A 72,089-nucleotide genomic window follows, 5' to 3' on the forward strand; every position below is an offset into this window, starting at 1 on the left:
TAGATGGTGTTTGCATGTGTGTAACTTGAGCAAGTAGCTTGCCCCCATCATGGGTCAGTAGCGCAACCAAGCACAGGGCTCAGATTGTTCATATGCAAGTTCACATTGGACATTGCCTCTACAGATGCTTCTAGAATGACCAGCTGTTTATTTTAATGAAATGGAGTAAAATATTTCCTCAAAAAATACTGATGTTTCACATTTGTAGTTCTAGTGCTTCGTTTACCAGTGTCACACACGCATGGGTTACACAAACACAGACAGGGCCAGAAAAGCTTACTTCCTTTTGTACTGTCAAGACAGTTCAATTTATTTCTTCTCCAAGGAACATGGGAGAATCTGTAAAGAAGGAAAAGTGCTGGAAAATGAGAATATAACCTTACATACATTGTTAGTCCTGAGTTTGCACTGGATGAATGCTGCAATACAATTTTAACTGTCACATTACTGCAGGATTTTCTCTTTTGGAATAGTTGTAATACATCCGTCATGACTACTGTGCCCACTGAAAGAAAACACCACAGAACCACATTCCAAAGACTCCAGTAAAAATCTAGAAAATCCATGGACCTTGCTGGACTCCACAGAACCTCCCTAGAGCCCAGCACAGGGAAGGTGTTCAGGTAGTGATGGCTGAAGAAAGATATTCAGGCTCCAGATAAACAGGTATGTTCAGGTTGACATGGCTGGATCTCTGGATAGCCACTTCTTCACTGTTTTATTATTATTATTACTATTTTTAATTCAGGTTGTCACTACTATAACAAGAGGGTTCTGTTTTGTTTATTTAACTGGACAAAGGAATTGACACTTTCCTTTCTAAATTGTCATCTACTCACCATTGGACAGTTGGACGGTTTCCTAATTCATTCCAGAAGTCAGTGTATTGATATTACTGCATAAAACTATGTAAATCACCCTGAGACTCTGAAAAAGGAAAGAGTAATTTAAACAAAGTTGTGTGAGAGTGTATCCTTGTAACTGTTTCCCCAACGAACCAGTGGCCAATTGCTAAAAATAATAATAATAATAATAATAATAATAATAATAATAAATTAACTTAGTCTGTGTTTACCTATTGTTGCACAGGGGCAATCCCGAAGGGATCAGAATCTACTGACAGAGTCCTTAGCTTCACCACAAGAAAAGAAACACCTCAATTATTCAGGAAGACAGTACGAGTAATTTTAACTGTAGGAAGCACATGCACTCTACTACTGGATCAAGGCTCCCTGAACTCACCGTCTGCAAACACACACAAAGACTAACTTCCCCAGGGAATGTACACTATACATACAGAAGCAGAGACCAAACAAGAGATGCCATAACAGAAGAACTAAAGGAGGTAGCAGGCATAGCTGCCAGGACACGGAGGCTTCAGACAGCCGGTGGCACTATCCATAGGGCTTAAAGGCCTTCAGGGGTTCATATGGTTAACTTGTAGCTCCTCCAAGGAGACAAAACTACGGAAGTGAACGTCTGCTTGTGGATATTTTAAACAAAAAATAAAACATATGGCCCTCTGGAACTACGGTTGCTGTTTCTCTAACTGATATGTCACAGAGAACAGATAGCCTAGGCCTAGAATGACGTGGAAAAGTTTTATTCCAAGGACCAATTAGAGAACAATCCAGGGAACTTTAAAAACTATTTTTTTTTTTTTTAAAAAGCTTCACCTGTAAAAGCTCTCAGATTTGCACAGCAGAAAACACAGAAGATGAGAATGCTCGCATACAGTACCCAGAAACTATAAAAAAGCACAAAACACCTTAACTGTATAAAACAGCAGTTTCTTACCTCTGTGAGGAACATCTCTGCAAACGATGAAAGATACCTTAGTACAAATAATTAAAACCAGCCTTTTGATTCACAGATGATATTTTGTGATTCTACACATAGACCAGTAATGAGTAAAAAGTTAAAACAGCAGAATGCGCTTAGTTCAGGAAGCTGCCTAGAAAGATCAGTGATCCATTTTATAGATCAGAACTTTCATTAAAAAACATAAGGATATGGAATAAAACCACAGGTGCAATAAATAATTCGTTGAGGGCAGTTATAACGCGAATCTTCAAATTCATGTCTTGAAACTTGATGGCAAATGTTTCGCAGTACAAGTTCATTAGGTAGTCTGGGGCCAAATTCAGAGCCACTGTGTGCAGCTGCAATCCCCCTGAGTGCAGAACTGGTGTAGGAGCACCCATGGCTCACAGGGGGCAAGGCCAGGAGAGATCATAAACAGTCATCCAGATTACGCCCTGACAGAGGATAAGTTGTGCCTTAAACATCGCCAACGTTTAAAGACTTCTTCAACTTTTTCTTAAAAACTTGTGTAAATGATTTTATAATGTTCTCAGGAAATGTACTGCAGGGCTTTGCAAAAGTTGCCAATTACTTCTTGTCTTGTGAACAGGGAATTTGGAGAACAAGTTTTTTTTTTTCCCTTTCCTGTCTTTTCTTCAATAGCTTTTTTTTTTTTTTTTTTTAAACAAATGTGAGTATTCCTTTGCTCGTTGCTTCTACAGACTAAACAAACCAAATACTTTCATTTTTTAACACACAAAATGATGTTGTCTAGCCCTCTCATCTTACTTGTCTCTCTCCACTGGATTCTTTCCATTTAGCCCCCAGCCTGCTTGAAGTGTGATGCCTGAAACTGGATATAGTATTCCAGCTTAGAGCTTATTAGGCCTAATTAGAGGAAAAGGTTATTTCATGTGCATTTAATGGGGAACTCTTATTTATTCACTCTAGTATGAGATCTGCTTTCTCACCAAAACATGACATTATTGACCCATGACTAGCCTACCACTCACTGGAATCTACACTTCTTCCTCAGAGTTACCTCCACTTCCAGATCTCCCCCACCCTGTTACCTAAGATGGATAATCCAAACTATTTTATTTATCAAATAACATCAAATTGTTTAAGTAAAAGCCCTACTTACTGCATCCTCCTAGATGACAGTGAATTGCTAACAACAACCCTAAGCACCAATCACACTCATATATCCATTTAGGATATGCTGCCTGCATTGGGTATGAAAACGTAAAAAACAACCTTTCCCAAAAGCCCCTTACCAAAATCAAGACATGTCACCTTTGCAGCTTTTCTGTTCACAAACCAGTTGTTCTGTCACAGAAGGAGCTATCTGATAGGATTTCTCTCACATGATATTTCCCTTTTTCTCTGAAATTGTGTGAAAAAAGGAGGACTCTGGGACTGAAAAACAGGTATAGGAACTATTTTCCCTCAGAATGAGCAGTAAAAATAACTGATTATTTTGATTTGTGAAAATCTTCAGTATAATAAAAAGCTATGAAGATGACAGCAACAACTTCAAACCAGTTCTAACTTTCAGAGTTTGTTCAGTTATGTCACAGTAACGCTTGCATTTCTGAAAATACATTTTTAACAAAAATGTTTTAAGAAGGACAGACTTATTTTATGAAAAGCTTGAGAAATCTCTGTACTTTATAAGGCATCATAGATTCAGGTTAAACTTAATACAACTCCACGTCTTCCTCCAGTCTACTGCAGCTATTGCCTTCTGTTGTTAATAGTTAAAAGCTCACTCTTACTAAGAGATGCTTCAGTCATACATCCATATGACTCCTTCACATACTCCTTCACACCAGCTCAATTTTTAGATCTTTGCTGAGACCACAGTAGCTCCTAGGTGCCTATAAGCTAATATAACTATCCTAAATTAAAGGCCCAATTATTAGTTCAATATATTGGTGCCATATGAGTCCTCCTCATCTTAGCCATAAACTGGTCCATGTTACCTTACACATCAAACAAGCCAAGGGACTGTGCAGTTGTCCTTATCCAATTATACTTCCTTTGTCTCCTTTAACAGAAATACTTTCTTCTTCCAGATAAACACACCACATCTAGATTAAGACCCTGAATTAAAAAACAATGAAAATAGACCTTTGTTTTTCATTACACTTGGGTGAATTCTGGATCAGTCCAATGGTGAACAAAATTATCTCCCTGCCCACCACATTTTATTGAAAACACTCCTGTCCCACATGGTCTGACAGAGCATATATTTTTATGCACAGGTTACGTTATACAAATGATACATAAGATTAGGGATAGTCACCTGCTGAACTAAGTTCTCATAAAACATATTAACGCCATCCCACTAGACAACTGCTTAAACAGAAAGATCCAGGATTCACAAACTTGATGGAGATCTCGTAACAAAACCACTAAACATCACAGCTGTAATATACTCATCCAAATCACTGAATTTCATCAGTCAGATTTTTAATATTGTACTTGTTGATGTTACAAATAAAATACAACTTAAATATTTTATTTATAAATTTTTCACATTTCCATGTAAAACCAGCAGTAGGTTTAAAGTAAAAAGAGCTTTGTGGAAGCAACAGCTTTTTCTTTAATAAGATTCTGATTTTATAAGAATAATGTGTAAACATACACATACATGATTTCCTTTTGTACACAACTGTGTAGATTAGTTGATACAAATATAATTTATTATAGAAACATTTTTGTTTTTGATTTTGCTACATGCAGTTCTATGCTGGCATCATATATTTGTTGATTAATCTTTCAAAGAGTAAGATGTACGCATTTTGCATTCTATCCCCAGTATGTCCATTGTCAGCAGTGGACCTCATGTTCAGAGAATCGAATTCACAGTGTCAGCAATCTAAAATTAAACTTCAATACAAGATTATAAATAATCAAAAATGAATGTGTCGTTTTCATGTCATAATTGCCAGATGCTCAAAGGCCAAGATCCAAGCCAACAAAAACCAGTGACAGTTTTCCCATTGACTTAGCTGGAATTCACCTGTAGTGAATCACTACAGACTCTCGTTTTAGTTCTTCAGTTTTATCACAATGTGAAGAGTTAAAAAGTGCATCATATCACAGCTTCAGTGTGAGAAGTAAAGCCTCTAAGTCTTTCTGGGCCTCTTTGTCCTGAAACAAACAGATAATCATGCATCAACTTAAATAGGATAAATCCCTTGATTTGCTAATACGTGCCTATCCACATTTCTTTACTAACAACAGACATAACACACAACTGTAATAGCCACAGAATGTACAAGACGGCATAGTAAGTTAATTTGTCAGTGATTGCAAAAATAAAGCATGAAGTAAAAACAAGAGCCAGATGGCAGCCCTCCTTTTACAGCTCTGTTAAAGCACTTAAAATGTTAGCCCCAAATATCCTTCTCAGCAGACAAGTAAGCCTTTCAGCCTAGGCCATAACTTTTATTGGTGTACCTTGCATAAAGTACCACCTTGCCATACATTTTATGCAAGCTTGCAACCTGACTGTGCAGTTTTTCTAAGGGTACTTCTGTGATGTTTGCTAATGATTTAATATCCAATTAACAAGGAAACACTGGGAAATGCAATTAACAACAAAGGTTAGATAGTGGCTTCAGTGTATAAAGCCACACCTACCTGTACTCACCACCATGGATTGACTACAGCCTCAGTACCGTCCAGACTGGTGTTGGTGGGCTCTACCTATGCTACTGGTCTCACAGAAGAGTGGAGCCAGTCAGTGAGCAAGAGGCAAATGATCTGCTGTGGTCAGAGCCAATACTATATTATATCTCCTATGACAGAAGGGAAAGGCTCCTTTTAGCCTGACGAGTAAATGCAGTTTGCACGGGGCTGTAAACCAAGCCCAGCCCACAGAACTCTTTCAAAGGTAACCAGTAACATACATTTTGGCTATTCCATATATAACCAGTTAGGAAAGGAGCACATGCAGTACATAAAACTCCATTATTCTACTCATTTTTGAAGCGTCCCCTGGGTATAATCCACTTGCTCTGTTTGCTGCTGCAAAACTTGCAAAATACACCTTGGCTTTAAGTCCACGTTTCTAAAAATTCAGCACCTCATACCTCCAGACTGGTAAGGGTGCAACCACCCAATATATGCACCCATGTGCATTCAGAAGTGCAAAGCCAAAAGCACACGCACATCACAAATTTTGTGCAAGTATTTCTAATGATGGAGACCAGTATTCCTTTCCCAGATAACGCCACAGGCAATTCTGAAAGAAAATACTTCTGACAGACAGCGAAGTAATCACTGAATTTCAGGATCACTTCATTATCCAATCAACCAAAGAGCTGAAACAAAATACTGGACATTTTAAAATACATTTTACGGGTGAAGAAATCCCTGCTTCTCTTTATTTTGGTTAGTTGTCCATAATGTCATGGAGGAACAGAGAAGAATATTGAGATGATAAAAACCATATGCCAGACACGTCAAAATACATTATATTATTGGTCTGGATTAAGGCATTAATACATTAGCTGGATGCTTCTCTTGGAGTCATTGCCTTGCTCCCACTGGCAACAATAGGCTAAACTATCTGCCTAATCATTTATCAGAGGCCTTAGAAGGCACACACTGCAAAGCCAGTAAGCTCTTGCCAAAATACTCTAACAGAAGGAAACATCATGCTGAATTCAGCACCCCTTAAATTCCACATCACTACAGGCTGCCTGGAGCACCAGCCCACGGCTTTCAATAAAAACTGGGAAACTCAAGATCTGTACCAATACGTTCATTAATTTAAGGAAAATACACTCTTCTGTACTCACCATAGTCAACTTGTGAAAATTATGCCAAACTCCATTAAACAAAAAAGTAAAATGCCACATACTGTCCCATGTTATTCAGAAAATGGTTTCATTGTATCTGGTCCTACCCTTTTTTTACACTTTTCTAAGCCAAAAATAATGATGATGCAGTTTCTCTCGTATCTGAACAGTGTCCAGCATTTCATGGGTTGACAGATTTCTTTACTCATTTTTCATGATACAGATTTTTAAAATACAGCTCCAAGCAATCACGTATAGTTGCCCAATATAGTCCTTCGCTTCTAAGTAGAGAAACAAGGAGCTCTATTGAGTTGCAAGGTCCCAAAACCATTGAGCAATCCTTCCTGAATCTTCCTCTGAGCTTAGGACAAAGAATGAAGCAAAACTGTGACTGTTCTAAAAACTAATTGGAGAAGAAACTGCAAACGTGCAAAACTCTCTACTCTGGGTTGCCAGTTCTAAACAAGACTGTATCAGGAACAAGAAGTATAATCGTTACAAACTATTTAATGGACTGTGTTAATCGAGCCACTGGCTTTCAGTCAATAATAATAATCCAGATGGCAAAAGCATTTTAAAAATCAGTAATGGCATTAAAAGCAAAGCTGAGAATGGTCAGTGAAGGGAACAATTCCTTGGTCCTTGCAGACCAAGAGTTATGTCACACCAGAAGGAGAGAGAAGCCCAGAACGCTGTTCATTGAGCCTGTCTCCAGTCTTAAGGATGAAAACTTCATTAATGTCCAAGCCCTTACAGTTAATTGGAACAAAGCCTTAAGTCCTATATTCGGACAGTTTTTTCTCTTTGATTTCCGGGTCTGTGGCTTTCTAAAAATGAACAATTTTTGTTTGTTTTTATTTTTATTTTTTTCCAAAGACAGGCAGGCTTTGATCTCCCTCTAGAGTGCAGCAGGAAAAGAAAGAGGTGCAAGGCATGAGGAATGCAATGTATTTTGCGTCAGTCCCATTTGTTCCCCCTGAGGCTTAGTTCAGCGTTCACTGAATACCCAGCCGTTTTCAACCTTGACTTTTTACTGTCAAGGCTTACATTTATTAAACACTTCTCATATCATTTCCAGAGTTGAACATGAGTTCAAATGTTTTGCTAACTGCTACACGAAGGGTATTTGGAGTTACAGGGTCAGTGACTGCATTTTCCCCTTTTCCTCTTCAGTTGCCATTCTTTTCAGTTTCATCATTCACAGGGGATATGCACAGGAAAAAAAGACCTGGGAGGCCTGGGGCTGAACAAGGGAAGAGAGGGAGTTGAAAACAAGAGCAAGACAGAGATAGCTGGCGGGAAGAAGGGAATGTTGGCTTAACTGGATATAGCCCACATTTTTACAGTTAATTTCTGCTAAAAATTAAAAGATATATCAATAAGCATATACACAGACATAAATGTGCATATAAAACTTAAAAAGCAATTAGAACTGAGACAGATAGATAACGATTTTACCTTCCATCTCAGCTAATTATTTCCTTATGCACTAAGCACACTCAACCCAGGCACTACACGTGTGCACTTGTCGACAAAGTCCCAACTGTCAACGGAGAGCAGACAGACCCCCATGACCACCGACAAAATGGTAATTCCAGCCAACTACAACATAACTGCGCAACCAGAGCCAAATCCCGAGCTGACGTGCATCCTTGTAGGGTTTCACTGAAGTCAGTGTGGCTGCATGCTATGTTAAATGTGAGGGCTGCGAGGGTGGTCCAAAGCTGTGCTCTGATATGTGGTAAAAGAAAGGAGGTGCTGAGAGCCACCCCTGCTTTCGGGTACAGCTGTATCATTCTTTCACAGCTCCAGGAAAAACCCTGGGCTGTAACAAAAAAGGCTCCCAAACATGCATAAGGATTGTTAATTAGAGAGCAATAGCTCTTGTGGACTATATAACTCGTATAAAGCTATATGCTAACCATTCCCAATGTCATGATAGATTCTCACATATGGTGTGACTGTAGTAGGTGTTTGTTTGCACACCAAGGCATAATGCTGTTTTTTTTTTCCCTTAGATATTTCAGTAAACCAATGCAATCATTCACTTGCAACTTTCTGTATGACTGCTGTACATCACAAGTCAGGGTGCTTTATGTTCTTTCATATTTTTAGTATCTTCCTCTGGGAATGAACTGTAACTTCTCAAGGCTCCTAGGATCAAGGTAAGCACAGCTTTAAAATATGTAGTTGACAATAATTCAACATGTTCTGATCATACTTCGAGCAGACAGGAAAAGACCCTTTCACACCCAGATGACTGGGCCTGAATAGTTCAGCTAGTTCTAGGACTGCTGTTGAAAAATTACAAAATGGCAAATTTCAATTCAGAATAATTGTTAACTGTGTAAAAATTTTATCCACCAGCAGATTCTTTTTTAATTTACAAGACCAGGTTGCACCCATACTCTGGTTTCCTTTAATTATTGTACGGAGCTTTTGGTGTTCAAGACATTCCCCCTCTCTCCAGCTGCTGCCCCACCACCGTGGGACCTACCGCCCTTCCTCCTAAGCAGTCATGGCTGAAATGGCTGGGACACACTCAGGCCCAGTTACAGCCCTTTCAGACGGATGCCTGTTGAGGCTCTCCCTCCACCCTGTCTATTGGCTCCGAGACAACATACTTTAAACTCCTGGAAGCTTGACGTCCCTCAGCCACTCTTCAAAACCAGGAAAGTAACTGCACATCTCTTCATCCCGCAATGCCTCCGAGAATCCTCCTCTGCAAGTACTCCTCCTGCACCGCCAGCACGAGACACGCTCCGTGCTCTGAGGAGCTGACCTCCGAGCACTCTTGCTGTACTAACAGCTGTGCTAAAACTGTGCTGCCTTTGGCAGGATTTTGCCTCCAATACTGTGTGATAAACTAGTCAATTTAACCACAAATTATAATACGCTCGGTATTTATCAATGCAGGCTTTCTTCCTATGTATGAAAATACTACAGCACAAAAAAATATCTTCAGCATTTTGGGAGATTGTTTTTGGAGGGGGGATAAAGTATAAGCAGACAACACAAACAAACCTTTTAGCAAGAACTTCAAAAAGATGCAGATTGCAAATCAGTCTGATCACTAAGAGAAAAATAGACTGATAAAATAATTTACAGTAAAGGAGGTCTCAACTTCTTTAAGCTGATCTTTTACAAATGTCTCATTTTTAGCAGCATTTTACAGTCTGAAATGTGATCTCTTTGCAATGAGTTTTTAAAAGGACTATTCCCTGAGCTCGAAGCACTCATATTCTGTGTAAACTGAACCACAATTTAAGGAATAGTTTTTAATAGTTTTTTTTTTTTTTTTTTTTTAGCAGTTAGCATAATTTTTGACGAACAGTATATTCACAAGAACCTTTAATTTGGGGTTGATGGTAGCTGTTAGGAAGTTCTTGTTCAACTTCACAAACAGTATTAGCAGGAAAACAATAATCCAAAATTCAACATGAACACGAATATGAATACTTCCATTATTGTGTAAATGAAGCATTATGGACTTCTGCTTTTGGATAACAACGCACGTAAAATCTAAAGGAATTAATATCCTCTGAAGACAATAACATTTTGCACTGAGCAACATGTGTAGTTTGATATATCTTCTAACAGGGGAAAATCAGGAAGATGAAGAGAAAGTTCACAATTTTTACCCTTCTTTTAAAAGCAAATTAAATTTTTCCTCCTTAAAATCTCACTCAAAAGAACTGCAGCAGCTTCAAATGAGATCTATTGGAAATATCACAGCAAGGTCTGCTACACAGAACCAGTCAGTGGTGGCTAGAAGAGACACTTCTTGGTGAATTTGTTCTGGAAAATTCAAGATATTCAAAAGGTCTGTTGTGATGGGAACAACTGATAGAAGCTGAAGTTTATAATCCACCCTCACTTCAATCCCTTTTAAACTCCCATTCTTTTCCTTGCAAACAAAATTCAAAATGTAAATTAATAACCTGGGAAGTTAATTATGATAATGTAAGAAGAAAAAAAAAGTAAGAAAATCTTACAGGCATTATTTCTTCTCAGCAGCTGCATTCTTATTTAAACATTCAGCCACCATTCCTTACCATTATTACATTTACTTCCTTCTCCTCCGCACTGTTTTCCCCAGCTTTTCAAATGTCACTGCGGCTGGAGGCAGATTCCTTACCAACCCTTACACTTCCTGCCATGCTCCAGCTGTAAGAAGTGAATGTCAGAATGATAAAGTTCTGTAATATCTAAATCTCTCTTTCTTGTTACTTTTAACTCTGAATTGCCTTTATTTTTATTCGGAAGGAGCGAGTGATTTTTAAATTAATATTTTTTAGCTCTCAGTGCAAACATTTATTTTGTAGTCTTAGAAGAGCTGAAAACAGAAAATCAGGAAGAAGAAATTTATTGTAATGGAACTACTGCTTTTTAGATTTGTTTTCAAAAAACGTCAGAGAGACCTGAACTTTGAGCTTTTAATGAATTAATCCACTATATCTTTTTCTCTGTTAGGCTGCTAATACCTCTGTGGTGAGCTCACTGGCCCTAAAAGCAGAGTTCTTTCCCAACCCTCAAGCTCACCTCCAGACACAAGAAAAAACAGTAATTTCTTCACATTTATACTTCATAATTCTAAATTTATATGTACATTTTCTACAAGTTCCTCCCCTGAAAATGCCAAGCAATCTTTTATAAACAAGAAATTGGTGTCATCTACCTAGCTCTGTCAAATCACCTTATTCCACTTACGTGAAAAGTACTGTGTGTTTAATCAAGCACAGACACCCATACACTGATTTTCTTTCTGAATATAAGAACATTCATGTTTTCCAATTTAAATTTTATTTTTTCTCCAAATTCAAAAAAAGATATTTTCCCATCACAGTAGTCCACCACATCTGGTTTTGACAGCCCTTTATGTAGCCACACTCAACGAGGCTCTGAGCACATAACAAAATAATGAGTCTCAGTAAGGGTAGTGCGAGTTCGATGAGATAAACAGAGCAGCTGTTACACACTTTGCAATAACTCACAGCAGTGCTAAGCATTAGGATGTCTGTTTTTGAAGGGGTAAATGTTTCCCAGGACCCAGGGGTTATCCACCTGGACAGCAACCAGAGAAAAGCAGGACAATTTCATGTCCCATGCACCTCCAGCTATGTAATACCACTCTACAGTGTGACGGTATTTATGGCCAAGGAAGGACCGTATGATTCATCAGAGGTTTCTGTTTAGAGTAGAGAGGATGGAGAAAGGTCTCTAATGTAGTACTGGAACAGGAGTTTTGTTTCACAGATCTAATTTCTACCAAATCTCTCGTATTCCCTTTCAAAAGAAAAAAAAATCATAGAATGGTTGGCTGAAAATGTGCCAAACTAAGAAAAAAAAAAATCACACTAATATTAGGATGTACAGAAGTCAGCCATTCAATCAGAAGTTGTCTCTACCTTGATTACTTCTTTGGTATCCTTTTTCAAGTTTTTTGTTTGATTGGTTGTTGTTTTTGTTTTGCCTTTTTTTCTTTTTTGTAAGAATTAATTCTGTTTGGAAGCCACTTGAATGAAAAAGATATTCTGTAAGTGGTAGAAAATACACACAGAAAGGCTATTTGGATGTGATACAACATCCAAGACCAAAACCATCTCACTTAGCTTGAAATGTTACATGAAATGAATCCTAGACAAAGTGTCAAAGAAGTACCCTGAGTTAGACCAGCTGAGAATTTGACCTGAGGTTTAAAATGAGCTATGGGCTATTTTACTGATGCCGAGTACCTCTAGTTCCCACTGAAGTCAGCGGAAACTGTGGATGCTCAGAAGCAAAAAATAAAAAAAAAAAAAAAAATTAAACCATTATCTACTATTATTTTTCATAGCTATGCTGCAGGGTGATTTGTATCATGAAATACTACATATTTCCTCAATGTGGCACCATTCCAGCAAGTATGTCTCTCAGTCTACAACTGATTTTATGCCTTTATACATATATGTTTCTCAGAAAAAGTCAACATTTAGAAACAATAAAGGAATTCCCCTGCCTGAAGAAAGAGATGTTTTAAAACTCACATGAGAAACTATGATTATACTTAGGAATGATGGGTTTCACATGACTGTGACAACATCCTATGCTGCTGACAACCTTGAGATCCTGTGCTGTGGCAAACTGAAAGAAATTGTCAAACTGCTGCTGAACTCTGTTTTCTATTTCAGACCACAAACCCTGTCTTTTACAGGGCTGTAGGCAATTCAGTCTCCAGTCATTACAGTCTCTTCCCTCCCTTAAACTAGCCTGACTAAATGTTATTCCTACATACAGCTCCAAGCTCTGAATCATTTCAGTTCCAACGTTTCCCCCAGAATTAACAGTTTTTCTCTAAACAAATGAGATAATATTCTAATTCAAGTGGGATTCACGGTAACAGTTAGCATTCGCAGAGTTTGTGTTCCAGATCTCCATTTTATAGTAATTCCCATGTGTGAGCTTGGTGTTACCTTGTGCTGCTTTAAAAAAAAAAAAAAAGAAAAATTACACATGGTTGCTCCAATACTGTGTTTTCTTGGACCCTTTTTTCTAAACTTAACTCAAAACAGAACAAGCAAACGAGCCAAAGCAGACAAATCTGTGATATCTATAGAATTAGTCAAAACAGAAGAGGACGTTGTCTTCCTGTCTTCTTCAGGTGGACAAAAGATTTTGGGTGCTGCTTGCTGCTGCTTCTTCAGTTCACAAACGAATATAATTCTTTCAACACCACTCTGCTCGCCAGAATACACATGCACCTCAAATTGCTCCCAAATTCCTGCTCTCACCTCTGGCCTGCTGCCACTTCAGAAACGTGATAGGGTGATCCTTTTTGCAGGGACTAACCCCTGTCCCCAGGGTGGCCCACGACACACTGAACTCTGAGGACGGAACCGAGCTCATGTTTAGACTGATGCCATTGGCTTTTAGAGGTAGGATTCACCTCCCATTAACTATGAAGTCTGGAAATCAGGTGTCTCAGGTACGCATCTTACATGTGTCTTCACACCTCGTCTCTCTCAGCCATCAGGGGACAGAGGGAGTCGGGATGAGGCACCTGGAAGCCTCTCTTTCCTCCACTGAGTGTATGGGGAGCCTTAGCAGCTACCTGTTACTTGACACCAAAATTTTGTCCAGCTGCTGTTACCAGAGATGAATACAACTCTATGCTATCTATGTACTTTTCCAAGGAGTCTGATGAACATGCTGAATGACTAAACACACACAGCCTTCTGCCTACCAGAAGTTTCTGCGATACATATGTTTGTTTGAAATAGCTACAGAGTTCATTGCAATAAGACCTGAAGTGTAGTAGGTTAAATACAGAAAAAAAAATTAAATTAAAATGCACGAACACAGTCAAAGCACATATATACAAAACAGGCTGAGTTCAAGCAACTGCAGTTGCATGCGCTCTCTCAAACCATTTCTCCTATGCTTTATGCAGCAAAGGTAGAAAATAACTGATAATTCTGTTAAAACATTCTGTAAAAATAGGCAAGCCGAACGTACATTTCAACGATAGGTAAAGAATAAAGAGTTAAGATATTATTATATTATATCTGCATCAGTATATATTTAAAGAAACAATGAACTTAAGCAATGATTGCTTAATTTATGATTGGTACATACTCTCATTTGGACCAAAAATAAATGCCACCCAGGAGCAGCTGCTGGTGAGGCATGCAGTGGTCTTTCTTCTGAGTGGGAACATTTGACAAACATGTTAGTGCTCCACACACAGAGCTTATTGTCAATCAAAACACAGAGCTATTTAATGGTCTTTTTCCTTAACTTCAAAGAACTAAATGGGATAGGGCCAATTCATCTCTGGAATCACCTCTCTCTCTCTCCCTACCACATCTGCTGTGCTCAAAGGAGGTCCCTTAGGCTGACAAAGCTCAGGTTTGAACTTGTCACGCTCCAGGATGGTAACACTTTTTCAGTCATAGGTCGATAATTATGGAACTTGCTTCTACATGAGATGAGACGGCAAGAGTGAACCTTCTTGCCATGACTTGGTTTACATTCGAGAAATTCAATCACTTAAAATCTCACAAATATCTCTAGAAATTTTGCTCCCATATACTAAAATACTCTAAAGGGTCTAAAAGGGAATCTAACAATCTCTTAAAATTAATTATGTTGCAGCAGATATAACTGAAATAACTGTGCCACTTTAATCACATTGTGGTTGAAGACATAACCAAGTTTGAACAATTCATCCACTTCTGCTGCAGCTAACAACACACAGTGCCCCACAGGCCTCGACACAATCACAAAACAGAGGCTTTCGGGAACAGAAGTAGACATTGTGGGACAAAAATCCCAAGTAATTTCAACTGAGAAAAAGTAGGTCTGAGGCAAAATTTCAGAACAGTAACATGCTCAACGGCTATGGGTTGAATTACAAAGACTGCAATTCAATTTCTGACAGCCTCTGACACGGACTAGTCCCTGACACAGTCCCTCCCTCAAACAAAGATTATTTTTTTCTTTACAGCTGTAGATACGAACAACTGCAATAATCCAACCTAGAGGGGAGGAAAAAGAAAGGTTCTGTGTTCAGAGGAAAAAGTGAAACATTATTACTGACAGTATAATAATGGGTACCAAAGCAGGACAGTGGTCACAAGGGAACAACTTATCACTCTCAATACCCACCTCATTAGTAACAGAGAGAACTGACAGTGCAGAATCACAGTACTTCAGTGCATTGTTTTTCTGGCCAAGATCTTTATAGCACTGAGAAGAAAAAACATTTTGTTTCCAATCAGACCACTGTAAGAATACCAGAGTCTACAAGCTATTAGTTTTAACAGAACTTCGTTACCTTTGCCAAATACACATAATTGTATTTGGAATATCCTGGATGCATTTCTTCTGCCTAAAGAATAAAAAACAGGAAACAAAACAGACATAAAAATTGCATGACGAGATTTACATGGTCCATGTAACATTTTCTGTAATGTACTAAACTTCCTCAAACATCAGAGTGAATCACCCCTACTGTGCACCACAATGTTTAGCACTTCCAAAAAAAATCCCAAGAAAATTAAAAAAACACACTAAACCAGGCACACAAGTTGTTGATATTGTACACAAAAACATTCTGTACTCCTTGGTATCCTTTCTCTAAATGCTTAGTAAAGATACTGGAACATTCTATAGAACATTATTGGATTCATTCATTTACACAATGGGCTAAAAGACACTGCTGTCACTAGATTATTAATAATTATTCCCTCATCAAAGAAATTAACTTGCAACCAACCATTCACATATTGAATAACTGATACTGAACTGTATTCATCAATGTTTTAATTATTTTTCTGCACAGACCTGTATCTTCTAGCTCTGGGTTCACCCTTCTTTTTACATTAACATCTTCTGAAAAATTCAGGTAGTTTGAAAAGTTCAGGATCATCTTCCTTTTAAAACACATCAAGGATGTAAAACCTTGATTGATGAGTACCAATATTACCAATTATCTACTAACCAAGAAGCAGCTTTAAATCAGCAAATAGTTTTGGGGAGAGAAAAATTACATCAGTGAAAACTTACTGTAGCCGCAATTCTTGAACCAAAAAAAATGCTGCTTTCACTCAAACTGTGTAATACTACACAATTGTCTTTTGGAAGGTAATTCAATTTCTGTTGCAGAAGTTGACTTAAAACCACAGCCACTCCGCAGCCCCCCCATGAAACACCCTGAAGCTAAAGTATATATTTCAAATTATTTCTACCATCTTTGAATTTTGACCTTACAGATAAAATCTCTACACTGGGAAGATGGCATTGTATTGTATTCTCCAAAATTCAGAAAATCGTGCCATCTTTAAATAGACACAGAAAGAACATAGAAAATAAACAGTTTTCATAGTGGGGAAAAACATGTTTGTCCTTGGAGAAACTGTCTGAAGTTAATTTTAATGATGGAAGTTTATGCTTTCAGTTCAGTCAAGTGAAAAACTTGTATGTAGCAGGCCCAGAATTTGAAATGACTGATACGAAAGACACTGAAAGACAGCTTCGTTTTAGGCACGTAGTGTTTTCTCATAACTGTGCACTCAAATAGAACAAGGACTTATGTGACATTCTTTTCTACTTCACTGTAAAGGTCTTTCCTCTGTATCATTTCAACCCCACAAACAACGGCTTCTACTGAAATTCAAAGAAGAGACCCAGATAAGAAAAGCCTAAGTGTCACAATGCCAAAGTTTTCCTTGCCTATGTTAACACTGTTGCAAAAGTGGGCAAATAAGTAGTTATCACTAACTTGTTTCAATGGCGTATATAACTAATCTGCATCTATTTTGCATTAAATTCAGTAACTATTAACATAGCAAGCCATTGAAGATTTCTGTAAAACTAAAGGAAGAGAAGTGGTAGCCACTCATCTCTAAACGCTTTTTAAAATAGAGAAGAAAAAAATATTTTATTGTAGAGCTCTGTGGTGTTTAGGAGAACCCTTGATTTATAGCTACAGAACATAATCTGTTGAGCAGACATCTTGACAACAGTCACACACAGCAGCTGGTAAACAGTCACACAGGAAAACTCTTGGCTAGGACCTACCTTAAGAAAATTCTGCAATGCTTCTTCTACTGTTGAAGTTGGTGGAGTCCCAAAGAGAGCAGCAGCTACTTTCTTTTCAAGCCAAGACAACTGAGCTACCTATAATAAAAATATAAAAACATAAATCAAAAGCCCTTATGATTGCTTCCCAATTTCGGAGTGAATACTGTCCTGTGCTGCTGTACTACTTACACAACTTATTTTGCAAACAAGCTTGTAAAGGAATGCTTTATGCTGTTGATTTGCCAACTCAAAGCATAGCCTTTTGGATATTAGATTCCATTAACTCAGAAATGTACACTTCAAGAAATACAAAACATCAACATCACTGATATGAGAGTATTCCAATGTATGAATTTTAAAGTACAGTTTAGGTATCATAAGACCATGCTATTTTTCTAAGGCTAGAAATAGTGCTTTAAACCTGTTAAGGTTTTCACGGCAGACAGCTTAGCATGGTAGTCCATGTACTGCCTGCTTTTCAACATTATGAAAAGTTGCTGCTACAGTCAAAATGCCAGTGCTTTTGGCCCTCGTAAAACAAATTCACTTACTATGCAGAAGCTGGTCACAATCATTGTAAAGAAAAAGGTTTCATTTTTTCCTAACAAATAACATTTGCCAAAGGCTTCGTCTCTTTTCAGGAAGACAGGCTGCTATGAAAAGGACTTTAAGGTACTGTCACATTGCCACATAATGTACATGACTTCTTCCCTTACATATATTGACAGCTAACAGAAATTGCTCTGGTTATTGCCACAGAATACTTGGCTCCATCACCTAACACAGCAGAACACACCTCACGTCTCTAATGAAGGACAGAGCTGGGAGGGAATGCGGTGCGAGACTGGAGCCTGTTGAAATGGAGAAGCCACACTCATTTGGCCACATCTACTACATCTGTAAAGAAAACTCAGAACTTGATTTCTTCATGTCAGTATTTATTTGAACCACGGCCCTGATGGCTCCTGTCACCAAGTATGTCTGAGTTAAAAAATAGTAAAAACATGAAGGTTCTGTGTTTTACCAGCAACTTCCAGCATGATCTGTGCAACACAGAGAAGGGAGACGTAGCCAAGAAAGAGAGCCTCTCACTGGAGAGCCAAGAGGTGAAATAAGAGTCATCACATCTACAGACATCTCTGTTTCAGAGGCAGAGGTGATTCAAATAACACAGTTGAGCATTGAGCTCATGTCTGTTCTACTGCTGTTAAAACCAAAATGGTTTTGGACAGCTTCAGACTATTCCTGCCTCATTCTCTGGCTTCCCAGTCTCTCCTTAGGGCTGTTGCTGCTTCCCCCTACCCTCTTGTGCTGAACTCAGCAATAATGTATTAGGTTACAGTTAATTATGGTAAACTATCAGAATCCATTGGCACCATAACACAAAGCTATCCACAGCCATCAGCCAGAATGCTTCTCTTTTAAACAGGCATCAATCTCTATGCATTTCTTGTTGCAAAGTGCCCTAAAAATACCACTGCAAAGAGTACAAATACAGGCCAGCAAGAAAAATGCACAGGACCAGGTTTTCTTGCTGGCCTCAATGACTCAAGGTACATAAGAGCAACTCTGCTTGGAGACAGAAAGCATCCCGGCCAAGTTTTTCTGGTTGTTTGCTAGGGTTCAACACCTTATTCGTTAAATGCCATCAGTAAGTCTTTCACGCAAAACCATCAAAAACGATCTTCCAGAGAGAGTAATAAAAAGCGTTCTTCATTCTCTCTCTCATCTCCCACTCTTGAAGCACCTTCTAAGAGAATGAAGTGCAGAATTTTATTTATTTATTTTTGAAAAGCTCTCTGGTAATCTTCAAGTTCTTGTTCATAGAAACAACAAGATGTTTTCCCCCGTCCTGCACTGCTTTAACACTCTGTTATAAACTGCAGCATCCTGGTTAAAACTTCAAATTGGATGTACGCATACAGCTCCCTCACACTCTTCACTTTCCTAGCTGCTCTCTAGTTTCTAAGACATATGCTGTGAAAGACGTCAAAAGGATTCGTGCAAACATATCGTTTTCTTTTGCTGCAGCATTCTTCATTCTCTTCGAAGAGGAAGGGGGTTTCTTTATTTGTAGGTCCATCTCATCATAGAGTAAGCTTACAGGAGAATGATAAGAAGGAAATAATAAAGGGAATCCATAGGCTTACACTGTTCTCTGCAAGACCACCCAGCACCCCAAGGGTATACATACAGTGCGCAGATACAATTACCACACACGTGTCTGCTGTTCTGCAATAATGAGGGAACAAAATTGCAGTTTTTCCATGTAGAGTTATAATTACCTATTGAAAACACAAGTCCTTCCTGGCAGTTGTTTTATTTTCTTGCAAGATTTAATCAGAACTGATTTACTGAGGTTTTAGTCCTTATTTTGTCTGGCTTGGGTGCTGCTTTGCACTATTCAAACTTTTTAAAAGAAAATACACTCGGCCATTTTTATATTACAAACCCAACCAATCTAAAGCAATGTTTAAAAACAGAACACACGTATGGACAATAGCGATTTATCTTCAATGCACAGTGGATTCAATCCTATACTTTATGACTATTACACAGATAGACTGATGGTTCTGTAATGCTTCCAACTTGTCTTCCATACTTAAAGTATTCCAACTTGTAATCCACTGGCTTGATGAACTCATTGCAGCTAACTATCGCCATCTGTAAACGGTCCAGGTTCCTTGCACAGACCATAGGGACAGTGGCATTTCTAGTGGGCCATTGCTCTTATTTCACCTATGACGGTCCTGGATGAACACTCCTCTCTTTCCCTTCTTTCTTCCCCTTAACTACAAAAGGAGCATAGACAATTGTACCTTGTGGATGGCTAAAGACAAGTGAGATGAATCCCATCACAACAGCCTAACCACACCCCTCTTGTGTTAGCCTGCACCCCCATACGACTGAGGTGGGAATAGAGCTGTTTTATGCAAGACACAAAATTGTGTCCTGGAGCAATAATGATGAACAGGAAACGATACCCTGCCCCTAAACACACAAAAGCACTGTTTTTAATTTGAAATAACTTTATTACAGTAAATCTTTTATGCCATGTTTAGCAAAATGGAAACGTTATTCCTAGCACACCAACTAACTATATTAAGTGTTCTCTGCGTGTGAACAAGCCCAGGCAGCAGAAACCCTGGTGTCGCATGCTCTAGTGTAGTGAAAATTTAACTTTTACAGTCAAGCTTACCTCAAACAGTGCAAAGCATATCTGAAGGTCCATAGAAAATAAAGTACGAAGAGATTGTTTGGGGTGAGATTGTAACTGTCATCAGCTTGAGCTTCACTTAATGCGTGTCCAGGAGCGGTACAGGACAGCAGAAAGTAATAAGGAAACAGCTAATGCATCAAGTAATGACTAGTATAACTCAAGAAAAAAATCATAGAAGGAAGATTGTCCTTGCCCTACAGATGATTTCCAAACCTTAAGTGAGCTCTGTTTTTTTTTCAGGTTCCCCAAGCATTTTTTTCAGGTTTCCTGACGCGAGTCCCTCCCAAGCAGCCTGAAAATCCACAAAAGCACTGCAAGAACAATTTCCAAAGATCTCCTTTGAATGTACTGGGTCACTCTGAAGAGGAACACTGCTCCCCAGCTGCCATACTGAGGACAGCTAGTCTCACTTGCTCTAGAAGAGGTAAAAAACAAGGGCCTGAGGGACCATCAACCACATCAACCAACTCCCGAACTTCCCTAGAGTTGCAGCAGTGTGGGTCACCACAACAGCCTGGCTGCTGGCAAGGAGGGGAGGCCACTCTTCAGTGTCTCAAAGCTAATGAGATGGCTGGCTTGAAAGACCTCTCCTCATGATCTGTCAAAAGAGCAAGTTCTCATCAGCTTATTCTACCCAAATCTCTAAGACCAGAGAGAAGAAAGGCACCCACAGAGTTAAACTGCAGCTGACTGCAGTACTCTCCAATCAGACCACTCTTTCCACCAAAGTTTAAGGCAGAAAATGTGATTCTCTCCTAAACACTGGGAAAAGAGATAACTAATATGCATTTCTCCTCCATAGGCGTCAACAAAATTCACGTCGACTAGATCATTTAGTGACTGCAGACCGTTTTTCAGTTTTGTCTCCCACTTGGTTTTGATGAGATGCAAACCCTGTCCATTCACAGCTTATCAAATTCCAGGATGTTGGCACCAAGGAAACTAAGCCATTTGGACTGAAAATTCAGCCAGGAGGGACCTGCACCCCTAAAAGATATCCTCCTCCAATGTTTCCTTGCTAATAGCTCTCCGGTGACACTTAACACAATTGTCTTCCATAAAGGAGAATGATTCCATTAATCCAGCTTCAGTAAAATATTAATGGTACTTACTTCATTATCTCCAGAGTTCTTTTTTTTTTTTTTTAATTACAATACATTAGTGTGAAATTATTTAATACAATTTTACAATGTTTTGACTTCTGGAAGAGATTAAATAACTAGAGAGCAGTTTTAAAACACTGGCTTCCAACATAAATATTCTCTTTCTTGCCAGCTGACGAACCTACAGTCTGCACGGGCATTTAGCCATTTATCCAACTTGAATTCCCTCGGCTTTTCACTTTCCAGTAAGAGAAGCAAACTTACAGAGCACACAGACAAAGGAACTGGGTCAATTTGTTCCCCGATGTAACCCAAATAGATTAAATTGGGATACACCAGAGATTAATTCAACACATGGCATGTAACCTACAAAACGAAAATTCCAAGAAATCTAATTTTTAACACCCCACTAACATTTACCAGAGGCTCTGATCCAGTGTCACAAGTATACGCTTACCATCTCGTGTCAGTCCTATAACGGCAAGTAGCCATAAGTCTTAACTAGATATGGACTCAGTTTTTTAAAAGCTACTCTAAACACTAAAGCAATAAATAAAAACAAACACTAAATTCTTAAGGATTATTAGACAATTGCTCACAAAATTCTAAAGAAAGAAATAATTACTATACACTATGCACCATAGATCATTTCACTTCTAATAAATATTTCTTGCCGATCTGGACAGCAAAGGTATCTTTCACTGTCTCTTAACAACAAAAAGCTGCAACTTAAAAGGCTCTAAACACTACTTATTTTAAGTCACATGCGCATCTTGACACATCTTGGTTATGTCATGGAAGGCTGAGGAGAAAAAGTTTACTTCACCATCATTAAAGACATTTTAAATGAAAACTATTTTGAGGCAGTTCTTTTTCCTTGCAATACTAGTATCTCTTACACATACTAAATACTGGTTCGGTTTGCTTGACAGATATTTCAAAGTATTTTAATAACAATTATATGGTATTTAACTTTTCCTACACATTATAGATAACTAAAGATAAGCTGGGAAAAAAAAAAACTACCATTTAGCAGTGTGCATCAGCTCTAGAAAAAGGAATACTTAAGTAACACTTAATAGGGTTCCACAGTTGCCTACTACTGTGGTGTTCTATTATGTTTGCTCAATGCATAAATAGTTGTTGTTTTTTCCCTTCGTCATAACAAAATAAAGAACATGCTTTGTATGGGAGCTACACATGCCTTATTGTATACACAGCAGCTCTTACAGACAGTACTTTGCCCATTATGACATCTATAAAGTGATCTATGAAAATCTTGCCTACCTGATCTTGATATGAGAATTAATTCTCTAACAAAGCAGTGATGATACTCCTTTCAAACCAGCATCTACCTCTTTTGTACAGCTCTGCTGGTTTTATAATGGTAAAAGAAACCAGAAGAACTAACTATATTACATGCATGACAAAACCTCTATTAATGGATCAGCACAGAAATTTACTCACTCAGTCTGCTAAAAATAACGGGAATATCATGAACCTCACTGGGCTAGGACTAAGATCTAACTTCCGTACTTGAGCAAGGTGTCTAAACCCAAACAATGGTCCCGAATAATTACCTCATCCTGCTACTGAAAGCATACAAGTGACAAAAGAGCTGACCACCCTAGAAGTTAAAACAAAATGTTAGTCAGTCCTATACTTGCATTTATCCGTACTACACAAGTCTGCGCTTAGTTCTTCAGGCTACTATTTTGTCAAGGCCAGCAAGAAAGTCACAGAAAGCAAGAACTGAAAATAAGAAAAAAATAAAAATAAAAAAAAATCAGTCTGAAGTATTTCAGTGGCTACATCTGTTTTTCAGTGGCTACATCAGACGTAGTTTCACTTAATACAACGCAGGTCAGGTCACCCCCTAAGGCAAATGCTTATCTGTTGCTTTATTGTTCACCAAGGAAGTTCTGCATAGATGCTGCAAGTGCGGAACATGAATTCATAATGATACAGTGCAACAAACCACATGTAGTCAGTCAGTAAGTGGTGACTGTCACTAACGTGAAATACGATTAAAAGATAGCACAATATTAACAAAATGAGGTATGCTGAGACTACATGTAAAGCTTCCAAATGCAATAGCTCCAGTGTTAAATAAGCCATGAGAAACATCTGGGAGTGTTTGACATAAATGGAAGCTGCAGTCAGTCGTTGGACATCATATGAAAGTGCTTAAGGAATCACTGGTGAGAGATGCTCTTCAAAGGCAGGACAGCATGCATAATATAGGACAATCTTTGGCAACTCACTTTTGCAATGCTAATGCTGACATTGAAGAATACACTGTGATGAAAAGCAAAATAAGCTCTTTGAAAAAGTTGGTGTCATTCTTCGTTCGGATCAACTGAGAAAAAACGTAGTTGCTGAAAGCTTTTTGAAAGTTATATATATGATCTGAAAGAACTGCTGAAAGATTACCTGGCATTAAGGCTTGTTGCAGATAAAGACAAACAAAGTCAGAGGCTGCAACGTTCTAAATAACACGGCAACTCCTCCTTTCCAGTTTGCAGGCACTTCGTAATGACTAGCACTTGAAGTAGCTGGAGGAAAAAGGCAGGGCTGGAATTCACTGTACATCAGCCCTTACTACTCTGAGAGGCCTCCCAACAATCTTTTACAGCCTAGACTACGCAAGAACATTTTCTTCTGACAAGAGATGGTTTATAGCATAAAAGATGAAGTGATAAGGATAGTCATATGAGCCATCAAAGATGTGGGCTTCAGAATAGAGCAACTCTCATATTACAAGCACAAAGCATCATTTTTGCAAAAAAAAAAAAAACAACTGCTAAACTGGCAAACCAGTCTTTTTTTTTTTTTTCATGTGAGTACTTATCACTATGTCATTAATAAAATATTTAAAAGCTCTTGTTGAGTTGGCATAATGAAATTTGTATTTCTTGCAAAACTTTGGTAAACGACAGATTTTATACCTGTATCTTCGTTGTGATGTTCTCTTGAAATTTTACCAAGCCAGTATGGTAGTCCAATAACATCACACACGTGAAAATTAATTCAGGAAATGCATATGCACTGCTTCATTTAGCTCAAAACATCTACTCCAATAAACTCCTACTTTGTGTTAAGTCCCATTACTTCATTTGAAATGCATTATAATTTTTCTGTATATTCAATATGTAAGATATAAAAAAAACTTACTGAATAGCACCATCTTCCATTTAGGTAATATAAAAAAGGATCTTGAGGTTTAAGTTCAATTGCTTTGTCTAGGTGCTCCTATTAAAAAGAAAATCAGTGTCACTTTAGATATTTGCTTGGCAAGTGTGTTTACTTTCTAAGAGATTTGCTGCAGATCATATACAAATTCTGAAGTTTTCTTCTGCTGCAATTATTTTCTAACTTCCTAAATATATTTTAACTAGCAAACCCCTTCCTTATGGAGGAAAACCACAAACAAAATTATTTAACAACTTTGCACACAATGCAACAAGACCACAAATAAACTGCTCAAAACTTCAATCAAAGAGCTCGAAAACTTTTGCCTGAAAAAAGGCAACAACTTAAACTACGTTCTTTTTATTTACAGTTAGTATTAGGGAACTGTCACACACCCGATCAGTGAGAAAGCAACCACTGTCTTTGATAGTTCTTACATGCCAGCACCCATCATTGAAGTCTTTTCCACCCTGTAACGTTACTGCTCCAATGAAATGGTACAGGACACAACAAATTGTTATTATAATGTAAAATTCAGGAAATAAAAGGGTTCTGCTGCAGTGAAACAGTAACAGAAAGCATCTAATATGGTGATTCTTCCAAAACCACTGTCATTACAGGTCATAAATATCTTTATTTCTCTCTTTAATTTACTGAAGAAAGCTCTTACTGCTCAACCTGAGTTTAAAGAAAAAAGAAATATATTATTTCACCCCTAAGTACTATTTGTCTCAAAATAGATCTCTCTTCTAAGGCTTCATTTTTTTCAGATCTCTCCTTTTCTGACTAAGTCAGTCACTAAAATATCTGAGTTATACAGATATGAAAGCCTATTATTCTATCATTTTGTCCACAAACTAATCACATAGGAGCTATGTTTTCATGCTATTATTTTTCCCAAAGCCTTAGCATTGCCAAATGATCCACTTGGATTTCAGAAATTACTTCTGAAGAGCAAAACCTCACTGAAAAGGCAACTAACAACATGATTTCTTTTTAAATCCCATCCTTAAACAACTGCAGCACTTCTCTTTTTTTTTTGTTTGTTTCTTCTTTTTTTGTTTTGTTGTTGTTCATTTGGTTGGTTGGTTTTATTTTTGTCATTTTCCCTTTCTTACCTAGCTAGTTGCAGCAGTTGGAGCTTAGCTAACTTGGCACAGCCTGGATGTAGTTAATGCGACACTCCAAGCCCTACCACGGGCTGGATGTGACGGGGACCTGTCACACATCTGCTGCCTCTCACTGATACCCAGAACGGGGGGACACTGGCTTGGAGGGCAGTGGGGAGAAAGAGCCAGAGCAATACTGAGGACAAGAGGTAGGGAGCACGTGCAACAAAAACTGCTAACTAGAATACACATTTACCTCTGAAAGGACAGTGTTAAAACAAACACAACTTATTAAAGGAGGCATGAAGCATGATTGCAGGACTATGTTAGTTCATCACTTAACAATTTGTATGTTTTGATTTTCTGAACAGAATTGTTACTCCCTTTTCCTCTTCCCTTTCACTACAAACTATAACAGAAATCTTGATGTTCCTCCCAGAATCCTACATCAATTTTTTTTTTGAAAGCATATAATCTGTTTGCATACATAAAAATAACTTCACTTTAACATCGACACCAAAATAAACCTGTGAGTCTGAATTACTGTGTTGGAAAAAATTCTTTGACACTGTATAAGGAAATAATTTAAAGGAATAGCTTAAACAAAACACCAAAAGCCTACAAAAACATACCTTAAAGAGATAACCATTCCTGATTTTGTTTTGAACACTTTCAAACTGAGACATATAGCCACACATAATTGCAAACCTGAGAGGGGAAAAGAAAAACACACACACATACTTTTTGTGATTTAAATAAACCTTTGAATCAAATTACAAAATATTTCAATACCTAGTTCACAGATTAACAACTGTTTTTCTTCCATCTTGACAGCTGGATAGAAGTTTGGCATGAACTGTACATATTCAGGAGCAGACAACAAAATAATACAAAACAAATAATGGAAACAAGAAGCTTAAATGACACTGTCAATGAACTGAAAAAACAGGGATTTTTCCGCCAAAATTTCCAGACAGCACCAGCATTGACAAAAGCTTAACTGGACACATTGTCCTCCAGACTGTGACACTCTGGGAATGTGAACACCATCAGCCACGGTACCTGACCCGGGAAGGCAAATTCTTGAGGCGGGCTCAGCAGCAAGCCACACGAGCCTCAAAAATCATACAGTCATCTTCTACCCTTCTCAAGAATCTCTGTGCATTTCTGAGCCTCTAGCATTCTTTTAATGGTGTCAAAATTATTTAAAAAGCATACAACACATTTTGCTCTTAGAAAACCCCTTCTGTCATTACTAGCTGTATATTGGTAAGGTTGTTTGTTTGTTCTAAATCTCAGAAATTGTGTACTGTGAGCAGAGATAAAAGAAATGCAAGGTCGTTTCTGTTAAAAAATTGTCTAATTGTTAAGCAGGTAAAACTGAAAATATTTTCAGAGATGCCTCTCCATAGAAAGTTATTTTCTAAGCAACACTGTTGATTTATTGATGCTTCATTTCAACTTTTATTGCGTTGTCCTTATTACTTCAATAGCTACAGAAGCTACCGTTCATAAGGCAGCTCTCCCACATATGTCAGTCCCACATTTCTTAGGCCTATATTCATTGCTATTATGATAATTTTACATTTCTGTACAAAACTAAAAGAACCACCTAAGATATATTTAAGCAGTATAAACCAATACAGATGTTTTCTTTTTTTCAGAATTTTACTTTTGTATTAAAAATTTCACAATGTAATATTGAATTAAAACAAAGAATAATCTTAAAAAAGGGGGAAAAAGTTGAAGTACAGAGAAAAACAGGAGAGTTGTGCAAGAAGCTTGTTAAGTTAATGATGCTAACAGAGCCACAATCCATATGGTGCACACAGTTTATAAGCATTACTAAACCTCAGCTTTCTTGAATTTCTTTATATAATGTAATTATTCAAGCTCCAATGAATTCTCATTAAAATGTCACTGTTATCATAACTAATTAAATAATTGTATTACTTACAGTCATACCTAATGTTTTTAATTAAGGTATACCCACACTATAGGTTATCACATTTTCAGTCTGCAAGTGTTTCCAGGTAAGGCATGGAAGTCAGAATAATGAGTAGCTGAATTTGTAAGAGCTCCATACAGCCTGCCAAACACTGCTGAGCAGGATGTAAGTTGTGACCAACAAGCACAGAACAAAACCTAGCTTATGGCAGCACTACTTCTGACGGTTAAATCTGCAAGGGAAGCGTATTTCATATGGGAAAGGGCTGGGAGGGAGAGAAAAAGCAAGGGGGGGGTCAGGAAAGTTCAGGTATTTAGAAAGAGGTGGAAGGCACGGAAACCTTTATTAGGCTTCAGTAACTCAGGCAACGTTTCCCATATTCCCTTTACTCATTAAGTGCTAATCTGATAAACTCAGCATACCATAGCTAAACGGATTGCTGCTACAAAAGAAAACAATGAAAAGCGAACAAGCTAATCCAGCACCTTGCAGTATTTCCCTGTCCGTGCGTGACAAGAAAGAGGGCCTTAGTCTAAACCAGTTCAAAGAAAAACTTCTACTTACAGCTAAAATAGCCAGGAAGGGAAATCCCGATAAAATTTTCAATGAATGAAAAAATAAACTGACCTACTAACTTGAAAGCTTTTTTTTTTTTCCCTCCAAGTTAAAAATGAGAACGTCTTTCTATATTAACTTCCTTTTTGTCTCTATTTTACACTTCTGAACTGGGCTATACAAAAAAGAAATTGGCATAAATCTGTTAATTTGATTTAAAATTTGATGGCATTTCAGATGCTCATTTCTGGGAGAGAAAAAAAAGTGTTTTTTTTTCGGTTGTTGTTGTTTTTTTATTATTATATTTGGTTTTGCCTATAAAGAATTCTTAGATGTTTGAAATGATTTTAAATTTTTAAAAAAGAAGCATAAGAAAGCAAATTTTATTCTCACTGATCCAGACAGTGGTATTAAGAAAATGATCAGCGCAAACTCGGGAGGACCTAGCTAAATACGCTTCCATCTATTTTTTTAAATTCAATCCAGAAATCGTTTTGCCAGGTCCATGGCACAGCTCTTCGCAAGGCAAAGCAGAAGTGCTGCTGCTGCCCAGATCCTCACCCCGCAGCTGAGCTCCTCGGTCTTCTTCAGCGGCCTGCCCCATCTAGTGGCCACACGTGGAAACATCCAACAACTGAAGGCCCTGGCGGTTTTAACTTTTTTTTTGTTTTAAAAGCATCAGCATCAGCATTTTGTCCGCTATTATAAAAACTCCAGGGAAAAAAATAATAAAAAAATAATCACATAATAATGATTAAATACCTTAAGAAATGGAGAAATATGTCTTTTGCAAGCAAGTTTTCCTCTTTTTCCTCACAACCGCTGCTTAGTTATGCTCTGTGAAAATCCGAATTAAAATACTCCTATGCTATCTTCTCAGAGAAAAATAAAAAGCTATGCAATACTAGCACTGAAAAGAAGTGATCTAACAGCTAATGTTACCCCTGGTTAATGTCAACAAATGGCCACAGAAATTCATCAAAATAAGTGTAACGTAGATGGTCATGTAACTTCATTGATACGGATAAAATACTTCTATGCAGATTAATCATTCACAATTAAAACTCAATTATTATTATTTTTTCCCCAGATCAAGGAGAATTCATGTTATCCCTCCTGGTGTTCCAGAATTTCTATACATATTCTGACAAAATAAGACTGGGAGGGGCATACCTGCTGCAAAAGGAAGAGCAGCAGGTGGATCCAGCAAGTTTTTACATCAAGAATGCTCGCAAGCAACATGAATTTTAAAACCACAAATTCAGAGAGATGATACCAACAGCTAGGCTCTGGCAACCACAGCTTATCCATCCCATATGAGATGGATATACAGAAAAGATTTAAAGCCTCCAGTCAAAATTAAGCCACATTAGGACACTCCAAATCCCATTTTACTACTTGGCCTTCAATCCCCTCGTACACATATTTCACAGACTCATATATTCTGACAGTCTCTGCAATGCAGCCAGACCCCAAAGCTTTCTTTTTAATCTGATGTCAACGAGATATCAATTCCTATTGAATTGCAGGGAGATTTTTGCAACTTATATTGCTGCTTATGACTCCTGTTGCATTACTCTTTTAGAGATCAGACTTTTTGAATTCTTCAAGTTGTATCACTTTGATACAATGATGCACTCTTATAAAAGTATAGCTATTAAGATTCAAAGGAAAAATAAAGCATGAGTTTGCTATCACCCCCCTTATGGGGGTGAGGGTACACCTCACTTAGCGGCTAAGAATGTGAAAGACTGCCAAAGGACAAAGTAAAATGTGCCAAGGCGCAAAGTGAAGTGTTTAGGATTTGGGCTGTTGGGTGTTGTTTTTTTTATTTCATTTAGTTTGTTTTGTTTTTACAACTTGGAATGCATCTAAGTCTACGCTGTAGAAATTGGCAGAAAAATAGTTTTCATATTAAAAAATCACCAGAGCACTGAAGCTGAGCTCCAGGAAAACATCACATGTAGCATACACTTGCATAGATGGCACTTCCATGAAAAACACAGCCATATTTTGGTTAATAAAAAAATAAAAAAAATATGAAAGTAAGGACGTTGAAGAATTGTGGCTTAATAAATTCTAACACAATAAATCAAAACAAGAAAACATGCTGCTGCTAAGGGACATTCACAGAAGTTCATCAGTAGAAAATGTATGCCATAGTTGCATTTCTGAGGCTGTGGAACCCACAACTGAATTGTGTTCCAAAAACTTAAATTTTATGTTTGTAACAGACATTAGTAGTCCTTACAGCTGCAAATATGACCTTGAAAAAATTAGCCAGGTATAGTCCTGACAAATCTGGAAACAGAGTGAAACGATAGCTTTCACAGAGAGCAACACAACAACTGCCCTTGACATGAAGGTAATAACGGACCACTTGGTTGCCAGTATTATTTTTCCCTGTGACTATTCTGGCAAAAAGCTTCTAGTAAATAGATGTTTTCACAATTCAAACCTACCTCCTTTGAACTTGCTGCATTGCTGTTTCAAGAACCTTATCCCAGGGGACGCATCACAACAGGACTATCTGAAGCCCTCTGTGAAGTGCTCCTGTCATGCAAGTGTCAACATCTGCTACCTCCCCTCCAGAATGAGGAAAATCCACACCACAAAAAATAAAAACATGAGCAGACAGAGAACTTGGGAGGAAGGACCACAAACATCCTGAGGCACTGCAACATTTCTGAACAGAAACATTGCAGTGACCTGTTCTATGGAAATGAAAAAATAAAAATAAATTCCTCACTAGGTTGTTTTTTTTTTTTTTAGTCAAAAAATGACTTACCTAATCACTAACCCCAGCAACCACATAGTCCTTGTAGGTGACCTTCCACCATTATCTCATTTAAGCGCTCTTTAACCAGGAATACACACCTCCCTGATCCACTTACTATAGAACAAGTTACACGTTTGCAGAAATGGCTTCTAAATTTGTCCTTCTGTATTTGATTTTTTTTCCTTAATAATACGTAATTTAAGGATAATTGATTAAGATTAAGCATAATTAAGAACAAAGATTACTGTAAAACTCATTTTTGATCTCCTCATAAAGCTAATACAAGACAATACTACTAACCTGAAACTTTGTTACAGAAAGTTTGACTGAGAGCAGTATTTCTGGTCCAGGTATCAACTCCTGAAAAGTAAGACTGTACAATAGAAACAGACACTTGTAGCTTGTAATTTATCTGTCTCTGCTACAGTTCAAAAGTCACATCAAATACGGGATAACTCAGGAGAGAAGGTTACAAGTGTTTAGTTAGATACCTGGTATAGATTTCATTTTAAGTCAGTAGTATGAAAATAACCTACAAAATGTTCTTTTACGAGTTTTATTTCACTAGAAAAATACTTTTCTGTCATTGAGCCCTACAAATTACCTGTTATAATTCTATTACTAATAGTACATGGCATGAAAAATCTTGGGGGCAACCGTGGTTCAGGAGGAGTCTTCACTTAAAATTACTAGGTTTTCACTTGATAATTTCACTCTGGTCTAAATGAAACACATGTGCTATACAACTCCTATCAGCAGGTAAGATCTACAGAGTAGCCTGAACTTAACTGCAGCACTAAGTTTATTTGTGGCAAACAAACCAAAACGTAGCGCACCAAATGGTTTTTCTAAGTAAATGGCATGAAAACTGTCTGCATCTAGGAACCTCTCTGTTCTTTGCAAAAACTGTAACAGCACCTCTTCAGCAAAAAAAGGAGGTGCAGGGCCCTGGGTAACAGCAGAGGAGCTTTCTGGACCAAAATCTTAAACAAAACAAGACAAAAACAAACAAACAAAAAAACTCACAAACATAAAACCCACTTGTTTTGCAAAAGAACTTAAAAGTTTGTGTACTATTAACATGTGTCTAGATTTTGCGTTTTCTGTAATTTAAAATCATAAAGCACTGCCATCTGAAGTAACTACAGTACTGAATCATCCTTGTTGTACTTCCAATTAAAAACTTGATTATAAAGATGGTTCATGGTCCAAGATGAACTGCGAGGGTTCACAGTTATCATTTGGGAATCACTGACCCACTTTTTTTGAGACATGGGGAAAACACCATGACCTGCGACTGGCCTATGCCAACTTCTGCATGCAGGTTCTTTCACAGCTTGAATAATCAACACAGGCTGCACAAATCAGCAAGCCATGCACAGTAGTCATTCCTCATCTCTTTGGGGGTGATCAAACAAATAATAAAAGGTTACAGCTATGTTTTTATTTTCCAGTGTTTCTACTTACTAAAGTTTTTTAGAATTGACCATTCAAAAAAGGTTTAGTGATCTGACTGGCAACCACAGAATGAAGTGTGATCACATTGTATGTAAGACACAACAGCTGAACTCTAGGCCTACATGAGCAAGAGTCTGCCGACAAAATCATTCCACAAAGTTCTCCTGCTGCAGATAAAAAATTACATTTTACTTCCCAGACAGCTTATAGCAGTTGCACAGCACAAGAAAAACCCTGCTCTGGAAAAGGGATGCTTTTGCCAGCGTAACTCTCATCTGCACTAGCGCTTTACTGAACAGTTACGTCAGTCAGGGTGTGACCAAAACATATTTTATTTATGCTGTAAACAGAGCTTTCAAGCAACAGGGATAAGCTTCCAAAAGAAACTTTGAGAGGCCTATTGCCCTGCTCTTTGCTAAACTGTAGAAAGAGTGCCAGATTATATAAAGTTCTATGGAAGTGTTATTGTGAGACAATATTCAACAGTGCAGCTGCAAGTGACCCTTTCTGATGCAGAGGAAAGGCAAGAAGTAGTTGTAAAGACTAATTCAGTTCCAGTGAAGTGTTCTCCTTTGAAAATCAAAAAGGAATTGGCCCTAAAATTGGAAATATACACAAACATCTAAGCTAGCATTACCCTCATTGGATGGGTATTAAATAACAGCAAACAATTAACTAAAGATCTACATTAGAAATCTTCAATACAAACTGAATTGCAACTTGCAAGAGAAATATGAAGTAATAAGAAGAGGTTCTATAAATATAGCAGAAGGAAAAGAACCACAAAGAAAAGTATTTAACAATTCATAACCAGAAAACAAAACAAAACAAAACAAAGAGATGAAACCAACATGGTTGAAATCAATTTCCTCCTCTTTGCTTATATCCCTGCCCCCCGGGGGTTAACTGTAAGTGGAGAGCAGGAAATACGACCAAGAACAGAACAGGCCTATTATTTAATCCTTACTCATTTATTAAGCAGTTTAGGACAACATTAGAAATAATGCATGAGTGAACAATGTAGATAGCAGCTATACCAAACATGCATTAAAACCTTAGCCATGCTGATAGGAAATAACAAAACCCCTACGGAAAGATAAAGTGCAGATTAGGAAGAAATCAACCAAATCTTTCCGTAGGCAAGGTCAGAAAGCCAGCTTCGTCATCAGCAGCTAATACCGAAACAGGTAATCTTACATGAAAAGTGAAAAAATTCTGTCTGACAAATCAATGGACTTACCTTACACAGGCTAAGATTATTTAATAGGTTCTTCAGTTACCTTATATAACTTAATCTTTTACATCGGCAGTGAGATGAAAAGGAAGGATTTTGGTCTGAGACAGTGTTGTTTTCCCTCATGCTGAGCTACTCATCTGCAGCCAGCCCAAGTTCTTGCTCTGTATCTGATCTCCAGTTATAGTTGATAGACCCCCTATTCAATTCGCAGAATCCCTGCCTGGACTGCTCTGCCTACTGCTGCTGGAGATGCCCTAGGGTGTCCCATCACTCCCAGCTGCCGGCCCAGAAGGGTACAGGCCCCAAAAGATCACATGTGATGTATGTCATGTCACACAAATATCCTGGCATTGTCAAATGGCAAGTGGTCTATTAGATGATAATTCTCCATCCCCCAAAAGGGTAGGAGGAGTCCCTTACTCAAATGCAGACATGCATAAGGAATACATTTACATGCCAACCTGGAATTGGGTAGTGCACTTCAACTGTGAACTTGGGTAAAACTGGTACACACTTCTTCCCTAACTGACCACCTGTTAGCAATCCTAATATTTTTGTATAAAGATTTTTCATTATGCTTTTCTCTTATCATTTTTAATTATAGATTTCATATTACTCTCACATGTTATTTCTTCATGCCTTAATTGTATTTTGCTTTTCTGTTCACACATAGTCTTGGCTATTTATGATTTTAAGCAAAATTCTATTTGCATACAACTTTGAGAGTCGAGTTTATACAGGAAAGATTCCCTGAACTCTTCTTTCCTGTTCATGGCAATTAACATGTAAAATACCGTTAAAATAAACTGCATAAATTTGCATCTGCCAGACCCAACCAAAGCAGATCTGACATACAGCTGACAACCAAGTTCTTCCGGGTAATGGGGAAAGTCCCAGAAGAAAGGAAAAGGGAAGAATAGTTGCTATTTTGAAAGTGAAAGAGAAAGACAGGACAGAGGTTACAGACAAGCCAGCCTAATCTGAAAACATTCTTGCATGTTTTTTTCCTGAAGTGTAGAGGTACACAAAGCAGTTAACACAAGTTTGTCCTGAAACACACATTATCAAAGAAAACTACCTTTTTTTTTTTCCTGAAAAGATAAACCAGCTCAGTATATTAAAGGAGTGCAACACAGGGAATATAGACCTCACTATACTCACTGAGTTTGTCCCGTATTACATCTCTCAATCTAATTATGAAAATATTGTTTAGATTAAATCACCTGCAGACAATTGCAGAACAAGGTTCACGTGAACCTGAGCATTATTGAAGGTGTTCCATAGAGTTTTGTCCTGGGTGAATTATCTTCCAGTTATTTCATTAATGAAATCAACGCTTTATAAAAAATAAGAAAAAACAACAGAAAGAAATCCTTCAAAATAAGACTGCAAAGCGGACACAAGTATTTGCATCCCAAATGGCAAATCATCCTCAATAAACCAGAGAAATGATCTAAAATCAACATGAAATCTATGCAACTTGTGGAAAGTACTACACCAAGGAAGAAAAAAAGAAATTCACTGTTACAAACAAGCCCACTGCTGGTTAAGTAGCAGCACAACAGAAGAAGATGTACAGGGACCCCAGCCTAAGAGCTGCCAGGCTAGAAAGCAACATTCAACTGTCTTTCTGGATCATATCAAGAGGGAAGTTCACTACATTCAGTGCTTCAGCTGGAGCAGTATGGTGCAGTACACTTTAAGAAGTTATGCATCAAATCAGAAAGACTTCAGAAAAGGAAAATAGATAAAATAATGTGGAAAAATATAATTATATCAAGCTATTCAAATCTGTTATGTCCATCTATATCTCTAGAAAGCCACCAGTACAGTAAGTGATAAAACCCTCACATTTATTTACAACCCACATACAAGAAGTATGGCAACTGCAAACCATACAAAAATCCATTGCCTGTAACAAGAAGCAGGAGCTTACAAAACATGAGATTCTGTACTTAAAACTCTCAAACAGGCTTTCTCAACTAACCCCTCGAACACATCTCCTTACGCTCATGACTCTTCCCTTGCTAGATGTGCCTGCCAGTACAGGATCTCACATCTGAAGTCCAGCAGACCACCTACACCTGCCCAAATAGCATGCAAGTTTTTGTCAGCATAGTTTCCGCCACTAGAATTTATACTACAAGATTCTATCAGTTTCACAGGATAGCGGGGGGAATGGGCAGTCATGCATGTGTGTGATTTGTGATTGCTTATAGGCCCAGCTTTAGCCGAGAGGGGTATACCAGCATTATCCAAAGAAGTGACTATGACTGTGATCAGGCAAACAGCAGAAATGGCTGCAAATTGCTTTCAGCAGGTGTTCTAGCTGCAGGGGCTTCAAATCACCTTGAACTGAGGAGTGATGCTCAGATGATCCTCTTTTCTGTTTATTTTGCCAGAGTAGCAACCTCCAGCTGATTGGCATTAAGAGGCAGTTGGGTAAGGCCAAAAGCAAGGGTTTTTACCTTAAACTGCCACATTACAAACACCTGGGGCCTAGGCTTCACCTCCAGACAGGTGTCATCATCACTTCCAAGAGACTGGAAAGAGTAAATGCAAATTTCTGTGACCGTGAAGCTTTGCCAGGATTCCCACAGCACACCACTTCCAGCACCCCATTATTACGAAGAGGGTGTTTTGATCGCTAATTGCTATAAACTAAAAGGGAAACAAAAATCATAGAAATATGGCAATGCTCACAGGAATGCAGAAGGGAAGAATAACATAGCCATCCTTGAAGATCAGGAGGAGTGAGAGACCAAACTGGAGAGTCACCTAATCAAATGAAATTATCTGTATCTAATCACATATCTAAACCTGAGCTAGCCGACATGTGCTCCCTTTATTGGCAATGGAGAAGTAGTCAACTGAACCTGAGAAAAATTAATCTCACCCTAACTCAGATGGGTAAAATGAACTCAGATGGACTGCACTTCAGAAGTGGCTACTACTTTTTAGACAGCAAAGGAAGCCTGGGATAGGGTTTAGATATCTAAAAGATAAGCAAATTCCCAACCAATATGTGCAATGATAAAATTAATTAAGAACATAGAAATCAAACTGGAAAGGAAAAGCTAAAAGCATTAGAAAAGAAATCAGAAATTCAATAAAATTGACTAGCAAAAGAGCAATGTGAAGAATTACCAGTTAGAACTCAGCAGAATTACTTTCTACCTGATAATGTTGATTGGATAAAAAATGTTCAATTTGCAAAAAGTTTGTTAATTTCTGGCAAGGTCTATGAAATTAATCCAAGTGCAAGGCTTAGAGGAAGATAGCATGATAGAACAAAAACTGACAAATTATTTGAAACTTCCACAATGCTGTCACTTTTTTAATTACCACAGTTTAGACTATCAAAATTTGGGGAGGGTGCTTACTTTTCATAAATGTAAAGACAAAATATGAGACAATGTTATTTTGAGAACTGTTGAGAGAGGAAAATTAATAGAAAACTGGTTTCTTTGAGTAGTCGTACGTTGATTTAAGCAAAATATTTACATCTCGATTTCATGGTACTTACTAAAGTATGGTTAGTAAGCTGTTTCACATGCTATAACAACTGCTTCACAGAATGCTTCAATGTAATTTTTTAGCTACAACTGATAGTAATTGACTTCCATAAAACTATTAATGAATATTTTATCAAATTGGTGCCCAACTCCAGCATGATAAATATAACTTGCTGTGGGCACTATTTATAGCCAAAAGACAGCTATCTTTTTGCTGGATTTGAAGATATATATAACTACAACAAAAATTCACTTTCTCAAACTTACCACTGGTGACTCTCAGCACTGCTGGCATCCAGCTGGACAGCCTTTTCAGCTTTATCCTTTCCTGTAAAAGGAATACAATATATTAAAGGATTCATTGTACTCTTCCACATTTTAGGCAACTCTCAAGAACCAAGAAATCAGATATACTCTAGCTGCAAATAAATTGTTTCTTCCTCTTACAAGCACATAGTTTGACAATCATGGCTTTACATCATTTGCATATGTATATGTGTGTGCTCCCCCCATCTTACTTTTATATACATATATATATATATAAAATTGTTGCTATTTTGTATTTTCTCTTAGTTCATTTCATTAATTCAGATGCAACTAAATCAGGGAAGGATTAGACCAGACTGTTGAAGGTGGCTGTGTTTGTAAGATAGAATTCCCTTAAAAGCAGGTTAGAGAAGCACCTGTCAGAAAAAAAAAAAAAAAAAAAGAAAAAAAAAGGCAGAGCTGTTTTCTGCCTTGGGTACAGAATGAACTAGTTAAATTTCCTTTCCAGTACAAAGACCTTCATTAGGTTCCACTTTTAACTGAATAAAGATGACAGTAGGTGGCTTGATCAAACCCACACACGCAGTAAGAAGTTCAGAGGAGATGCTTGCTGTTTGCAAAATCTCAGCTGCAACCAATTAAACCACACTGACATTTCTGTATTACAAGTTAACTTCATAAAAACAAAGAGCAGCATACACAGTGCTCCAACCTAGTGGAATGAAAAAAACACTAAATTACTGCCAGCTCCCCTGCAGCCTTAATCCCTCTGCACTACTTCCAAAAACAGAGAAAAAAGGCTGCCGCCACCCAGCACTTCGTGAGAATAAGACAGACAAGGCTGATTACTCAACACCTAAGTCCAAACATCATTCCTTCTCTCCCTGTCTTTTGCTATGCCATTATCTTCCTGCATCAGAGGTGACATCTGGTTACTGGTAAAGGCAAAGGATACAACAGAGTTTACTGTTGTAACATAGTTTGTGTCAATCTTCACAGCAATATGCAACTTACATACAAAGAAGCTAAGCTGCTACTAGAGCAAAGAGAGTATCAATGAAGTAGTTAAGATAGCACAAGTCTTCATGAGCATTTAGATGATAAAAGGATAGGGATGGAGAACTTGGACAAGCTAAGGTTAGTTATAGAATATGTACTGATAGCCCACAAGCATTACTGCCTTCAAGGATGACAAAGGGCAGTCAAAATTGCTTTCTTAGTGACGGTGTCACTGTTGACAGAAAAATAAATAAATAAATAAGTGAAAAGAGTCACAAAAGATAAAACAACCTGAATGTTGTGAATATACTTACATAACCTTAATTTGGTGCAGCAAAAAAGGGAGAGGAAATGCATAAACAAAGGAGAGGGAGACATATTCCCAGATACAGGCAAAAAAGGATTACCATAAGAACAATGTGTCGAACAGACTTGAGTAGGGTGACATAGGTAGAAAAGAAGTAGGCTTTATTGCAATCAAGAGAAGGTCGAAAATAAAAAGGGAAATGTAAACTGTAAACTTTTTACTGTAAATGTAAAATACAACTAGACAGAAAAAAAAAAGTGGGGGGGAGATGCTTTTAAAAGCAACAACAGCAACAACAAAAAAAAGAGCTATGAAGAAGAAAATCAGAACCCTGTTAAGGCTAAGTTGTCAAACAGGATAGATGGAGAGAGAAGCCTGGAAGCACCATCTTCAATCGTCACACCTGACTTATGTTTCTTGTGGACAGTGTTTCCAGATTCACAGTTTTACCCCTACCACCACCATAAAAGAGGCTGCTGATTTGCAGGAGTGCTCCTTTGCCTCAGAAAAGCAGAAAAACAAACCTTCCTTTTAAGAAGACAGATGTCAGCACGTTCTCTTTCGATCTGATTCTCATCAAAATAAAGGATTTTAAGGCACCATCCAGAGCCAGCAGCCTTCAGTCGTGACCAGCAATACTTCTCCTACATCGATTTCAGATCTCTCCGATGAGGAAAGAATGGACTGAAGCTGCGCAAGGTTGCAGTTTTTTGTGCAAAACATTTTTATTACAGTAAAAATGCTCACATTTACTGGATTGGAAAAATTTACTGAAGCTCAAAGCATGTTTCACCACATTTACATGACATTCTACACATTTTTTTTATGTATTTACCATCAGAAACATATTTCTTCTTCTCCTCAGTATCAGAAGTCATCTCAAACATATCTCCATACGCACGTGCAACTCTCCAAAGAAAGTCCACACAGTTTTCATACTGAAAGTAGAGGACAGCCGAGTAATTAAACTGATCAGAATGGGATTTACACAGTTTCCTTTAATAATAATACTTAGAGTAGGTCAGAGGAACATGGCATAAATCTTCAGACAGTTCGTATCCTTCTATAGAACTTCTAATTTATGTGAGAAACAAATACCATTTTTCAGTTGCCAAAGGAGAAGGCAGCTTTTGGAAATACCCTAGACGGTCTAAATATATTTTATTTCAAAAAACAGTTTTGAAGTTGTTTTTTAATTAAAAATATAAAGGTAACCCAGTAAACCACAGCAGATCCCTGAATGATGTGACGGGTACTGTATTCAGGTATGAAACGTGCACAACATTCACTTTCAAGTAGTATCTCATCTATTTGCTTAGATATTTCAATACGTAATTAAAAATATAATCAGAACTACTTATGTTTGTCAAATCAGAAGAAAATGATACATTGAATAATGCACTAACCATAAACACTTTGAAATTTTATCAAGAGTTACACAAGTGTGTAGTACAGTCACCGAAGGAAAAATTCACACGAAGATTACCATAAAGGTATAAGCAGACTATAGGCTCATAATGTCATTTCTTCAGGACACTTGGTCTGGTTACTATCTTATTCCACAGGACTTTCTCATATGGGCAATTCTAAAACCAGCAAAGAAAGTTTCATTTATCTAGAAGAAAAGCCCATGATATATTTCTTTGTTGCATGTAAGAATACACATATCAAACAAAGCCTCCAAATTACTGAGCCTGGATGGTACATAAAATAATACAACTTCCATGCCCACCCAACCTGAATATTGGCACCACCTTGAAATATTTATTTTTCACCATATTTTTTGAGTGAGCATGAAATTGCATCTTCCATTCCTATGTGCATTTTTATGCTTACATTAGGGAAGTTCTCAGAGGTAGAGCTAACCATAAGTTAATAGCAACATAATACTAAGTTTACCCTTTAATACCTTGTCATCTTTCTCAAGTAGCAGCCTGAAGCTCTCCTTTTTATCATCTTCTGAACCCTTGTGCAAACTGTCCACCTGCTGTAGAAGAGTAAGTAACTCTTCTTCTTCTGATTGCACAGTGACATCAGGTGATTTCTTACACCACTTTTCTTCCTCAGAATCTCCTTCAGTATCAGTATGAGCTGTGAGGTAACTAAAAATCACAGAAAATAATAACCATCTTTTCTACAAATATTGGCAAATCACTATGAAATTAAAATGCAAAAAAAAAAATCGGTGTAATTTATTCAATTTGTCCAACCTGAAAAGAATTTTTTAATACATGGAATCAAGCTTATTGTTATTACAGAACCTTTATCTTCAAAAGGATAACCGTAATTCCAAATACAACAAGCAAGTAATTATATTGTCCTGCCTAATACTACATTGAAAAAAATTAGATACATATTAGAAACATATGTGTCCTTGTGTTTCAAATGCAGAACACTGCATCTGAACACTGCACTCCGCCACAAAACTGGCGGAGGAGCTGGCCAAACCGCTTTCCATCATTTATCAGCAGTCCTGGCTATCAGGAGAGGCCCCAGTCGACTGGCGGCTAGCAAATGTGACGCCCATCTACAAGAAGGGCCGGAGGGCAGACCCGGGGAACTATAGGCCTGTTAGTTTGACCTCAGTGCCAGGGAAGCTCACGGAGCAGATTATCTTGAATGTCGTCACGCAGCACTTGAAGGGCAAGCAGGCGATCAGGCCCAGTCAGCATGGGTTTATGAAAGGCAGGTCCTGCTTGACAAACCTGATCTCCTTCTATGACCAAGTGACGCGCCTGGTGGATGAGGGGAAGGCTGTGGATGTGATCTACCTTGACTTCAGTAAGGCTTTTGACACCGTTTCCCACAACATTCTCCTCAAGAAACTGGCTGCTCATGGCTTGGACTGGCGTACGCTTCGTTGGGTTAAAAACTGGCTGGATGGCCGGGCCCAAAGAGTTGTGGTGAATGGAGCCACATCCAGTTGGAGGCCGGTTACTAGTGGAGTCCCCCAGGGCTCAGTGCTGGGGCCGGTCCTCTTTAATATCTTTATCGATGACCTGGACGAGGGGATCGAGTGCACCCTCAGTAAGTTTGCAGATGACACCAAGCTAGGTGCGTGTGTCGATCTGCTCGAGGGAAGGAAGGCTCTGCAGGAGGATCTGGATAGGCTGGACCGATGGGCTGAGGTCAACTGTATGAAGTTCAACAAGGCCAAGTGCCAGATCCTGCACCTGGGGCGCAACAACCCCAAGCAGTGCTACAGGCTGGGAGATGAGTGGCTGGAAAGCTGCCTGGCAGAGAAGGACCTGGGAGTATTGGTTGATAGTCGGCTGAATATGAGCCAGCAGTGTGCTCAGGTGGCCAAGAAGGCCAACAGCATCCTGGCCTGTATAAGAAGCAGCGTGGCCAGCAGGTCTAGGGAGGTGATTGTCTCCCTGTACTCGGCTCTGGTGAGGCCGCACCTCCAGTACTGTGTTCAGTTTTGGGCCCCTCGCTACAAGAAGGACATGGAGGTGCTCGAGAGAGTCCAGAGAAGGGCGACCAAGCTGGTGAGGGGTCTGGAGAACAAGTCTTACGAGGAGTGGCTTAGGGAGCTGGGGTTGTTTAGCCTGGAGAAGAGGAGGCTCAGGGGAGACCTCATCGCTCTCTATAGGTACCTTAAAGGAGGCTGTAGAGAGGTGGGGGTTGGTCTATTCTCCCACGTGCCCGGTGACAGGACGAGGGGGAATGGGCTCAAGTTGCGCCAGGGGAGGTTTAGGTTGGATATTAGGAAGAACTTCTTTACTGAAAGGGTTGTTAGGCATTGGAATGGGCTGCCCAGGGAAGTGGTTGAGTCGCCATCCCTGGAGGTCTTTAGAAGACGTTTAGATGTAGCCCTTAGTGATATGGTTTAGTGTAGGTCTTGTTAGTGTTAGGACAGAGGTTGGACTAGATGATCTTGGAGGTCTCTTCCAACCTAGATGATTCTGTGATTCTGTAACACTTTAAATCATTAGTGTGTATTATGACATGCTTTGCAACCCTGAATAGGCCTCTTGAACTCTTGGCCCCAGTTTCTGTATTTTTTCAAATGAGAATGAGCTTACTAACCAAACCAGAAGTGCTATAAGAATCACTTACACAAGGTTCTGTTAAACACTTGAAAGATCTAAATATAAGTGATAATATCATTGTTATCAATTTGTTTACCTAGTTTTTGTACATTCTGGAGGTCAGAATATCTGAAATTGGGAAAGAGCTTATATTAATTCATTATGCTCAGCGCAGAAGTACTCAGCACAAGGCAGGCAAGGACAAAGAAATGTTTACAAAAGCCATAAATACCACACAGAGATAAGTAGGTGGCCTTACTGTCCGAAGTGCCGAGCACATATTAGAGCCCTCCAATTTCGCATAAGAACAGCTGAACAGCATTTACTTTTAAAAAGTAACCATTTGCTTATGTCCTAATATGGGCAGAAAAGCCTAATCTTTTGCATCTAACTTTTGATAATCTTGTTCTAATGAAAAATAATAATTTAGAAGTATTAGCTGCTAAGTTCAGAGATTTTTAAATGGTAACTACTAGCAGAAAATGCTTGCAACACGCTATATACATTAAGCAACTGAATAATCTAACTAGAGCGGGACAGCCAAAATATATAAAAACCGTTTTTTGCATATATATAACCAGTACAGAATGTTAGCAATATGAATGAAGGTTAATAATTATGGCTTTTTAAATCTTCTATTTAACAAGTTGCTTTAGGAACTGACCAGACCTAAAACATCAGCAGATCCACTTGCAGCTTGTAAATGACCATTTACAACTACTTACGAAGTCACAGAACTGCAAGATGTGGCATGATGATTTCTCTGCCAAATTAACAAAGTACTATGGGAAAGAGGAGTCTACTAAAAAATATATTTAAAATGTACATACATGTTCAAACAAATAAACCAAAAAAAAAACCCACAACATAGATTTTGCTTTATAGATTTTTGCTTTATATAACACCAAATCTTGATAATGCTGAAGTTGATAATAAAACCTATATTACATCCTCAGAGTCTGTATTCATAAGTCAGTGAACATTTATTTTGCTTTTCTGAAACATCTTTAAAACCAGAGCATATTGTTCTTCCATAGTTATATTGAAGCGAATGCAGAATCCCATCATATTCAAGGTGAGTTTGTAGGAGCACGAACTAAGGAGCTAACCATGGAAGAATGAGGTCCTCAGATCAGACCATACTGCAACAACCCTTCTCATTCCACCTCTCCTAGAGAAACATGACCTCTGGGCCATGGCTGTGCTGAGAAACAGCAGAGGGAACAATTTCAATTTGCTTGCTCATTTGCATGTTTCAATGGTGGCAAACCAATACCTATCAAACAACCCGTGGGGAATGAAAACCACAACAGTAAATATATATTTTTTTTCAGTGTAAGACAGTGCCAGTAATTTCTAGGAACTACAACAGACTGTACTACCCTGTGCCTGCTCACATCAGTCAGACACTGAGCTACGCTAAGGCGCTGGAGCTTCTATGTTGCAGTTCTAAGCAACATTCATTTCCATTTGCAAATGAAAGAATCAAAATGTTTAAAATCCTCTCTAAGCTTGGTTTGAAGTAAACAGAGTTTTTTCAAGAGAAGGACAGAAATTAATTGTCCTGATACCAAAATGTTCAAGGGAGTGTAAACAACACCAAGTGGTTAAGCTTGGGCATGCTAGTTACCACCTGAGATGCATCAGCATTCCTCTAAGTTTCTCCCTTAATTCCTAAGAAAAATAAAAACAGTGCTTTCAGAGAGCCCTTCCTTCCTTGTCTCTACTCCTACAGTTCCAGAGCTAACATTGCTGCCTCCTGGCATTTCTTCTAGGGAGACCAAAAAGGTGACAGGCCTGGCCTCCGTGACTTACTCGTGATGAGTTCCCACCTCACTAGTCAGGCAACCCAGGCAAACTTCCACATTGCTCAGGAGTCACGGGGGTAAAATAACAGCAAGGTAATTTAATCAAGTATCAAACATTAAATACCACTTCAACTATTTTGGCAAATGAGGCATAAAGGACTTTTTTTTGTTTTCTCTCTGATGACATTAATTTTCTTACTAGCTGTCTGTTCATTCCATATCGTGGTTGAAACTTTTTAAGCATGAAAACATGTTAAGAAGGCAACACAGACTTTTAAAAAATAAATAGCTAGGATTTTTCCTAACAATGGGGTAAGCTGTACTTTACCAATTTGAACTGAAGCAAGTTTTATTTCAAGACAGGAAGACTTTCCAGCTACTTATAGACAAAATAAGAGCATAACAGACACTATCGATATAAAACTACAATCCAAAGAGCTTGATAACTGATTTCAACAAACCTGCTAGCAGGCTTACACATCTGCTCATTACAGAATTGCAAGCTACATGTTACAAAGAGCTGTAACATATATATATATAATATATATGTAATTTATATATATATATATATATATATATATATATATATCAGTACTAAACCGAAGCAAAGTGAAGCGTTTCAACACAGTCCAAAAACTGCTAGTCTAACGGATGATGGAAGTAATCCAAAATGGAAATCAACAAAAAAAAGGATGAAGAGTCATTACGTAAAACATTTGTAAAGCAAGACATAATAACACTGATATCTGCTGTTTCACCTGGTGTTTTCCTGCAAGAAGTTTAATCAGATGATAAATAGAAAATGTTTGAATGTGATTGGATCAAGAGCAGCCCTGAAGAGAAGGACCTGGGCGCGATGGTTGGTGAGAAACTCAACATGATCTGGCAAGGTGCGCTTGCAGCCCAGAAAGCCAACCTTACCCTGGGCTGCATCACCAGCAGAGTAGCCAGCAGGGCAAGGGAGGGGATTTGTGAGACCCCACCTGGGGTACTGCATTCAGCTCTGGGGCCCCCACACAAGAAGGGCATGGACCTATTAGAACAAGTCCAGAGGAAACACCTCTCCTGCGAGGACAGGCTGAGGGAGTTGGGGTTGTTCAGCCCTGAGAAGAGAAAGCTCCGGGGAGACCTTACAGCAGCCTTCCAGTACCTAAAGGGGGCCTACAGGGAGTGTTGTGATAGGACAAGGGGGAACGGCTTTAAACTAAAAGAAGGTAGGTTTAAACTGGATATAAGCAAGAAATCCTTCACTATGAGGGTGGTGAGGCCCTGGCACAGGTTGCCCAGAGAAGCTGTGGATGCCCCATCCCTGGAGGTGCTCAAGGCCAGGCTGGATGGGGCTTTGGGCAGCCTGGTCTGGTGGGAGGTGTCCCTGCCCGTGGCAGGGAGTTGGAACCAGGTGGTCTTTAAGGGCCCTTCCAACCCACACCATTCTACGATTCCACAGTTGTATGATCTTGAAGGTCTTTTCCAACCTAGATGATTCTATGAAAAGTGAATATTTATATGTGACAAACCAATACCTGAGAAATTCAAAGAACTTGAAAACTGTCTATACTCAGTGTGAACTGTTTTCACCTTTATTACAATAGATTTTATTTAAAAGAGAAAACAGTGAGAAGAACATGAGGAGCAATGATCAACCAACAGGACTCGGATCACAAAGAACTGTTCAAAGTCCAAAGAACAAATGGAAACCATGCTAGTGACTCACCACACTGTGGTTAAGCTGTTCCAAAATCCAGACAGGTAGTACTGCATTAAAAACAAAAGCAAACAAAAAACCACAACAAACAAACAAAAAACAACTGAGCTACCTGGTATAAAACACTGCTGGGGTGTAAACTTGCTCTGCTGGCTCAAAAACTGTTGGACTGCCTTTTAACTGGCAGGCACGGGGCCTAACCAGGTATTGGCCGTTCACAACACTCCAACTTTGAGACAGATCAAACATCATCTGTTGTTCTCCCGGCGACTTAAAAGATCGTAAGCTGACACAAACACTGTCTCATCCGCTCCAGCTAATTCAGTAGAAACGTGATTATATGTCACAGACTGATCTGGATCAGATTGGCATGGATGACCCAGTAGAGCAGACACATCCAACAGTAATGATAAACAGCCTTTGAGGAAAAGTTTGCCGAACCAGAGTCAGGTCAGCCAAAGATTGCACTGAAAACAAATGGGCAGCAAAAATAAATGAAGAAATGGTAAGCAAATAAGTTCTTAGAAGCAGAGAAGGGAAATGTTCAGAAAAAATTATAAATAAAACATCAGAAGGAAAACTATTTACTGCTGTGAACCTTTCTGGTGACTGATGCCAAAAGCATTTTGAAAAGCCTGGGTGAAGCAAAGCCTTGCTGAAGACTGAGGCCAAACATGACACTGATGTCAATGGTTCATCACTGCTGCACCAGGGAGGAAGCGGCTTTAAAATGACAAGTAGGGCAGAATTAGGTGAAACTCTGCAAGCCAGGTGATCATCCAGACACCATTTATTCTATCTGTAAATGAATGTGTGATTGTTACACATCCTCAAATCTTAAAGACTGAGTAAACAATGGAAGTGAATGATGGAAACCAGAACTCTTCAGCATTCAGTCAGTGTCTCATGCATCCAGCATACCTTCCTACAAGATAGCTTTTATTACGTAAAGCTATATCTAAATTTATTTTTAAAAGGGGAAGGAGGGATATTTTTCCACTTAGAATTCTCACATAACTTTTGAAAGGCAAAATACAAAGCTTCTCTCTCCAAGGTGTTAAATATCAACAGTGGCATTGGGAATATGACCAAAACAGATCAAAGCAGTGAGGGCCATAACAAGGACTGCCAGAATCAAATTGTTCATAAAAAAAAAAAAAAAAGGTAGTATTAAAAGCTGGGAGAATTCTGCAAATCTGGAACTGATGTAGTCATTCAGCACAAGCGCATAAGACTCTTACGATTACTTCATCTGCCAATTCCCAGCATCTATCCGTGTGTCATTTAAAACCAGAATTGCTTAACACAAATACAATCCTGTCTTCTGGATCATGAAGATATTGCTGGGGCAGTGAAACACCTTGCAGGTACTTTACCTCAGATAGAGTACAAAAACTGAAAAAACAAAGTTTAAAAGTTTAATCTGTAACAAAGAACAAAATTACTTCTCTCATTCACAAGCCAGTAAACTGATTGCATTACCATGTTTGGATTCACCACTGAACAGTAAAAGCAGGGCACATGGTGTTTATACTTAGAACACATGAATTTGTGATGCGTGTTAACCAGAAAAAAAAATGCGTTGCTATAGCCTCTCACAGAATAAGCACAACTGCCACTGACGTTACATATGACCTCAAAAAATACTATATAAAACTTAACTGTACGCACACTAGGCACTAGGCTTAATAACCTACGTCCATTTAGAAGATGAAGAAAAAATACAAAAAGAAAATTACATAAATGAAATAAAACTATCTTAAAAAGAGAAGATATGCAAAACAAACAAATCAAGTACAAGGCATTATGGAAAAAACACACGTAAAAAAAACTCTTTTTCAAAGGAGATTAAAAAATAGCATTGATAAAGCACATGGCATTAGTCACTTGGGTATCTATAACCTTGAATTATCGTCCTTCCTTCCAACTCTACGCAAATATTTGTCAGAGAAGGCCTCTCCTAAGGACACATTCAAAGCTCTTGCACACTATAATCACTTGTGTCGGATCATCTCATCAGTTTCTTCATCACAGAGAAGAACCTGAACAGACAAGTTTCCTTGGTTAGTTCTCAAACAGCAGTGCATCTCTCCTGATGAGAAAAGGTGGCGATCCCAATTGCTAAGCGTGGGATAACAACTATTCTGTGTTTGGGAACCTGATTATTTGTAAACCCATGCTTTAGCCTTACCTACATCTCCAAATATTTTATGTTCAGTACAAAGGCCTCTGCAAACCTATCCCCAAAAAAATGAAATACTTTGAGGAACTATAGAACTGAAACATTTATATACCACATGAAGGGGAAATGTTTCTGACGACCGTTGCCAGTACTGAATATTTAAAGCAAAGAAAAAATGAAGAACTAATTTGTAATATAATTGCGGAATCTCAAAATATGGTCTCAAAAGACTCACAAAGCATGGGAGCTGGGATATAACACAAGAAATTCGGCCCACAGGAACTTAAAATGAATATGGAGAAACTCTTCAAAAGTAGAATTTCATTAATTATTATGTGCAGTATTCTGTTCCCTTCAGAATATTATAGTTAATTAAAGCCTCCTTAAAGAAAAGAAAAAAGTGACTTAAAATGGACAATTTACATTCTAGTGTAGGCAGCATTATGTCTGTATACCACATTGAGGAGGTGGTACCAAAAAAAACACATTTGCTATAAACACGCCCTGATTAAATTGCATGCAAGTATCTAATCTGATTATATCAAAAGAAAGATGTAATTACAAGAAAGTAATGTCATCACCATTTTCACATTACTACTGAAGGGTGTATTAGGCAACATATGAAAATAGAAAAATATAGTCCCTCTCCTGAACTCCTGGTACATCTCATCCTTCAGCATGTTCCTCTACTGAAGCCCCAATAACCACAACGGGACTAAACGCCATGATCAAAACCAGGAACTTTATACCTTAGTCAGTACCTGAAATCCCTCATGCTTAATTTTAAGCCAGCAGGAAACATACACAATAGCAAATGTATATAAACAAACTGCCATTTGTACATGCTTTGCATTCAGACATAACTTCCATAGCGTGTAATACCTTTTCGCAGAACACTGTAATAACTCATCTTTAAGGCCCAAAGGAAACAATTATCATGAAAAGCACAAGAGCACTCCTACAGTTTGAACAAGTTCTGTCAGAGACTTCACGGAAGACTACTGTCTTACTGAAAGCACTCTTAAAAATCACAGCATTATCATGAACTTTGCCTCTCATTACATAGCTATGAAGCAATACTGCATCAGATGGTTGCCAAACACGCTAGTAGAAATCTGCAATGTGCTTCGTATTAAACCAACTTCACATGTAGTGCAGACTTACAGATGGTCATCCAGAGTTCTCTCTGATTTAAAAACAACTAATCTGATTTTTTTTCCTGATTAGAGAGAAATTTAAAATATACTTAAAACTTTTAAAGGGCTACTGTTTATAATACAAAGTTTCGCATACATATTGATGCGATTTGCAATGCGTATGTAGCATAAACAAAATATTATCGACTCACCCTCCTTCACTTTCTGCCTCTTCAGAGCTGGTAGTTTCTTTTGCAGGAGTTGTCTCAGCTTTTCTCCGCCTTGCTGCTCTGTGTGATGGGCTAACTCTCTGAGCATCTCCCTTCCCTTGGAGCTCGTCTCGAACAAGCTCTTCAAGCTTTGGAATAGCTTCTTTCAGAAATTTCACCTCTCTCTTCAGTTCATCCACACTTATTAGCAAGTCATTCAATTTTTCTAGTATCTGCAGTTGCCTCCTGTGTAAAGCCATTACCGCCCCTTGCTCGTTATGAGTTTCATGTTGCACGCCTACAGAATTAAGCTTGTTACCTACATCTGCAAAGTCAGGTATACGCACAGCTGCACCAGGTTTTCGGACCTTGCGGTACCAAATCACGACCAGGCTTATTCCAGCAGTCCCTGCCATTATGCCCAGTATTAGTCCTTTATTTTCAAAGCGAGACATTTCTGCGCCCTCCTAAAATTGGGAGACAACAGTAACAGAGTTAAAGACGCACTCCCCCTCTACCCAAACGATTGACTTTGCTTTTAAATCGCAAAAGCTTAAGGCTAGGATAACCGGTGCGTGCTGCAGATAGGAAGCCACAGTGCAACTCCAGCAGATTCTGCAATAACAGCAAAACCGAGACAGCAGTGGCTTGTTTGGCTGGAGGGGGGGCAGCAGGGGAGCACGCTGCCCTATCCGCACAGCACCGCAGCCTTCACTTCTGACCTTCCAGCTGCTTTAGCTGATATTTTTCTTTTTTTAAACGCCCAAACCTGCTGTCCTCGGCTTGCCGCAGCGCCCGGCTGCCAGGCCGCAGCCCAGCAGGGGGGGTCCCACCGCTGCCCCGGAGCCCCGCGGACGCCTCCCCACAGGGCGCCCACCCCGGGCCCGCCGCCGCCGCCGCCCCGCTACCTACCGGGCCCGGCCCGGGGCCCGCCGCCACTCCCGGCCCCGCCGCGGCGCAGGGGGCGGTGAAACCCGGATCCAGGGGGCCGGGCCTGCGAGGCAGCGGCCGGCCGGGCCTCCGGGGCACGGCTGCCGGGGCCCGCCCTGCGGCAGCCCCGGGGCTGGAGGCGGCCCTCCGGCCTGTCCGGGTCCGGCTGTGGGTGCGGGTCCGGCCCGGGGGTCCCGCTGTGAGGGGGCCTCGGCTCCCCGAGAGCCGCACCTGCCGCAGACGGTGCGCGGCTTGGCCGTTCAGGGGCGAGTTTTCCTGTTTATGGCTCTGCCTTCGGGCTGCTGGCTGCTCGTTTCTACTAGCTTCACCTTTGCTGCTACTTGTAGGAGTCAGAGGGTGTGTGTATGTTGCATCGGAGGAGGCCTGGTGCTGCAAAATCACCGAGAAGCCCTGACCGGCTGCCAGGCACGGCATGAAAGCTTAATAGTACCTCAGCCATCTGACAGCCCAAAGCTGACCCTGTTTCTCCAAAGTCTCTTGCAGTCTGCCCAAAGTCAAAGAGGAACTTGAGTCTGACAGGTTGTGGGGTGCATTGCTCCTACAGCCCCAAACTTGTATCAGTGGCACAAGACCATTCTTTCTCCCTGATGGCAGTATTTCCTCCTGTTTCTGGCTTAGGAAAAAGGACCATCAGAGACAACCTGCTGTGCCCAGTCATCATCCTGAAGGCTCCTGGCGGGTGCCCGTGCACAACATGCCCTGCCAGAATTGCGAAACAAACTCATGTTCTTCTGCGTGAGGGCCCACACAAAAGACATTTAAGGAAATTATTACGACTGCAGGACAAAAGAGATTGCTCTTCAACAGTTAGAGCTTTCCCCAGCCATATCACTCAGAAACAAAGAAATGCAAGTAGTTCTTAAAAATAATAATAATAAAAAATTAATACCATAATACCTTCATAAAAGTGAAGGTAATACCATAATACCTTCAAAAAAGTTCATAAAACAAACTACTGTTAAAAAAAAAAAAAAAGATATCTTAAACAGGTACCAAGAACATAAATTGTGTTCCCAAACAGAATTTCAGTCTTAATACAAATTAGCAAATGTAAATCTATCTTTTAGTCTAATAGTCTAATATCTCTTTATCTTTAAACAAAGATTTCCTTTATAATAACAGTAACTGCTAACTAATTCTCCATTAAGAACCTGAAGATGAAAGGAGCCTAAATTACAACCTGAGAGGAAGGTTAGTCTATTAAGATAGAAAAATTAATCCTGTTTCAATATTCTACATTTCTCCGAGATACAAAAAAAAAAAAAAAAAAAAAAAAAAAAAAAAAAGTATGGCCTGTTCTTATGTTCACAATCTGAAATTTGTAAGCCCTTCAATTTTATAGAAACTTTACTAAAATAGACACAGACACAGACACAGATTTCTAGGTTGGAAGAGACCTCAAGATCATCGAGTCCAACCTCCGACCTAACACTAAGCACTCCACTAAACCATATCGCTAAGCTCTACATCTAAACGTATTTTAAAGACCTCCAGGGATGGTGACTCCACCACCTCCCTGGGCAGCCCGTTCCTATGCTTAATAACCCTTTCGGTAAAGAAGTACTTCCTAACATCCAACCTAAAACTCCCCTGTCGCAACTTGAGCCCATTCCCCCTCGTCCTGTCACCAGGCACGTGGGAGAACAGACCAATCCCCACCTCACTACAGCCTCCTTTAAGGTAACTGTAGAGAGCGATAAGGTCTCCCCTGAGCCTCCTCTTCTCCAGGCTGAACAACCCCAGCTCCCTCAGCCGCTCCTCGTAAGACTTGTTCTCCAGACCCCTCACCAGCTTGGTCGCCCTTCTCTGGACTCGCTCGAGCACGTCCATGTCCTTCCTGTAGCGAGGGGCCCAAAACTGAACACAGTACTCGAGGTGCGGCCTCACCAGAGCCGAGTACAGGGGCACAATCACTTCCCTAGACCTGCTGGCCACACTGCTTCTTATACAGGCCAGGATGCTGTTGGCCTTCTTGGCCACCTGAGCACACTGCTGGCTCATATTCAGCCGACTATCAACCAACACTCCCAGGTCCTTCTCGGCCAGGCAGCTTTCCAGCCACTCATCTCCCAGCCTGTAGCTCTGCTTGGGGTTGTTGCGCCCCAGGTGCAGGACCCGGCACTTGGCCTTGTTGAACTTCATACAGTTGATCTCAGCCCATCGCTCCAGCCTATCCAGATCCTCCTGCAGAGCCAGGAGCCAAAATAATTTCCAAAGAATAATTTTTACTATAGTAGAAATAGTTATTTTAAGTTACATAATCCATTAGTGTTTAAAAACGAAACTGGATTACATGAACCCTCATGCTGATCACATTTCAAATGTTTAGGAGTGGCAATAAATTTTTGTTGGATAACCTTTATTTGTATTTTCTCTTTTCAACACCATTTGCCAAAAATCTTTCTATAAGCCAAATAAAACAGGAAAGGTTATTAAAAAGATAATTAATCTGAGGACAAACACCCTGAAACAGGCCTGCAGCCTTAGACTAGGCGACTTGCTTTCAGATATAATGGTCTGTGAGAACTGCTTTCTAAATCTGCCATTAGTTTCTCTGGATACATTGCAACTCTGAAAATCAGGTCACAGGTCTGGATCCAAACTCCTAACTTGCTTTGCACCTGCAGCCACCTTACCCAGGCATTGCAATGCAGAAGTGTAGAAGTCACTGCGTGCATGTCACCTGCCAGAGGACAACAGCTCCCTGTGCTGGGACCTAAACACTGATTTACCTAGATTTGGCACATTAAAATGGCCTAAATCTGATAACTATTCTAAGCAAACTGAAAGGAACTGTTTTTAGAAAAGTGCTGTTCTGCATGTGGATTTTTTTTCTAGTTCAAACCAGACTTTGTACCTGAAGTCCTAATAAACGTCCAAGTCCAGACCACCATCTCTTAGAAAACGTCAGGCCCATTGCTAGACAGTGTACTTTTAGCTTTACTTCCTAAGGAGACAGAGCTTATGCTCCCGGCTTGTCTGTGCACTGTCCTTCTGTCCCCTAATACCATGAAACTTACTTCACCCAGTAGCTCCTGAATCTGTAAATTAACTTAAGCCAATTTTGACAGAACAAGAAAGAAGTCAATATACTGAATTTCCAGCAAGTTTCCTGATGGTCAGCAGCTCTGATGTGATGAGACCCTGTTAACTTCCTGCCTTCCTCCCCACCTGCCCCAGGCAGATGTTGCCAGATGAGCTCAGCACACCTGAGCTGCACCGCAGACACACCTGCCTGCTCACAGCACTGTTCGTGTAAAACCAGGCCATGTCGCTTAACTGGTCTATTGAGATATTTTGAGCTTGGACAGTAGCTTTGTGTCAGACTAGAAAAGTTAGCTTATTATTGAGCAATTGTGTTCAAAGGGTGAAAGCACCTTTACATTACAAGTAACCAATGTATGCTATTTCCAGCCAAGATGTATATTAACTTACTGGTGTTCTAATTTCTGTATGAAAGCCATTCGCATTTTACAATCGACATAAAATTCTTTAGCTGTAATTTTTTGGTGTGTTTTTTTTTTTTTCCTTCCTTTTTTTCTTTCTGGAAATGGCCCCCACCTAGATATTAATCTGCTGCTTGTAACAAATACAGAAACTTTTTCATCTGTTAGTAACACTTCATACTTATTATTTCAGCAGTTGTAAGCATATAATCAAACCCTGTTAATAAATCACCAAATATTGCGAAAGTTTAAATACCTTTGACCAGACTTGCTACCAGCCTGTCAGAAACCTTACCGTTTTGTCAAGTTTTATTGAATTCTCCCAAGTCATATGCTATAAAAAAAAATAAAATTATAACTTACCTCAAAAGGAAGGAAAGCATTCACTGTCAGACTTGCATAAATATATCTTGATAAGTCTTATCAATATTCTCTGTTGCTCTTGCCCTGGACAATTGTCCAGTGCCCTTAATGAAAAAATAATAAATTGGAGTCACAGGGGATCAGTAATAGTGCACTGATATTTTCTGTTTTTTTTTTTTTCGTTTTTTTCGTTTTTTTTTTTTTTTTTTTTCAAATAAAGATATACTGCTTAGCATAGTTCTCAGAGGAGATGAATTACTATAACTGCACTGATTTTATGCCTCTGTGTGTGCAGATGTAACTGTACCTCTGCATCCTCTCCAGTACTTTTGAATCTCTCACTGATCACAGTCAGAATTAACAGAGAAATTAAGTAATGAAAAGTTTCTTTGAATTACTTGGTGTTTTAAAGGGGAAAAGTCTGAACTTGTTCCCCAACTATGAGGAATATTGCTCACTCCTTGTTACACAACTGAGAATTCACACAAGAGAAATGCATTTTGCAGGGGGAATTGAATTGCAAAATATAACCTGATAGGAAACCTGGCTTCATTAGTTCAATTAATTAGTTCAACAGAACCATCTGTTCATTTATTTATTGTGTTGATGTGATCCAGTGCTGTAATTTCAGCTAAGCAAAAATGGTTACTAATGCCACGGCATTAAAAAAAAAAAAAAAAAAAAAAAAAAAAGTGCTGCTCCTGCTGCTTTGTGTTTGTCTTCATCTCACTAGAAAGCTCAAGGACATTATCAAGATGTATTTATGTAAGCTATGTTAATTTTTTAGGCTGAGGTACATTATTCAACCTCCTTGGTACAAGAAATGAGAATTGACAGCCAAAATAATTTGTGTATCTTGGGGAGACAACAATAGGAATACATATGCAAGGTTACATTAGCTGTAACTCCACGGGGTTGCCTGATGCCTTCACAAAGAGAAGTTGTCATGGGAATGCCAGAATATACATCAAAGAGAAAAAAGATATGAATAGTCATGAAAACATAAGAAAAGCGTGTGTACAAATGTATATTTTACATCTACAAGTATATTATCCTCAGAAGTCCATCAAAACTTTACAAATACACATGCATATGTATAGGTGTATGCCACATCACCCAATCTATTTTCTTCTATTTAATAAGAAATGTCCTTTTTTTCTGCTTCCCTATACTATTTCAGAGCATTTAAAAGTATTTTAAAGAGTTTTACAGTTTCTACCTGCAAATGGCAGTGCCCCTTCCTGAACTCCACAGACCTGTCCCTCCAGTATGGCTAATATATGTCCCTACGATGTCTGCAGTTTCACATAAAGACACTAACTTTGTTCAGGGGATATGGTGTGTTCTTCCATCGTTTCTGCCTCATTTTTGTACCAGCCTTTCTGAGTTTGTCAAAAATTTCCCTTCTGATTTCAAGTTTTTGTCTAGGCCAGCACAGCTATGTGTACATCACCAAGTGGTTGGGACCTACAGGCATGCATCTGGAGGCAAAGAAGCTGTGCTAAGGCCATGACATCCCTGCCATGCCCCAGGTTAACTTTTGATAAACTGTGGCCCGCTCTCAGGGACTCCGTGCATGCCCAATGCTTCTGCAATGGATCTTCCCAAAGTGTGGTTCCAGTGTCCCAGGCCTGTTCCACGGGATGAAGCAAAGCTTGCCAAGCTGGGACAACTGGGAGATTTGCCTCAGCAGCGCACACCTAACCCAACCCAAATCATTACTCTGTAAACACACATTTACACTGCCAAGCATAACTGCATCTCCCATAAGCCCCAGAATTAGCTGTGGCTTGTAGCATGAAAGGAAGACATCATAAAACTCAGACAAGACAAGACAAACCCATGAAGTCAAATCCCTTCCTAACTAAAAGCTGCTCAGTGGACATTTTTCTTTATCACTAAAGAGTAAGTCATTTACATAAGTCATTTACATAAGTTTTCAGCTGATACCATTGCAAAGACTAGAATAGAATCATAGAATCATTAAGGTTGGAAAAGACCTTCAGGATCATCTGGTCCAACCATCACCCTGCTACCAATGTCACCCACTAAACCATGTCCCTAAGCATCAGGTCCAACCTTTGACTACTTTCGAGTATTTTAATAAACGACAGACTTCTTTTCCCTTCATTGAAATGAAGTTGAAAATAGTGAATATTTTACTACTAATAATTTCAGTAAACATGAAACTTGTCAACATTCACCACTCTTTGACAGCCTTTTATGTTGTTGATGAGAGACTGGTAGCACAGAGCTTACTACCCGTTCCTGACTCTATTGCAGACATGTATGTGTCCTTTGGAAAATCATTTCACCATTTAGCATTTGCATTTCCCTTTCAGCAGTACCAGAAAATGTTAAAGTTATAGCTATATAAGTACTTGTATATATAAAAATTATGCTATACACTACATGAAGACAGGATTTCTGCTACAGTCAATGCATGCACGTATTTACACTCACATGAGTACATACACACACACACAGAGCATTCGAGTTTGCAGATTGTTTCAAGCCCCTTGTTTTGCTTTTTCAGCAGGTCTGTTAAAATAAAACCTAAGTGCAGAATGTATTTTAATTGCTGTTTGCACCTGGTCGTGGCTTTTAAGGAGCTTTTTCTAGCTGGATCTGAGCTAGAGCCCACTGGAGGCCGAACAGCAAGTAACTGGGGCAGCCTCCTCATTCGTTGTTCTCCTGCTGCCACCTTGTGGGGAAAAAAATTGTGCAAAGAGCGCATTAAGATAGCTGTCAGCGGTAGCGTTGTGTCTGCGTGTTTCCGTCGCTATAGTTTTGCTCCAAATTTAGAAATATTGCAGCCAAGACGTACGACTGTAACTAAAACAGAGGGTCACGCAGGGATCCGGTCTCCAGCGTGGCGTAGAGACCTGGTCTCTCTGACCACGGAGGTGTTTGCAGCGTCTTTTACCAGGAGCAACGCACACCGCCCCCCCGGCCCGCCCTGCCATGGCCGCGGCCCGCCCTGACATGGCGCCCCGACGGGCCCGCGCGGGGGCGCCCGAGGGCCGCCGCCCGATGGCTCCGGCGGGGCCCTGAGGCCTGGGCTCTGTCTGGAGGCTTTCGCCGGCTCCCGGTTCGCGGTGTAAGGCTGGTGTGGGATTTCCAGCCCGGCAATAAACAGGAAACCTCGTGCCAGAGTCCCTTTGTGTGAAGTCCTCGGGGAAACGGAGCTGGGCCGGGACACCGGGCTGCGAAGTCTCTCTACGCATAAGCATCCCGCTAAGGGGTGGGTGCTGCTAGGTGGGCGCCTCAGGCATGCCCTCACAAAGGTCGACCTCAAGAGATTCAGGTGGTTTGGCGAGGCACTGAACAAACAGAGATGTTAGTCTTTGGTTTTCACTAGTTTTGTCTTTGGTAAAGAGATAAAACTCTAGATAAGGGATAAGAGGTAAGGCAACAGGAGACAGGGGATCTCAGGTGTGGAAAAAAGGAAAAAAAGGATGAGGGTGGAAAGAAGAATGGTGGAAAACAAAGCTGCTTGGACAACAGCTTGCTGCTACGCCAAACAGAAGCCCTGTTTTTCCACCGATTTTCCACCTTTCCCTGCCCTGAAATCAGTGTTCACTGGGGCTCTCAACTCACCAACTTGTCTGAAAACCGTTTTTTTGCTGAGTTACTTTTCTGCCAGATTGGTGGTGAAAGCAGGAGCACATGACCAACAGCTGAAGGAAAAAGCAGTTGGACTGACTTGACCCATCTCATGGAAGTGCACCTTGAGGGTACACCACTGATTGGGACTCTTGTAGTGGGAAAAGGGTACCATACACATGGACAAAGGAACAACAGCACTAAACTGCTTGTATCCTGAAAACACCTGCATCAGAAGGAGAGTAACTGGTATCTCATACATTAGTTAAAAGAGCAGCAGAGCTCTCAGTGGTGTTTGCTCTTGTTTCAAGCGCAGAGCTGAAATGAGTTAATTCTCATGGTGTGGCTCTGTGTAGGCTGGCCCTTGACAAAGATTCAGCTCTGAGTGTTTTGTCCTTCGAGTCTCAGAAAAAAATATCAAAGAGAAAGGGAAACAGTAGAACAGAAGCACCAAATAAAAGCAGAATCATCAAAAGTAAAAACCTAAGGTAAAACCAAAGAAGCAAGAAATAAAGGAAGGTAGAAAAAGTCTGTAAAATTTTAAAGGCTTAGAGAGCTTGTCTTTGCATCAAAGGTGACCGTGACCTGGATTCCTTCCTCCTGAATTTAAGTGTGTAACCAGGGTACATAGGTATGGGCTTTCTCTAACTTCTGCGTAGAGAAAGGCACCTTCAAAGAGCAACAGATCCTTAAGTAGGACAGCAGCATCCATCTGCTTCAGGCTGTAGGCGACTCTGATGCTTGCTCTTATATACCTAGTTTATACTGACCTCTGCCTATTGCAAGACAATCCTTGTCATGGAAATTACTAGAGAAAGATATTTGGATTGTAATATATTTGAGGTCAGCCCATGTGGCCATCATTTTCTCTTTGGTCTTAGAAAAGGTGACTTTAGTTTCAACCTTTGGCAAGATGTCCTGCAATCTGTTTTGAACTGAAACAGGAGGATGAGCAGAAAATCACAACGCTGTGACAGCTTCCCTGCTTATCTTGGCTGCCTTCTCCCAAAAAGTTGTGCTGAACAGCAGTTTGGTGCAGCAAAGAAACTTGACCATTATTTCTAAACAAACATGGATTTCTCTGTGCATTTTTTCTTATCTATATCTCTTTTTATACTTTAATCCCTTTGAGGCAATGGAAGTCTATCTGTGATGGCACTAAGACCATAATCAGTGTTTAACGGTAAAGCATAGAAGTAAGCTCAAGCCAAGCTGCAAAACAGCATGGTTTTAGACACTTACGTTTAAAAAGTCAAGTTGCTACTTAGTTCCTAGTTGGTATTCTTTGTAATATCTACTTCTAAGTACCACAAGGAGCTGAAAAACCTGCACTAAGCACGAGCTTCCTATTTCCATTGTGTTTCAGTTTCTAATACATGGAAAAGAGTAGTACATGGAGGGTTGCCATGTAAAGAAATAGCATGATAATTGATTTGTTGCTTAAGCTGAGAAAGCAAAGTCACAATTACACTTTAACAATACTACTTATCAGGAGCAACATTCGGATTCATTTCAAAAGCTCAGCTTCAGTGCTAGTACTCTTGGGCCCAGTAATTTTGGTAGCTTTGCATACTTCAGATAGATGCCATTGTTCATGTAAGCTATAAATGCGTCTCAGTCAGAGGAGGTAACAAGCGTGAGCTATTAAACAACTGGATGTTTAATAAAAGAAGCATATTCTTCTTCTTGGGAAAAAAATATCGGGAGAATTTACTTTCCTTTTCAGCTCAAAGAACATCGACCAATTCTAGAATTCTAAGAAGCAGAACTTTCTATCAGATGATTACAGTGTTGCATAAAAGCCATTATTTAAAGTCCTGGGCAAGGCACCTGCATTGTTTTGGCGGTCACACGTGAGTGAACAGACATATTTAATTCTGGAGGGAATATCTGACATTTCAAAAGTGTATTTGTGGCTGGGTTGCGGAAGCCAGCATTACAGACCAGTTGTAATGCTAGGTCTCCCAGGGCCCTGTGCCTTCACTCTGCAAGGCTCTCTGGCCTTTTTGCCATTTTCATCTGGAAAGACGGTGGCAACACAGGGCAGAGCTCGCTGGAAAATTCTGACAGTACATTTCTCCATTGGGGAAAAAAGCAAAAACAAATTGTAATTGACAGATTTCTGAGTAGTGCGTTGGCTCTGACAGAAGCCAGGCAGGATCCCAAGCTGCCTGCTTCCCCTGCAAGGCATACTTGGCTTCCTATGTCAGCAGCTTGCATGCTTTCTGGGCTCCTTGACAGTGCTATAAGGAAACTACCATTGGTCAAGTAGCCTGCAAACCTGTGGGGTGGAACCAGGATCAAGCCCACATTTCCAGTATGATCCAACTTCGGACAGATAGTCTTTTCCAGAAATGTGGAGGATAAAATCTGGTTCTCCAGCACTCTGGTGAGCAAGCAGATGGTCTCCTTTCCCAGAGCACAAGAGGCAATGCCAACAGCAGAAGGAGCAACCATCCTTCTCTAGCCCAGAAGCAGCAGCAGGGGTAAGGTGATCCAAGGAAAAAGAGGCATCCCCTCTTCCCTTTTCGAGATGCAGAGGTGGAAGGGACCCATCAGCTCCATGGGGCTGCGGCTCCTGGGCTTTTCTATTCCTGGCACATACTGTCTTCCATGGAGATACAGTTGCTGGATATTTAGCACAGATCAGTAAGTGAGGGCAGTAAACACAGGGCAATTAGTTGTTCTCAACTCCAGTTTTCAGACTGATAAAGACGCTAGCACACCCTGCTCCATCAGTGATGCTTGGATCCTGTTTGAAACTCTCCTTCACTGGGCATCTACAGTTTTTAAGCAAGTAGTGAAAAGCTAAGCAACTGTTCAACCTGAATATTTTTAGGCTTTCTACCTGCAAGCAACTGTACTTCAATATAGCTCTGAGCACGTGTATTTCCTTTGCAGTAAATGCAACATAATAGATTACCCAGGCAACACATGGCAATTCTGCTTCTTTTCCCTGTAGAGGAGAAACTGCTCTACAGTGAATTTAACTCAAGCCCAGAACACTCTGTGTCACGTAGACTTCAGAACAGCGCAGATCCTGAAGTCTTTACTCAGGCCCTGTTTAAACAAGTTGCACAAGCATAAGTCTAGCTAACATCATGGCTCGCTGAATTTAGGTCCCAAGGCTAACTCAAGCAAAGTATTCAAGGAAGTTAAAACCGGGCTGCAGCTTTTGATCTGTCATTCATATCAGAAGCCTTACACCTGCAAATAAGGCCTGTTATCACTTTCTCTTTTCATACTTTTTAGTTCTCGTTAAGTTTTCACAGTCATCTGTAATTTATTTTCCCAGCTAGAGGTATTTGTAGAAGCAGGACAGCCTTGTAAGACATCTGGTCAAGAGGCAGAATTGAACTTGTCACAACTAAGTGATTTGCCATAAAACAGTGAAAAACACATTCATCTTTCACTGGTTCCATCTTAGGTTGTGAGAAGAGAGGTGAATATATTTTTTTAAAGGTGTCTTCTGTACACAATACCAGAAAGTTAAACATGCGTTTTCTTCTTTGTAAGCAAGTTCAAGCTTCTGGCTACAGTCCAACAGACGTTTTTCTTTGTCCATTAAGGCAATCTCCTACACAGTTTACCAGGGGAGGATGAAATTCCTCACGCTGTGTTATAAACATTCATCACTGAAATCACGCTCCTAATGGCAAGAACAGCAGGCAAAATTTAAGACAGCTCTGTGCTGCATGTGCTTAACATACAGAGACTATAGAATCAGGACTGAACCAGTAAAGCTAAAGACCAAACAAGCCACTGGGAACAGCTTAAACATGACAGTTTTCTATCACTAAGAATTTGGAGGTTCAGTGAAAATAGGAAAAACCTCATTCTGTCACTCCAAACATAAGACGAAGTAATGCTTAGATGTCAAGGAAAGAGTTACAAAAAGGATCTTTTTTTTCCTCTTTTGAAAAGTATTGGCTCTTCCCTGTAGCAGACTTAACAGAGAACCTGTAAGTACTTCAGAGCCCCCTGGTCTATATTTGCTTCCCTGGACAACCTTTTTGATAGCTCTAAGGAGAGCTCTTTGTTATTCCTCTCCCTTTCTCCTGCTCAAGACCATTCCTTTTGAAAAAAGTTTCTTAAAGTTGAAATCAGGGCCCTGTGCAGACCATGGCCCTCAATGGGCAGCACAGACTAACTCAGCCTGCAGTTCACTGCGGGACTGAAAGCAGGCAGCACTAACAGCAGCACCCACAGGCTTCTGGCCAGGGAGATCTCGCTATCAGCTCACCTTCCTGTCTTCCCTTTCAGCTGCAATTTACTCCCTTCTCTGCCAGTCTCCCTAATTAGTTCAGGGGATATGTTTTTGTATAGCCCTAATAAATAGGAATCACCTTAGATATAGCGCTTCCCCAGGCGCTGACCTTTTGCTCTGCATCCGTGTCCTGTGCCAACTACTGGGAGGGAGGACTGGGAAAGGATTTCCTATGTGCTGCCATTGCCAGCAACGGGGAAGTCGGACTTCCCTCCCTCATTTACGCCTGTGCTAAGGGCTACCACCATTAATGAATTATTTCCTTTATGAAAGCGTTTTGCAAAACTGAGTAGGGAAAAGCCAAGAGAGCTATCAAAAAATGAACAAATTACTACAGAATTTCTCAAGCATTTTAAAGGAAGATTAAAACTTTCTGCAGTCCATGTTCCTAGAACAAAATTCATGAACCTCCATGAAAGGCATATTTTTATTGACCGTATTAATTTGTAAGGGACTTCAAAATGGTCTGATAAAATGTGAATGGCAAGAGGCTGCTGGGGTGGGATTTTCTGGGCATACTGTGAGCACATGAACACCAGCCTTCTGCCACTCCACCTGGTTTTCAGAGTTATGTTTTAGCAGTGTTGCTGGCAGGTTTCTGGTGTGTGGCCCTAGCGAGTCTGGGAGCCCCATTGGGCTGTAACTTACAGAGAAGGCTGCACTGAGTCCTGGCAAGCTCAGTCCTCCAGAATTTAATGGTGCAGTAGAAGGAAATGCGCCAAAACATCTGCCTGAACTGTTCCCTCAACACATTCCTTTGTGGTGTTTCTTGGCTGGCTGCTCAATCCCTTAGATCTGGAAAAAAAAAAAAAAAAGCTTAGATCTAGAACTGAAAAAAAAATTTAAAAAAATATTGGTGCTTGGAATTATATTCTTCACAATTCTTTACATATCATATATGGCAAAAATACCCCAAAATATTATAAAACTTCCATTTTCTGAAAAGAAAGGCAAAACCTGAGAAATAATTGTATGTTCCTAATACCACTATGTAGCATACTTTCAGTTAATACTTTAAAGTAGCAGAAGGGTGCTTGTGAATTTACATGCAGATATATGAAAGTCAGAAGTGCATCTGTAGACATTTAGTTTTTCAAATTTTGAGTGAGATATTGCAAAATTGACACTTTGAGTAGATTGCCTTTTAAAGCAATCTTAGTTAGAAAAGGTTCTTTAGACTAACACTACAATCTACAAACACAAATGTATCCTGTTACATCATAACCACTCTCAGTTTGTTCTCTGTGGATGGCTTGGTCAAAATCCCATCAATTGCAATGCTCCCCTCTTCCTTTCCCCAGTGGATCTCTATTTAGGTAGCACTTTAAAGCTGGCACACAAAAAGCGTGAAATTGTGGTCCTAGGGAAAGAGAAGAGCTTAGCACAGGAAAAGATCCAGTGTACAACTAGCACAGTATTATGGAGGTTATTTAATTTGTGTTTTCACAATTCACATATGTGGATGATTACAATGTCTGCTACAGAAAGTGGAGAGGTTTCTGTGCTTGCCTGTGTTGCTGTGCCACAAGAAAACAGTCTGGGTTAGCTGGGTTGTGACAGTCAGTCGTGTCAGTCAATAGGAAAATGCGGGGCAGATTTCCTGGAAATGATGGAACTGATATTTTTGTAAATTGTGGAGTATTTCATATTCAGACTGTATGAAATTGTGGTGTATTTATAATTCTTTTCGCAACCATCATAAACACTTAAGGTTGTTTCTAGCAGAAGTAATGCTTAGTGCGAATGTTTCTTAGCTGTCTGTTAGCTACAAACCGAGCAGTGAGTCCTACCAGAGCAGCAGTCACAGCACAATGGTTTGTATGCACAACATGCTACCGTGCCTACTGCACATGCTGTATAAACATCAGCTCCGCAAGCAACGACAGGAATTTGGAAGTAATTTTGCACTGTATGTTTGTGGTTTCTTTCCATTTCCTTGACCAGACAAAATAGAGCAAGGAATCCTCTTAGTATTCAGCTAATGATTGCCACGGGTAACTTCTACTGTTCCACAGGTTTATATAAAAACAGTCTCACATACATAACATTCCAGCTCTCTTCTCCATAAAGAAGAAATTCCTTCCAAATGTCCTGTCCCCAAATGACCATGATATGTCATAACATTTCGGTCACAGTTCCCTGTATTTCATGGTGTTATTGGGGGTAACAGAGTCCTTAGTCTCCTGTTGGAGCGAGGGAGTCCTTTCACTGTCTTCAACAAGCTTTGGATCAGTCTCTGTCTTGCTTAGCCCATTTCTGGGAGAAGCCAGTGACTCTCCTAGACTTCACCCTCTCTTCCTTTTGGGACACCTATTCATTTATAGGCTTTTTGAATTTCAACTATTGTCTTAGGAGAGATTTTTGAGGTTTTTTGTTTGGTTTAAACCCTGGCATTGGACTGTAGGTTGCTCTTAGACTAAGAAGAGCCCCATGTTTATAAGCATCTTGAGAAAACTGAATCACAAGTATTCAATAAAATATAATCAGCAGTTAAATTACTCACAGATACAAGAGTTTAACTAAACACAGAAAATACCCTGGTGTTCCACCCCACAGGGTCTTATCTCGGTCAGCTTGGCTTCTATACTACAAAAACATCCTCAGCTCTTCAAATATGCCAATAAACTTCCCCTGCGAGGCAGTCTTCAGCAAATAAAGCCATCCACTCACGCTACATTGCCAGTGTTTGCTTGTTAGACTGAGAATAAACGAGTCAAAAATGTCTCCGCTGAACCAACAAGCTGCTGGAGGGGTTCAGATAAGCGTGGGAAAGCAGAAGAGTTGAAACCATAGAGACAGGATTTGGGACAAGGTGATGTCAGTGCCTAGCATGCAGCATTTTTAGTATGCAGACAGCAAAACATACAAACTCCAGAATCCTTCCAGCAGCCAAGCAGTTCTGCTGAAACATGGATGTCACAGGGGAGGTGTTTAACAGACTTGCTATACGGAGCCAGACTGAGGTCTTCAGAGAGAGAAATGAAACGCACATCTGGGAACTAAACCAAACCAATACTGGTACTTTAATTGCATGAGGCTTTTACTTGCTATCACATATAAAGGAGGTTGTACATTTTAACAATTCTTTTTTAAAGTTCACATTGATTCTCCACTCTATTGTCTTATAAATGGAGATATGCAGAATAAAATGCTTCATTGATGGATATCAGACTATACTACCAATAACCAGAATAAAGGAGAGTTGGTCCCCAAAGTAATATATTATTTTTATATGAATAAGAGTGTTAGAGAAAGCAGTATGTTACTAGCTGCTCCCTCTGCAGCGATAAAAAGGGAATAGCGTAACTCTCCAAAGACTGAATGCATCCACAGTGTAATGATGTTCAGGCAGCATGCTGGGAAACAGAATTGGTCAGGAATGAGCAATTAGTTCAAGGAAAGGAAACATAAAAATGAGGTTAGAAACATAGGGAACATTTTAAAAAAATGTATTTTTTATAAAAAAAAGAATTACCTTGAGAAAAAAGATTTCAATTTTTAAAGCAATTTATTTGGCATAGATTAACAAAGCAACGGTTCATTCTAAGGACAGCAACTATTCATGTTCCAAGAAGTCAAGCAAATGGATACCCGCTGTTAGATGCTAAGAAAAATAAGTATATGAAAACAACAACAAAGTAATGTTTGCGGGGAAGGAGAACTTAGAGGCCCCAGAAGGCTCAGAGAACTCCTGAGATAGAGATACCCTGTGCCCAGCGCTCTCTCTTTGCTACTTGCACCCTGGCCTGGGCATAGCACAAGTGGTACGCTGCCATTGTTCCCTGTTAATAAATCATCATCAGAAAAAAAAAAAAAAGAAAAAAAAAAAAGACATTGGTGTCACCTTTGGTATAGAGATGATGATCTAGGGGTTAGTGAGCATATGGTCTACAGCATTTGGGCTTCACATGGGAACCCTTTTATTCATGATTCAAAGTTGGAGTAGATGGTCTTTGAAGGTCCCTTCCAATCTAACCCTTTCTATAATTCCATGAAAATTTCTAGTTATAAATAACATTTGTGGAATATCTGTATCAGCAGTCATTACATTTACAAGGCTGCTGAATAAAGGAAAGCCTCGATATTTGCACTATTCTGTGTTTGTTAGCAGGGCATGTGCTGTGTGTCCCTGGACTTGCTGAGTCTGTTTGGACCCAAGACCAAGCATTGCACCTTTGTGCAGTCTCGTGACTGCTTCAGCCTCGGGCTGACCCGATCCTCCGGAGCATGCTGTGCCCCAGGCCACCAGCAAGGCCACCAGCAATCACCTGTAGTCCCGGATTGTTCCAGCCACTTGGGCAAACCTGTGTCCCTCGTGTGCCATGCAAAAATGCTCGCTCAGCAGAATTTAGTGGTAACTTACTTAGGTGGAAGCAGGTTTAGATGGTCATTCAGAGGAGTTCTTTCTGGCTGGGTGCTCATGTTGGCAGAAGGAGAAAAACAAACATAAGCAGAAGGAAGGAACTAATGCATGGTTTCTTCTGATGCAAGGTTTTACAAACCAGAGCCACAGACTGCCCCAGTGATGGGAAAACTGGAGCAGGAAAACACATCCAGAGCTGTGCATTTTGGGGCTGGTCGAGGTCTGAATGTGCTGCACGCTGCTCTGTGAGCACCCAGCAAGCTCAGACACAGGCGAGTGCAGCAGCAGAAGTGCGTACAGCTGCCTCTGAGGGCTGAGTCGGGAGATGCTACCTGGGCCTGTGACTGTGTCTGCTTTGCAGAACTCACAGAGACTTGTAACTTTTTTTTTTTTTCTTCACTAAAAGCACGATTTCTCTTTCACTCATCCAGAAAACCTTCATTGAGCCCCTGGAGGGACTTAGGCCCCGGCCTGCCCTGTTCTCTACCTGAATTCAGACCTCAAACCCCCTGCTGTTGGCATGCACCCACCTGAGGAGGCACTGGAGCTGCCTGCTGCCTGCTCTTCTGCCTCTCAGGACGCCGTAACTGCTGCAGTGCTGGTGTGCCTGTGCTGTTATACCTCTGAGTCCTTAAACAAGCTCTTAGCTGACCTATGGTGCCTGCAGGTCCGCTGCTCCAGGCATTTTCCATATTGCTGTCACAGGGTCAGGCACACAGTGCTCCCTGCAAAGGTGTTTCCTCCTGATACCCGACAGCCACATGACTACTGCAGCCTACTGCTGCAGATAGGAGAGTCTGCCCCCAAAAAAGGGACATTTAATGTCTGTAGAATAACCAACACCCTTCTCATGACGGGAAAAGCAAGACGGCACCCTCTTCATGTGAAAAGGGACTGGCTGACTTGCTTTTGGTGCCGCAGCAAAAGCACGTGGCGGTGAATAGTGGGATGTGAATGCTTCCATCCAGCATTGGATGGAGGTAGGTCCTCACCTGCCCCTGAGCTTTGCTCTTCCCCTTAGCACCATCCACTGGCCTTGCAATCAGCATTTCAGCTTCAGGAGACTCACAGCTCTCCTCAAGTCGTGTCTGATGAGGTACCCAGGTACTAATTGGGAGGGGCGATCCTCTTTGTGCCGCTAGCTGCTATTGCAGGACACAGGAGGGAACATGGACAGGGAGAGCTGAGAGAGCACAGCGCACCCACCCAGCCCATTTGGCAGCTTGAGCTGGAAATCTGAGACGCCTGCTTTGCAAGAGACGTTTCCTTCCTGAAGACACTGGAATGAAGACCTAGCGCAGGGCTGCATTTAATGCAAGTTTTGTGCTAAGGCTGTAGTGCATACCCCAGCACTTGTAAAGGCAGCTGTCTGCGTGTGTGACCGTTCCCTAAGCACCAGGGGCAAATCCACAGGGAAGGTCATTTGCTGCAATTCCCCTAGCCTGGGTGAAGCTGCAACAGCTAGCGATAACACAGAGTTTAACAGACTTGTTTTTCCAGGCAGCAACAGGCAGAGGCAGCATATCACAGCTCTTCTGTCATGAAAGAAAATTACCCTCTTTACTCTATTTCAAGGGAAAATTAAGATTTTCTTTCTTTCTCCCATATCTTCTTTAGGAACAGACTCAAGTGAAGAAAGTTTTTGAGGTGTTGGATTCTGAAGGCTGCTTCAGATCTATCTTGGGACCTCCTGAGAGATTTCCAGAGATTCTCATCAGCTTGTCATAAAAGATCTTGCCAAGCTGAGAGGGTATGTGGGCCAGTTTCCAATCTCACCTGAATTCCCCTCTGTCCTCTTCTGCATTCTGGGGTTAGCATATTTCCTAAAGAGATGCTGTTTGCTTTCCTTTTTCCTTTTTCATGTGTGACATGAGCATGCACAGTGCTCAGGACTGGCCTGAATGCCAGGAGCCCCCAGGTATTTGCTTGTGCTCACACTGAACCCATTCTCACCCGGAGAATATTTTTCATGCTCAGGACAGATACATGGGTGTTTCTGGAAAACCTGGCCTTTCATCTTCTCCAAAGTAGCCATAATAGGCATCAAAAGATTTTAACCTGCATTTACTGAGCCACTATCCCACAAGCAATTTGCAGGTGTTTACATACCCTCCATGCAGTCTTTGGGCTTTAGAGATGGAAGCAACCCTGGCAGTGCCAATGGGTGTTACATTACATGACAATTTTGTGATGTTGGGTTAACCTTCAAAGAAACTGGACTGAAATCATGTAACTATTTTCATTACAGCCTCCACCTGGACTGACATCACAGTCTCACATAATAAACAAGAGTCCTGTCCACTAAACCCTTTCAAGCTGTATGTTTTAATCAAGTTTTCAGTTGATGCAAAGATTTTGGTGAAAATCCCACTTTGAAAAAATCACACTGTGAGTGCCTTTATGTTTGTGGACTCCCCCTTCCCTTGATCACATTTTATTTTGTTCTGCTTTCTTTACTAATTTTGCCAAAACTAACTTCTGCAGACTTTGGTTTGCTTTATTCCCAGGTTTTTACTTCAAACATTTGATTTTTAAAGGTTTTAAAATCTGGACTTGGGAATAAATGTCTCAGGTTTTCAAAGCCAGAGCAATTTGCTTTAGCAAGCTGGTGTATTGCACCTGTATCAGCTTAGTGGCTCAAAACATCTTTAGGGAATTTTTCATTAAAGATTTCTCATTTTATTTTCACGCAGACATCAGAACAAGAGCCTAGCCAAGACTGATTAAGCTTTAAATAGTTTTACTCATAGCAGTGAGGAGAAATGGGCTGCATAAAGGATTTGCTTGCTGTGTGCTTGGCCTGTGTGAACGCTATACCATTATTACCAAAATTATTCATACTTGTGTTCCACACTTAGTGTGTGAGAAAGAATAAAGTATCAGAAGTTTTAGCAGATAAGGCAAGGGTTCAACCCATGCTGTGATGGAAAATGTGCCACTTTACTAAAGCTGCAGAACTGGCTTATGTGCCTGACAATCATAGACAATTAGCAGCATTCTAAAACACAGCCAAATTTGGCATTTTTATACATGCCAATTTTGTTTTGTGCTATTTAGATTATTCACGTGTATTATTTTGTATGCCCAGGGTAAGAGATCTGCCCTTCTTACCACACTTCATGTTGCTGTTCATGACCTCAGCGTTATTTCATATAGGCAAAAGTTGATGTTTGCCTCATTGCTGTCATTTTACTAGGGATGGGTCATTATGCAATTATGGGTCCTTTAATACACAAATTAATTAGCTTAATTACTTTGTATTTGCCTGCTCTGACTGGGCCCTATGCCTAATGGAAAGATCTGTAATGTAGGAACTAGCTGTCCGCTCTGAACCTGTTATTTCTCCACACACGCCACTCTGCCACAGCTTTTGCTGGGAACACAAAACAGGATGACAGTCAGAATGTGCAGTGGGGAGAGAAACTAATGAACAAAGTCTGCGTTTGACAGCTTAAATGTGCTGAAGCCAGCCAACACCTGCAGTCACCTGATGCCGGTTACAGGCACGTCTATTGACAGAAGCTGGGGCATCTACAGGGAAGATGCAGGTCTAGAGAATGTGCTCACAGCCCATCAGAGCTGGAGGAATATAGCTCAGGCACAGTCCACTGCTGGCTAGGCTGGAAGCTGCAGATACCTACGTCTTGGCTGAAACGGTATCTGACACCTTTCTTTAAGCTGCAGCATGGGAAGGTCATGTGGGTGGCGGGTGTTAACCCTGTTTAGATCCTTTTCTGCAGTCCTCTGCAGGGCTATCTACTGGCAAGGAGACCCAAAACAGGCAAGGAAGATGGATTTGTTTCAGCCCATCCTTCTGCCATCCTTATGTCAGGTAGGAGCTTTCCAAAGTTATCCTTGCTGGGCTCCTTGAGGAGTATCGAAGTGAATTTGTCATGATTGGTAGGAACTGGATCACCATCTAAGGCCATTTGGGAGGAGAAGTCAGAGGAGCAAGCGATGAGTAGAGTTCAAAGAGAAAGTACTCATGCTGGACCCATGCCGGTTCTCAGGTCCAAGCTCAGTATCCATGCGGGCTGGACACAAACCTGTACTCAGTCAGAGCACTAAGAGGACTGAGGCACACAGTGGGAGCCAGCCACATCCCTACATGCAACCGTGCTAGCATGGAATCCCTCTCCAAACATCCTGCTGAGACTCCACCTGCACTTCTTTTCTCTCATTCCAGAACCCACGAGTTTCCTCACCAACTGCCTCCCGGTTCTGCTGGCACAGCCATCTGTAGTGTCTGGAGGTGGAAACCTCAGAGCGCTCCCTCAGCTGCCTTGGTCCTTGGTCATGTCAGCTCTCCAGTCACCTCCACTCAGCAGCATCTACTGGCTTTTTGGGTACCTTCAGAAACAAGGAAGTCAGAGGTGCTCTGTAGAATATTCCCCTTTTTGTCCTTCACTGTGAGTTGCCGATCATTTAATCTTCAGCCTCTTCGTTGTTTGGTTTTTATTATTATTACTTGTTTGGATTTTTTTTACACATCGCAGAAATGCTGAGGTTGGATGGGACCTCTCAAGATCACCTAGTCCAACCCTCCATGCTCAGACAGTGCCAGCTAAAGCAGGTTGCTCAGGACATTGTCCAGTTCGGTTTTGGAATATCTCCAAAGGTGGAGACTCCACAACCTCTCTGGGCAACCTGTGCCAGTGTTTGATCACCTTTACACTAAAAAAGTTTTTTCCTATGTTTAAATGGAATTTCTTGTGTTTCAGTGTGTGCCCATTGCCTCTTGGCCTTTCAGTGGGCACCACCACACTGCTGGCTCACTTGTAGTCCGCTGGGGTCCTCAAGGCCTGCTTTCCAGCCAGCCAGCCTTCAGCATGCACTGGTGCATGGGGTTATTCTTCCTCCAGGGCAGGACTGTGCATTGCACTTTTTGAATTTTGTAAGGTTCCTGTTGGCTCATTTCTTCAGCCTGTCAAAGTCCCTCTGAATGGCACCAAACCCATCTGGCGTATGAACCATTCCTCCTCTTATCGTACCATCTGCAAACTTGCTGAGGGTGCAATCTGCCTCAGTATCTAGGTCATTGATGTCAAAGTTACCTAACTGCAGAACAATCAGATAGTTCAGATGCTGCTAGCTTTTATCCACTGGTAGCGCATTTGCTCATTTGCTCATTTTATTTATGAATATCCTGT

At 40.0% G+C, this 72,089-nt stretch overlaps 1 protein-coding gene and 1 long non-coding RNA gene across 5 annotated transcripts in view; one reads left to right on the plus strand and one right to left on the minus strand.

Annotated features, from left to right (window-relative positions):
• Positions 1 to 2,489: 2,489 nt before the first annotated feature.
• On the minus strand, positions 2,490 to 50,912 carry RMDN2 (regulator of microtubule dynamics 2). 3 transcript variants are annotated; one of them, XM_040551568.1, is made up of 11 exons: positions 50,856 to 50,912; positions 49,947 to 50,410; positions 40,779 to 40,971; positions 39,705 to 39,807; positions 37,564 to 37,624; positions 26,437 to 26,512; positions 24,678 to 24,755; positions 17,178 to 17,276; positions 15,433 to 15,486; positions 15,264 to 15,344; positions 2,490 to 4,962 (listed from the first exon to the last, which is right to left on the minus strand). In XM_040551568.1, the coding sequence occupies exons 2-11, from the start codon at positions 50,396 to 50,398 to the stop codon at positions 4,909 to 4,911; spliced, it is 1,251 nt and encodes a 416-aa protein (XP_040407502.1). In that variant the 5' UTR covers positions 50,399 to 50,410; positions 50,856 to 50,912; the 3' UTR covers positions 2,490 to 4,908. The 3 variants fall into 3 exon arrangements, with proteins under 3 accessions (XP_040407502.1, XP_040407501.1, XP_040407503.1); XM_040551567.1 differs by lacking the exon at positions 2,490 to 4,962 and adding an exon at positions 12,122 to 15,133; XM_040551569.1 differs by lacking the exons at positions 2,490 to 4,962; positions 15,264 to 15,344; positions 15,433 to 15,486; positions 17,178 to 17,276; positions 50,856 to 50,912 and adding an exon at positions 23,883 to 24,058 and having other exon boundaries at positions 49,947 to 50,781.
• Positions 50,913 to 68,557: 17,645 nt separating this feature from the next.
• The window catches only part of LOC121067290, a 4,923-nt gene continuing 1,391 nt past the window's right edge, over positions 68,558 to 72,089 (plus strand). Inside the window, exons 1-4 of one of the 2 annotated variants that reach the window (XR_005818214.1) lie at positions 68,558 to 68,689; positions 69,188 to 69,327; positions 70,690 to 70,771; positions 71,126 to 71,348. This is a non-coding gene — a long non-coding RNA (uncharacterized LOC121067290). Of the gene's footprint in view, positions 68,690 to 69,187; positions 69,328 to 70,689; positions 70,772 to 71,125; positions 71,588 to 72,089 lie in introns of those variants that run through there. The other variant, XR_005818213.1, reaches the window with a different exon arrangement.

This window comes from Cygnus olor, chromosome 3, assembly GCF_009769625.2.
Source record: "Cygnus olor isolate bCygOlo1 chromosome 3, bCygOlo1.pri.v2, whole genome shotgun sequence".
Taxonomy (NCBI): Eukaryota; Metazoa; Chordata; class Aves; order Anseriformes; family Anatidae; genus Cygnus; species Cygnus olor.

Excerpts from the sequence above, each read along its gene's own strand:
- RMDN2 (XM_040551567.1), bottom strand. The coding sequence starts at position 50,398 with ATGTCTCGCTTTGAAAATAAAGGACTAATACTGGGCATAATGGCAGGG. Across the intron at positions 15,487-17,177 it reads CATTGCAGAATTTTCTTAAG|GCAGAAGAAATGCATCCAGG; the intron begins GTAGGTCCTAGC and ends TTTATTCTTTAG. Across the intron at positions 15,345-15,432 it reads ATTATGTGTATTTGGCAAAG|TGCTATAAAGATCTTGGCCA; the intron begins GTAACGAAGTTC and ends TTTTCTTCTCAG.